The sequence below is a fragment of the Peromyscus californicus genome, unplaced genomic scaffold, assembly GCF_007827085.1.
Source record: "Peromyscus californicus insignis strain IS unplaced genomic scaffold, ASM782708v3 Scaffold_10__1_contigs__length_136768540, whole genome shotgun sequence".
Taxonomy (NCBI): Eukaryota; Metazoa; Chordata; class Mammalia; order Rodentia; family Cricetidae; genus Peromyscus; species Peromyscus californicus.
In genome coordinates this window covers 70761819-70833907 of record NW_026294391.1, presented here as the reverse complement: position 1 = coordinate 70833907, position 72089 = coordinate 70761819, and positions in this window count along the sequence as shown.

Here is a 72089-nt window from a genome sequence, read left to right as displayed (position 1 = left end):
GGCCTATAAAGGGTCACAGTTATCTTTTTCTGTTGTTGTTGTTGGGTTGGGCATTCTATCACCCTGGGGCATACTTTCATCTGCTCACACAGCATGAGACATATGGCTCAATCATTCAGGTGGGTGAGATTATGCCTCCTCATGGTGGGATCAATGAACATGGTCTTACCTTTGTTTTTTTGGTTTTTTTGAGACAGGGTTTCTCTGTGTAGCTTTGCGCCTTTCCTGGATCTCGCTCTGTAGACCATGCTGGCCTTGAACTCACAAAGATCCACCTGCCTCTGCCTCCCAAGTGCTGGGATTAAAGGCGTGCGCCACCACCGCCCGGCCCGGTCTTACCTTTGTAAAGTCAGTGTCTCTCTTTTTCTGCCTTTTAGTCTCTTTATGATGCCTCAGAAATCTCAAAATGTATATGAGTGTTTTCCCTGCATGTATGCTTGTCTTCTTGCCTTCTTGGTGCCCTCCAAAGCCAGTAAAGGGCACTGTATCCCATAAGAACTGAAGTTGCAGATGGTTATAGACATCATGTGGATGCAGGAAATTGAATTGGAAGAACAGCAAGTACTTTTAACTGCTGAGCCATCTCTCTAGCTCCCAAACATATTATTTTTCAAAATAATAAAAACTCTTGTTAAAATAAGCACATGTTTACATGGTTTAAAAAACATAGCAATGATATTTATTACGTACCTGAACCCCAAATCTCAGATTATGTGAGTGTCTCTGTAAACACCAGGGCCAACAGAGTAATGATCCACATGAAGCAAGAAATAAATCTGGTTCAGTATGACTCAGCAGCCCATGTTGGTTCAAATTTCTAGCATATGACCCTGGGCCATTTATTTTAGGCACATTTAAATACAGTGGTACATTTTTGAAATATAGTTTCCGGGTGACAACTCAATTGTGTGTACACAGTAAAGCATTAGGCATCACTGCATCAAAACATTTTGCAAAGTACATGTAAACTCTTCCATAAAGATGGGTTTAATAGACTGACTATATGTGTTATATTAAGGACCTACGGGAGGATCTGGTATGGTCTCAGTCATACAGATAGTCTGGAAGTCACCAAGCAAACAACCACCTTTGCTTCATTTGTAAAGTACATGTGACATGTTCCATAAGGAAGGGTTCTATTGACTGAGAAACAATGTCCAAGATAAAAGTCTAGAGAGAATGACTGAGATAAACATAAGAATCTGGGGCAGTCGGGTGTTGCCTGACCCTACAGACAATTAATTACATCCATTTCAGTCCTTCTGGGTGGAAAACAGGTTGTACATATCTCCTTTGAAGAGACAGTCTTGCATGTTTACCTCTCCTAGTTTCCCTAGACTTCTTGCTCTCTATAAGATTATACATACTTTTCAAGTATACAGATTTTATCATTTATCCATACTAAAGATGATACAGGAAATTTTGACAAACTTTAAAATACTGAAATAATATACTTCCTCAGTTCAGTATAATAGAAGTTACAGTAAACAACAGAAATTAAGGAAAATCTTTCATAATATTTGGCAGAATGTATAATAACCTGAGGATTAAAATAGTCACAATACTTGCAATATATTTAAAATTAAATAATAAAAATTGTGAGGGCTAGTAATTAATGTCAACTTGATCAGATCTGAAATCACCTAAACACAGCCTCCAGGCTCACCATGAGGGACTATTTAGATTAGATTAACCTCTAGTTAAGCTTCAAAGATTATTTGAGGTTAGGTTAATTGAGATAAGAGTGCCACTCCAAAACAAGGCAGCAGCATTCCATGAGCTGGGGTCCTGGAGTGTAACAAAAGCAGGAAGATAGTGGAGCACAGGTGTATTCTTCCTTTGCTTCCTGTCTGTAACTGATGTGACCAGTTGCCTCAAGCTCTTGCCACCATGACTTCCACATCTTCTCAGGGTATTTTATCACAGCAATAGGACATATAACAAAGACAAAGGTACCTAATATCAAAACTTGGCACTAAATATTAAAACTGTGGTACATGTCACATAATAAGACATGTTTGCTGAAAATAAAATATTTAAGTTTCAACCTCATATACTATGAAAATGATAACACAATGGCAAATGAATGAATAGCAAACAATGATAAAAATATATGTCAAATTAATAAATAGAATTAACTGAGCTCATAACAGACAATGTAGCCATAAAACATACATACAGTGCCGGGCAGTGGGGGCACACTCCTTTAATCCCAGCACTCGGGAGGCAGAGGCAGACAGATCTCTGTGAGTTCGAGGCCAGCCTGGTCTCCAAAGCGAGTTCCCGGAAAGGCGCAAGCTACACAGAGCAACCCTGTCTCAAAAACAAAAACAAAAAAACATACACACAGCAAAGTACTTATAAAACTCTAATGATATTAGAAAATGTTTGTAGCAAATATAAGAATGTAACTTGACAGACTCCAGACCAGATTCCAGATCAAACTACATTGCTTGTAGCAGGCCTTAACCATCACAGAAACTGACAAGCACTTCAATGATAGCTTTTCTATGAATCTCTACCTAACAGACTTTCAGGTGTTTGGACTGTTCACTTGAAGTTCCTAGCTGCCAGGCTAAGAATGCTCTAAGAAGTCTCCTTCCCCACTTCCTGACTACCCTCTTTAAACTCCCTCCCCCACCATGTTCTGGTGCTGGGACCTGAACTCTCTTCAGAGTCCTCTCCATACTATCTATCTGTCTCTTCACACTTTAGAGGGATTTTGTTTAATTAAATCATTTGAAGTGGGAGGACCCACCATAAATCCAGATCTTTTGAAGTGGAAAGATCCTTGTTAAATCTGGGTCACATCTTCTGGAGACAGCCTTTATAAAGGACATGGAAGTCAGAAGCACTTGCTCTTTGCCACCCTGATATTGCTGGTTAGTTCATTTCTTCACTGGTATTAAGACCTACTTCTCCGGGATTCTGGAGTATACTAGAGATCATGTGACATATCTAGCCTCATGAACCAAAGTACTATTGGAGTCTTATACTTTCCTTAGGTAGACAGCCATTGTTGAAGTAGCTGGATCAAGCCTGTAAGCCATTCTAATAAATCCACTTTACATATAGATAGTCATTCTATCAGTTTGTTCTTCTAGAGAACCCTGACTAATACACTGTCCCAAAGCAACATAGGATTCCCATATGTACAGGTACTTTATAATGTTAATAACTTGTTTGTCATAGTCAAAAATAAAACAGAAACACAGCTGCATTAGTAAATCAGACATAGTATGCAGTGGTAAAACTTTTGTAAGGATGACAATTTTACTTGAAAAGATATATATATGCAAATATGAATATAAATTATCACTAGCCAAGCAAATACAATTAAAAGTCAGTATCATTTTTGAATATACATGTAAATTCACAACAATTTGGAGCTGTCTTCAGAAAAAGATTTGGCAGATTGATTGAAACTGTCATGCCTGACTTTGTACCACACAGTGTATGCAATTATTTCTCATTCTGACATTATTCATTTCCTCCAATTCTGACTTGCTACATAGCTTCCAAAGGCTAGATTATCTACTGTTGGCACATTTTATCTACATAACTGATACTTGTCCTGGATTTAAGACTGCCAGTTCCAAAGGAAACTTCATTTCCCCAAATTCTGGTTCATGGTTTTTAGTGGCACTCTTACCCTGGGAGGAAAAGTCATGAAACACAACAGAATCCACTAAAAAAAGGTTTTTTCAGACAAAGAGAAAGGATTAGATGTGATTAGGCCTGCTGAAAGGACACATGTGGAAAAAGGGGGGGGAGGAACATGAGGCCTGCCTTTTCAAGGGCCAACCCACACATGTCCACACAGGCCCACATGGCTACTCCACACATGCACATAGATCACATTATCATGCTGTGCAATTACATGACCATGCAGCGCATGGATTATATAGGACGCGTGACCTGAAAATGACTAGGCATGTGACCATGAGGGTGTGGTTGGAATTCCTATCATTCTAGACTCTTTGTTTTTATAAAAGATGGCAGATGAGTGGGTATAGGGTGTCATTTCTCCCAAAAACTGCTTCCATCTGACTTCATCGCATCAGTTGGCTCTTGGGGGGGGCATAGGGAAGGGAGCTTCTGAAGTAGACAGGTGTCTGGGGATGGTGGGCTGTCATCTGCTGCCCTGGAGTTGTCCATCTTTTCTGGCTCAGAAATCTCTAGCTGACAGGATACTGGTGAGACAGAAAAAAGCTTAGGAAATAAGAATCATTATTATTTTTATTTTCTTTGGAGTGTTTCTAGACCAGAGGAGTTTGGGTTTGGCACTTATCTGAAGTAGTTCTCACCTGTCCAGATGGGTTTAAGCTGGTTTCTAGAGGTTGGGAAAAATTTTAAACATGTTAAGAAGCAGCCATGAGAAAATTAGTGACCATTGTAGTGTTTAGTACTCTGCTTAATTTTTACCTGAGATAAGCTTTGTTAGAGGTAGATTAATTAAGGTACTTGTTTCCTTTATTAGTTTAGCATTCAACAGACATAGGTGATAGATTGCTGAGAGCATTCAACAGTGATAGACTGTTACATTAAAGTCTGTTTTTGCAGAGCCCAGACACTTTTGGGTCTAGGGGTACAAATAACTTTTGATTATTACTGTTTTTTTTCCTTACCACCTGGATATGTTTGATGGTCCTTTTGCCTCTGGCTCTGTGGTGGCCCTATGACAATTAGCTGAGTGGTTAAATAAGAAAGGAAGAGTTTATGGGGTGATACCTCATTCCTCTGGAATTGGTGACAAGGCAGTGGATCCTGATGTCCTCTGGAGCTTGAGAGAACAGGACCCTGTCTGTGTTGCTGTGTATGAAGAGAGATTTTTCTGGGATGGAGGTGAGATAAAAGGTTTCAGATGAGACAGGTGGACCCAGTAAGGAAAGCCATCTAATTTAGCAGCTGTGGGGGTTACAAGAATTACCTTGAAGGGTCCCTGCCATTTAGGGGAAAAGGGTGAAGGGTGCTGGCCTGGAGCAGAAAGAACCTGATCCCCAATGTGGATTGGGGGTGGGCAAGGACTGTCAAATAGCTGAGGTAAGGAATGATCTATGAAGTTCCACAGGATAGACTTTAGATGACATAGCAGGGGAGTTAACAGGCTATCTGGAATGGGTGAAGGGTTGGATAGAAGACTTGGTGTTAGAACTGGCCTTCCATATGTTAGTTCAAATGGAGAAATTGAAAGAGGCATTTTAGGAAGAGTCCTGAGCCCAGTCGATGTGAAGTTCTTGTGACATCTTAGTAAGAGTAGATTTTAAAGACTGGTTGGTGTATTCCACCTTTCCTGAGGACTGAGGATGATATGAGATATGAAAATGCCAAGGAATGTTAAGAGCCTTAGCTAGTATCTGGGAAACTTGGGAGGTGGACTCTGGACCGTTGCCAGACTAAAGGGAGGCAGGAATCCCAAACTGAGGAATAATTTCTCAGAGAAGGAGATCTGCAAATGTTTGAGCCCACTTATAAGAAACAGGGTATGCCTCTACCCAATTTGAAAATGAGTCCACCATCATGAGGAGATATTTAATTTTCCTGACAGTGGGCATATGGGTAAAATCGAGCTGCTAGTCAGTCCCTGGAAGGGAACCTTTAGCCTGGTATGTGGGAAAAGGCTGACTTCTGTACTTGGTATTGGGTCTGTTTTTTTGCCAAGTCTCACAAGAGGTAGTAATAGGTCTTAACAACTGTAAGTCCTTAGAGGTGGGCTACAGGTAGGTTTTTATGAATTGAGACAAAACAAGACTATTAAGGTGAAAAAGCTGGTGTAGATAGGATAGAATTTTCCTAGTGTCAGGAATTCCCTGTGAGGGTGTGGACTGCACTGTATGAATTCCCTGCAGTGGGTGGGGTGAGACTTGGTCCTGAAGGGCTGCTGTCCTGGCTGCCTGGTTAGCCCGGTTATTTTCCCTTAGAGATGATGGAGCTATTGGTCTAATGAGACCATCAGTGGATAATTCCTATTGCCTTGGGGAGGTGGGAAGCCTTTAGCATGGTCATTATTTGGCCTGAGTTAGATATAGATCCCTGTTTTGCTGTGAGGAGGCCACGCTCCCCCCAAGTAGCAGCATCAGACAGGAGGATATGAAAAAAGCATATTTGGACTCCGTGTAAACATTTAGAGATTGCCACTGTGTCAATTGGAAGGCACAGGTGAGAGCCTTCAGCTCAGTCTGTTGATTAGTAGTGTGTGGGGGTAAAGCCTATGCTTATATTACCTCAGTATCTGACACTATGGCATAGCCTGCTTTACGGGTCCCCTCATATAAAAAGGAGCTGCCATCTGCATATCAGGTAAAAGTAGCCTTAGACAATGTGCCCTCCCGTATGTGTGAAGGGTGAGGTAACAGTTCCTCCAAGGTTTCAGTGTAGGAATGAGAAGAATAGTTAGCTTTAGGTTGAGGGAGGAGGCTTGAAATATTAAGGGGTAGACAGGTCTGGAAAGTAAGTGTAGCATCATCTAGTAATGCCACCTGGAGAGAAAGATCCCGAGAGGGAGGTAAAGTTTGCAAGCCTTTATAAGTTAAGAGATGGGACAGGTTATGGTGAGAGAAAACAGTAATAGGTGACCCAAAGTTTAGCTTCCTTGATTCCCAAATAAGGAGCTCAGAGCCTGCTAAAGCATGGATGCAGGGTGCCCATCCCTGACTGGTAAGGTCTAGTTTCTTTCACAGATATGCTACAGGTACAAAGGAGAGTCCTAGCTGATGCCCTAGAGTTCCCAGTCAAATCCTTCCTCTGCTACATAGAGGGAGAAGGTATGGGTTAGGTCTGGGAGGTGAAGTGTTGGGGCCTGGAGAAGAGCCTGTTGGAGCTTTTGGAAAGGTTTAGTAATGGGGTGAAGAAGGGGCTTCTGTGGGGAGCCCTGAGCTGCCTTGTATAAGTGGCGAGCAAGGAGAGAAAAAGATGGAACCCAAGACTGTAGGAAGCTAGCTATTCCTAGGAAAGCCAGAATTTCCTGTTTAGTAGAAGAGACTGGATTAGATTCTTTCTATCTACAGTAATAGCCTTGTCGGTTGGAATAATGGTGAGACCCAAATAGGTGACCTGGGGAGTGGACAGCTGAACTTCAGAAGGGGATACCCTATAACCTCGACTGGATAAGAAATTTAGGAAAGCAGGGGCATTAGTTTGGCTAACTTGTAAGAACAATCTACAGAGTAAAATGTCATCTGCATACTGAATTAGTTTAGAGCCAGGAAAAGACAGAGAAAGCAGGTCAGAGGCCACAGCCTGACCAAATGGTCAGTCCTTGTGGACAGTCCTTGAATCCTTGTGGCAGAACAGTCCAGATCAGCTGTGTGGATAGATGAGTGTCAAGGTCAGTCCAGGTGAAAGAAAAGGTATTTTGAGACTGAGGACTGAGAGGAATAGAAAAGAAGGCATCCCTGAGGTCTAGAACTGAGAAGTGAGAGGTTCCCAAAGGGATAGTGGACAGGAGATTATAAGGATTAGGTACTACAGGATGGAGAGGGACCACTGCAGAATTAATGAGCTGGAGGTCTTCAGGTGGTAGGCTCCATTAGACTTTTTAACTGTAAGTATGGGGGTGTTAAAAGGCAAAGAGGTTGGGTGGAGCAGCTTTTTACTGAAAAGGTCAGAAATGATAGGCTTAAGTTCTCTTAGGGTCTGGAGTGAGAGAAAGTACTGAGCTTGGGTAATATATCTGGTAGGGTCCTATAAATGGATAGTAATAGGCAGATGGTACCTAGCGATAGAAGGGTTCTGGGTATCCCAGACTTTTGGGACTACCTGAGAGACTGGCAAGGGAAAGGAACTGTTAGAGTTAGTAGGATGGGTGGCTAGGAGAAGAAGAAGAGGAGCTGCTGGCAAGTCTAGGGTGAGGCAAATGTGCGGAGGAAATGAAATGGATGCTCCTACTTAGCTATAAAATCCCTTCCCATTAGAGGCACAGGGCAGGTTGGCACCACTAAGAATGTGTGTGTAAGAGGGATGCCTCTGAAAATACAATTAAGTGGTGGGGTCTAGTGAGGTAGAAAAGGCTGTCCCCCAAACCCGACAATAGGGAGACCAGGAGAAGTAGGCCCCCAATACTCTCTAAGGACAGAATAGGTAGCTCCAGTTTCCAGAAGGAAGGAGATGGGGCACTCAGATATTATTATTGCTACCCTGGGTTCCTTGTATGAGATGGCAGTGGCCGGGGCGGGACCCGGGCAGCATCAGTTGTCACTGACAGCCAAGCCTAGGAAGTCAGCCAGAGGGTGGTCCTGATCTGACATTCCTATGCTTCTAGGTGCATTAGGACAGTCAGCTGACCAGTGGCCCTTTTGGCAGCATTTTGGGCAAGGCCTTATTCGTGCCTCCCCCTGCACCCTCTGGGCGGTGGTGCAAGCCCCAGCCCAATGACCATCTTCCGTGCACTTGAAACAGGGACCTGTTGGCTTCCAGGGAGCCATCTGAACAGCATGTGGCAGCATCTGGCAGTTCCTTTTTGGGTTTTTTTCATCTCTCCAATGGTACACCTTAAAGCCATCACTGACACCTCTGCCTGTGGGGTCAGGGGGCCTTTCTCCAAGGGTTTAAGTTTCACCCTTATGTTAGGAAAGCTCTGTGAGACAAAGTGGGGCATAAGGAGCTACCTGCCCTCTGAGCTTTCAGAATCTAGGCTAGTATATTGAAGGAGAGCCTTAGTGAGCCGTTCTAAGAAATGAGATGGATTTTTGTCCTTATCTTGATTTATCATTTTTAGTTTTTCATAGTTTGTTGGTTTTAGCGCAGTCTTATGGAGGCCTGCTAGGAGGCAGGTAATCAACCTATCCCTGGCTAGAGACTTGCCCTGGGTGTTATAATACCAATGTGGGTCCTGATCAGGGACTGCCTCAGCCCCTGGAGCGTATTCAGGGATAGTTTGGTGATCGTCATCTGCATGTGTCCTAGCCTGCTCCCAAACCTGCCTGAGCTCCTCAGGAAGTAGTTTATTATCAAGTATTATATATACAGCATGAAAGGTGAGACTTTAAGATTGGGTAATATATTGAAATTGTTTAATAAAAGAAGCAGAATTAGAGGTATAAGAACCCAGTTTCTTTTCTATCTGAGAGTTCTGCGAGACAGAATGGGACAGGGACCTTAGCCAGTCCATCCACTCAGGCCACCTCTCATAACAGGAATGATTAGCAAGTTTGAATGGCTGGGTTCAGGCCCTTTAGCAGTCCCAGAGTGGGTAGCAGGAGGTGTAAAAGTTGGAGCCAGAGTCGAACCTTTAGAAATGTCTGCTGTCGGCACCAGGCTGAGCTCCGGGAATCCAATTGATGAGAGAGAGGAGAGATACTGCAGGTGAGGGACGTTGAGATCATGATAGGAGGAAATGCAGAGATGATGGACCACATTAGTGGAAACCCATGAACTGTGGACTGGTGGCTGTGGAGCCCCCAAGGGACTGGACTAGGCCCTCTGGATATGGAAGACGGTGTTTGGCTTGAACCGTTTGGGGGACACCCAGGCAGGGGGATCAGGATCTGTCCCTGGTCTATGGGCAGGCTTCAGGGAATCCGGTGCCTGTGGTGTGACACCTTGCACAGCCTTGGTGCAGTGGGAAGGGGCTTGGACCTGCCTAGGCTCAGTGTGCTGGGCTCTGCTGACTCCCATGGGAGACCTCGATTTGGGGGATGTGGGGATGTGGGGTGGCTTGGAAAAGAGGGTAGGGGATGGGAGGAGGGAGGAGGGGGGGTCTGTGGATAGCATGTGGAATGAGTAGAAAATTTCTTAATAAAGAAAAATGAAAAAAAAAAGATGGTCTTTCAAGAAAAAAAAGAAATGCCTGCTGTTGAAGAGGAGGAAGAAGCCAGAGGAGGAGCAGAAGGAACAGGATCCCTGGGAGCAGGAGTGGGAGCTGAAAGTTGGATAGGTGGAGGTTCATTTGCAGGATCTAGAGCTAGAGATTCTGGAGTCAGAGATTCATCCTGTTCAGGCATAGCTAAGAGCATATGGGCAGGAGAGAAGGAATCCAGAAGAGAAGGTTTAGAACTTAAATTGAAAAAAGCTATAATATAAGGCAACTCCTTCCATTTGCCTGTTCACTGGTAGAAGTTACATAATTTTCGTAAAATATTGGGGTCTAAGGAACCACTCGGTGGCCATTTTTTGTTATTTTCTAAGGCATATTTGGGCCATCTCTTAGTACAGAGACAGACAAGCTTAGGAATCTTTAAGCAAGGCATTAAGCTGAAAGGCTTTAAAGCTTCCAGAAGGCATCTTAGGGGAGAGGTGGGACTGATGGGATTGGAAGCCTTATTGCCCATGTCTACAGCAGAGAGACAAAAAACAAAAACTGAAAAAACAAATATGATTCCAAGCCAAGGCCCTAGGATTCCCTAAGGCCAAAGATGGACCTGTACCAGGCACAGGCCACCAGACGCCTTGTCAGACATAAGGTGGGGGCCTAAAGCATGTGAAGGAAATGACTCCCCTCCCTGGGAGTCTGACAGCACTTACCGCTTCATCAAGCCAGAAAAATGTGTCAGCCTTACACAACCTGAAGATGCACCTGAAGATGGGGGTCTGACCGTGAGAATTATATCTCAAACTGCAGACATGGAAGATGGCTAGAAATTTTAGCCTGTGATAGGGACCAACCATAGCCAGTGAAGACCATGGTTGGTGGTAAACCCAGTCTCAGGGACACCAGTGGGGCACCTGACACTAGATGGTCATCCCCATGGATCTAGGAGACTGTTTACTCTGGCTGAAAAATGAGGGACTCATCAATTGAAGTAGCCGGTGGTATGTGCAGGATCTGGCAGACATGCAATTGGACAGTGGACTATCATAGATGGAGCAGACTCCCCCGGTACAGGTTCCCAGGCACAAAGTGCTGAGACTGGCTTTATGTGCACGGCACTAATGATGGTTTTTAGCGGCACTCTTACCCTGTGAGGAAAAGTCCATGAAACATGACAGTATCCACTAACAAGTGTTTTATTCAGACAAGGAGAAAGGGATAAATTTGATCAGGCCTGCTGAAAGGACATGTGTGGGAGAAGGGGGTGGGAGAACATGGGACCTGCCTTTTTAAGGGCCAACCCACACATGCACAAAGGCCCACATGGCTACTCCATGCATGTGCATAGATCACGTGGTCATGCTGTGCGATTACATGACCATGCAGCGCATGGGTTACATAGGACGTATGACCTGGAAATGACTAGGTGGAAATGACTCAGTGTCCCGCTGGGGCATGTATGACCATGGGGGTGTGGTTGGAATTCCTATCAGTGGACAAAAAGCCAGCGTTCTTCAGGACTTTGTGACGCCAGTTCCCCAAAGAAGCCATTTCCCTTATCACTGGTAGAAGAGACAAATAGCTATCTGTGGTACCTACTAGCACATCAAAGTGCACACAGGCCGTCTTGGCTCTCTCAGTATCAAAAGTACACGTTACGTTACATATTTCAGAGTCTATGCTAGGATCCAAGCTCTTCTTCTCAACCTGGCCACCGTAAATGGGCTCACAGGCCTCCCTCCTCACAGCTATTCATTTTTCTTATAACTCTGCTATTTTGGCTATGCTCCCTCTTTCACCCATAGTGTCTTTGTCTTCATCTCTCACTTATGTTCCTCTGTGTCTCCACCTCTTTCTACCCCTTTTCTCTATGTTCTGTTCATGCTTTTTTCCTGGCCCAGTCCAGTCTGCTGGCCATATTCAGTCTACTGCTTTCTCTGCTCTGAACTCTTTCAGATACCTCTGGCTTTTCTTTCTCTCATATCTACAAAAAAATTTCCCCCTTAAACATACTAGGAATTAGTCATGTTGTCAATTTATACAAAGGCTAAGTTCAAATTCTATGAAATATTTTCGACTTTGGTTTTCCTGACCTTACACTATCTCATGTATATATCACTAATTTGACCCTTATCATACAGCTATTGACATTTTTATATGTGCATTACTTATTTAATCAAGTAAATTTTAATTCTTAGTGTGATGGAATGGTACATAAATGATGGGTGATGTTGCAGTGTATGTTATGAATGTGTTGCTCTGATTGATTGATAAATTAAATGCTGATTGGCCAGTAGCCAGGCAGGAAATATAGGTGGGATAAGCAGAGAAGGAGAATTCTGGGAGAGGAAGGCTGAGTCAAGGGATGCCAGCCAGGCGCCCAAGGAGCACCATGTAATGACACACAGGTAAAGCCACAGAACATGTGGCAACATATAGATTAACAGAAATGGGCAGAGTTTAAATGTGAGAGCTAGTCAGTGGCTAGCTGAGGAGTTTTAATTAATATAAGCTTCTGAGTGATTATATTGTAAGCGACTGTGGGCACTGTGGTGCTGGGCAGGACTGGAGAAAACTTCAGTTACCCATAAATTTGTACACTTTACACTTTCTTTCTTTCACTCTCTTTTTTCTTTCTTTCATGCATGTGTGTGTGTGTGTGTGTGTGTGTGTGAGAGAGAGAGAGAGAGAGAGAGAGAGAGAGAGAGAGAGAGAGAGAGAGGACTTGTTTGGAGGTGAGAGTCACCTTGTGGGAGTTTCTTTTTGTGAGGGCTAAAGTTAAGTTTTCAGTTATAATTACTATGCTTAAGAGATCTACAAAATAAAAATGTCTCTAACATGTAAGCTCCACTTGCCCAAGAACAGATAACTTCCTGGGATGATGGGGGCTGTCCTTCATGTAAGGTAACAAGCCATGTGTCTTCACTTCTGTAAACAAATTTGGTTCCCTCCAATGGCACAGGATGTGCTTGATCACATGGAGGTAGGCGGTACATAGGCAAGAAGGACATCAGGATGTATGCTTGTCCCCAATTGGACAAAGGAAGGAAGTATATAGCCTTGTAGGTTTTGCCTTAATAAGCACTGGACTAACATAATTTGTTGTCATTCTCTGGGAGTCCTGTGTATGGACCTGGCCGGTGACCATCATCTTGGCCACTATTTAATGAAGCTTGTTTCAAATTTGGTTCAAAAATTCTGGTAGTGGTTTATTCTCACCTGTTGGGATTAACATTTTCTCCATTCACCATCAGGGATTGAATTCAGGTCACTGGCTTGGCAACTGGTACTTTTACTCAGTGAGCCCAGAATACAGAATTGTTGCCTTCATCTACTTTAACCTGTCTAGAAAATATTTCTTGATATATTAGATCCTTTTTATAATATCAAGAAACATGCTAATAATGGATTAATAAAATTCTAATAGTTAATGTATAAACAACCATTCCATACAAATATGCTGATAACTTTTAGCCATATAATAAATGCTTTAGAAAGTCCATTACCAAAAGAGAGAGGTACTAATATTATTAAAAGGGATAGTATTAAAAGGAAAAAGTCAGTTATCTTTTATTCTGTTCTTACTTTTTCTGTTTGTTTGTCATCCGGTCTCACTATGTAGCCTAAGCTGACCTGGTCATCACAAACCTTCTATGACTGCTTTTCAGTGGGGAGAGGAATATATAATTGTACAATATAAAGTAAATAAATAAATGAATAAATACATAATAAGACAGTATTCAGAAACAGAAGCGCTATAGCTTCAGGAAACTTCCCATTTCACAGTGTAACGTGGGTAGTGAGTGTTTAAAAAAGCAATGCAGAAATAGCTTTATTGTTTACAGCAAGCAATTTCCTTATTGAGCATGGTCTGATCAATTGGAAGCCTCTGATAGGTAAACGCTTTCCATTTTGCAATTGACTGAGACTGAAATTCAACTCTAAATTACAAAAGTTATTCCTTCTTTCTTTTATAGTAGGTTCTCTTTAAGTAATTAAAGGTGGCCGCAAACTTTTGATTATCCTGTCTGCTCCTTGCTACTATGATTGTGGGCTTGAGAAACATTAAGCTAAAGCATACATTGTTACATTTACTGGTTTTTGCTTTGTTTTGTTTTTAATAAACAACTTAGATGAGTTTTCAGGATATTTTTAAAGAATGCATAGTACTTAGCTTCTAGTGAGTAGTACCCAATTTATTTAATTAATAATGTCATTCACATTTCTATCTAAAAACATTTTCTCTGTTGTAATTCCACAGAAAAACAAATTAGCCACTGAGACTTACTACATTCAATTATATGCATACATACATATATACCACATGCATATACATACTTACAATTATTTGTGAGAAATCAGGTAAACACACTATATGTATCTTAGTATTTTCTCTTTTCTCCACAGATCTTTAGTTTAATTTATTTGCCAATACAATATTGTTTTTATTACCATAACTGCAACTGGAGCCTCTATATTAGGTTGAATGAATATAACACTTTATTTTTCAAATAGTATTAGCTATTCTCTGTTATTTGTCTTTTCATATAAATTGATGAAAAAAATGTTTATATTTACATAAAACCCAGTTTGATGAGTTTTGATAGGAACTGTGTTGAATCTACAGAAAAACAATGGGAAGAAATGATGGAATATTGGAATCCTTGATGTGTTATCTTTGTTGAAGTGATTTGAATGTTTTGTTCCTTTGCTTTCATTTGTATTTCTAAAATTGTAGCTGTAGTGAGTTTGCACATAGTTATATTTATGCCTGCATGTTTCATTCTTGGAGAATTATAAATGTTATGTTTTAATTTAGATTTCTGAATGTTCTCTAATGCTAAAAGAAATGTGATTAATTTTATTCACCATATGCCTGTTGCCTTGTCCAACTCCTTTATTAGCTCAAGAAGTATTTCTACAGATTGTTGATTATTTCATTTGTGGAATACCATGCCATTAGAAAAAGAGACTTTTATTTCTTCCTTTACACCGTGCATGCTGTTTTTCTTCTTCTTTTTTGTCATATTATTCTAGGTATAATATCTTACACTATAAGGATGACCACACTTTCTTTGTTCCCTTCCTTTGGGGAAAAGTACTCATTCTTTCAACTTTAACAATCATGCTAAATGTACATTTTTTTCCTTTGACAGATACTCATGTGGAGTTGAAAAATAATTTTCACTGTTGTTTTTGTAAAGACTTATTTAATTGATTAAAGTTTTCTTTGACAATTTTGTACATGCATATAGTGCATTCTATTTGCTCTTTAACTATATGTACTCTTTTTTCCTTCCTCTCTCTCTTGTTATAATCCTTTCTCCCTACAAATTCCTTTCCTATATTCAGGCCTCTCTATTTTATGCCAGGTGTTCTTTATGCTTTGTTTTTCAGGAAGATACCAGAAGGCTGTTTGCCAAAGCACAAGCAATTGTCATTCTTCTTGGTTGCCCATCAGAACTGAGTAATAAGATCCTATTTCTGAAGATATTACACACTTAGTTGTAAGATACAGAGAAATCAAGCTGGAGCTTGTGATGGCTAACATTATGTTAATGGCTTTCTTTTTAAAAGTTTAAACTTTCTGTGCTTAAAAGAAGCATAATGCAAAATTAGACCTCCAACTGTTAAGGGTTAAATTTTTTACTGCTTTTCCTGCATCTGCAAACAAAGGCTGACTTTGTGGGATGGGACTCCCCTGCTTGCACAAGAACAAGATATAACTTTGTGTTCTTTGCCTTTATAAACACCTGATAGAAGAAGGATGCTTGTTCTGCATTAGGGAACCCAAGTCACCTGGTCTAGACCTAGCTTCAGTATCTGAATAAAAGCCTCTTCTTTGCTAAAATATATGGTCAATAAAAGCCTCTCCTTTGTTAAAATATATTAATGTTCAGACTGGTGAATTTCTGAATGATCCCAGACCCCTAATAAGCTGAGCTGGAAAACATTTTCCCTCATGGTAACTTCTACTGTATGGAAGGTGCTATGCCCACTGCAGGGGATTTAAGGCATCAATGGTCTTACCATACCTGTGAACCTGAACCTTATAAACTATAATGTGGCAAGTGTTTGTTATTAATGATTGTTGGATTATACCAGCAGTATAACAGGTCTCCCATAGGTATTAGCAAAACTGCAGTAAGACTAAGCACCTTTCCTTGTGTTAGGGATGGAATATATATATGCTGATTCAGACTCTATGAGTTCCTATGAGCCAGGTTAGTTGTTTATGGTTGTTTTCTTGTTATTTCCTTCAACAGGATTCCTCTAGCTCAGCCTAATGCTTGGATGTGGGTCTCTGCATCTGTTTCCATCAGTTTCTGGATGAAGTCTTTCTGATGACAACTGGGGTAGTCACCAATCTAATCACAGTGGATGGCCAGTTCAGGATACTTATCTGCTATTGCTAAGAGTCTTAGCTGTGGTCATCCTTGTAGATTTCTGTGAGTTTTCCTTGCATCCAGTATCTACCTGACCCTTAAACACCCACATTTCCAGTCATATCTTTCAGTACTCTCCCCCTCCACTCACCTGCCAACCTGATCCCTTAATTCCCCACGCCCAGCTGCCCCCAATCCACCCAGAAGATCTCTTCTATTTCCCCTACCCAGGGTGAGCCATGTTCTTTGATGACTATGAAATGTCCTAATCCATCTCTTTTGATTAATTTTGAAGTCTATTTTGTTAGATATTAGGATACCTACATCAACTTGCTTATTAGGTCCATTTGATTGGAAAATCTTTTTCCATCCCTTTACTCTGAAGTAATGTCTGCCTTGGATATTGAGGTGTGTTTCTTGTATGCAGCAGAAGGATGGATCCTGTTTTCATATCCATTCTTTTAGCCTCCTGCAATTTTGTTGTTATTGTTGTTGATAGTAGTGGTGGTTGTGTGTGTTTATATATGTGTGTGTGTTGAATTATTTTATGTTTCATTTGTTTAACTCTGTGAAACTGTGTTACTTTACCTGTCTAAAACACATGATTGATCTAATAAAGAGCTGAATGGCCAATGACAAGGCAGGAGAAAGGATTGGCAGGGCTGGCGTGCAGAGAGAATACATAGAAAAAAATCTGGGAAGCAGGAGAGATCAAGGAAGGAGAAAAGGAGGGGAGGAAGATGTAGCTAGAGTTTTCTCCAGTCTTGTCTGGCCAATGGTCAGGACAAATCTCTCTCACCCTCCAGTCCCACAGCTGCTCAAGTCCAACTAAGTAAACACACAGAGATTTATATTTTTTATAAACTGTATGGCTGTGGCAGGCTTCTTGTTATGTAGTTTTTTTTACCTTAAATCAACTCATTTTTATTAATCTATAAGTTGCCACGTGGCTCATGGCTTACCAGTATCTTAACATCTTCTCATGGCAGCGGCTGGCAGAATCTCTCTGACTCAGCCTTCCACTTCCCAGAATTCTTCTCTCTCCTTGTCCCCACCTATACTTCCTGTCTGGCTACTGGCCAATCAGTGTTTTATTTATTAACCAATCAGAGCAACACATTTAACATACAGAACATCCCACAGCAGGAAGACACTAGGGGCCAGCCACCCAAGTACCCAGCCTGTCATGGAATAAGAGTATAACTAAGATATACAGAAGTAAGTAAAGGGAAAAGCCCAGAGGCAAAAGGTAGATGGGATGATTTAAGTTAAGAAAAGCTGGCTAGAAACAAGCCAAGCTAAGGCCAGGCATTCATAAAAAATAATAAACCTCTGAGTGTGTGTTTTATTTGGTAGCTGAGTGGTGGGTCTCCCAAAAGAGCTAAAGAGAAAGAGAGTACAAAGAGTAAAACAACCAACTACTTTGGAGTTTTCCTTCTAGAACCTTCTGTAGAGCTATGCTTGTAGATAGATATTGATTAAATTTGACTTTGTCATGAAATATCTTGTTTTCTCCCTCTAAGGTAATTGAAAATTTTGCTAGGTATAATTGTCTGGGTTGACATCCATGATCTCTTAGAGTCTGGAAGAGTTCTGTTCAGGCTATTCTGGCTTTTAGATTTTCTAGTGAGAAATCTAGTGTGATTCTGGGTAGGTCTGCCTTTATATGTTACTTGGCCTTTTTCCTTTCCAGTTTTTAATATTCTTTCTTTATTCTGTATGTTTAGTGTTTTGATTATTATGTTAAGAGGGACTTTTTTTCCTTCTTGTACAGTCTAGTAGGTGCTCCGTAAACTTCTTGTACATTTATAAATGTGTCCTTTAGGTTGGGAAAATTTTCTTCTATAATGTTGTTGAATATATTTTCTGGGCTTTTGAGCATGGATTCTTGTACTTCTTCTATTCTTATTATTCTTAGGTTTGTTCTTTTCATAGTGTCCCAGATTTCCTGGGTGTTTTGTGTTAGGAATTTTTTAGATTTAACATTTTCTTTGAACAATTAATGTATTTCCTCTATCATATCTTCAATGCCTGAAATTCTCTCCTATTTCTTTTTATTCTGTCAGTGATGCTTACATCTGTACTTCTAATCCATTTACCTATATTTTCCATTTCCTAAATACCCTCCCTTTGTCTTTTTCCATTTTTAGGTTTCAAACAGTTTTATTTGTTTCTGTCAACTGTTCATTTTTTTCTTGGTTTTCTTGACATTCTTTAAGAGATTTATTGATTCCTCCAATTCTTTGGTTGTATTCCTCCATTTCTTTTAGGGATTTTTTTTTTGTCATTTTCTTTTTAAGGACCTCTATCATCTTCATGAAGTTATTTTACGGTCATTTTCTTGTGCTTCAGCTACATTGGAATGTTCAGGTCTTGCTGTCATAGGATAGCCAAGTTTTGGTAGGGACATATTGTCCCTTTATGTTATTGCCTATGTTCTTATACTGCCATTTAGGCATCTGGATTTAGAGTAATTATAGTTCTAGGTGTTTGTCTTTGTTGGATGGTGTTTGTTCCTTGGTTTTTGTTTCCTCTCTAGTTTTCTTGCCTAAGTGGCTAAGGGTTCTCATGACTGATGCATTTTCAGCTCCAGCAGGGTGTCTGTGCTGGAGTTTTGGGGACTTGATTCTTTTGGTCTGGTCTGGCTTCTGATATAGCCGAAGTCATTGAGTCTCTAGATCTAGGCTGGCCTCCAGTAAAACCTGAGTCTTCTGGGATAACTTGCATCAGTCTGGCTTCTAGTGGAGCTGCCAGGCTGTTCTTTAGACTGGTGTGGACTGTACACGGGCCTCTGGTGTCTGTTCTTCCAACTGTTGTGTGCTGTATCTGGGCCTATGGAGTCTGCTGAAGTTCTGAGGAAGGGCTGCTTGTTCCATGGTTGGGGGCGGTTGTGGCTGGTGTGGTCTGAGCCTCAGTGGTGGAAGTCTACTGGAGTTGGAGAAAGGGCCAAACAGCAGCAGGGCCAGGAACAAGTTAAGATGGCTTTGGCCTGGTGAAGGGTCATGGGGGCACAGAATCTAAGAAGTGGTACAGTTCTGCTGGTAGTCAGGTCACTCACCAGTTTCTGCTTGTGTGGCCTAGGCCTTCTTGGTGGAAGTCTTCTGGGGTTGGAGGGAAGGGCCCAGCCATGAGGCTGAGGTTAGCTGGGACAGTATGGGCTTGGGGAAGGGTAACTAGGGGCAGAGACAAGGTAGGAGTGAAGTTCCACTAGTAGGTAGGTCACTCACCCCCCAACCCCCAACCCCCGCTCCATTCTGGATTATGTGGTCTGTGCCTCAGTGGTAGAAGTGCACTGGTATTGGGGGTGGGGGTCCAGCAGCAGCAGGGCCAGGGAAGAGCTGGCACCCATAATTCTTTTTTGAAGGATGGAACTCCAAGAAAATTCTTCACTTTCATGTTAATGTGTCTTTTTCTATTGTCATAATTCAGGTCTTGTTCATGAAGCCATTTCTAGAAGAAACTACTTCAAAGTAGAATTCCTCGTATTCTGGCTCTTATATCCCCCCCCCCCCCCACACACACAGAGAGAGAGAGAGAGAGAGAGAGAGAGAGAGAGAGAGAGAGAGACTTCCATGATGTCCTATAATCATAGATGCAAAAACTCTAATGTAGATGTATCTCTTGTGGCCAGGATCCCCATGATCCATTGATCTCTGCTTTGCATCAGCTTCCCATTTATTGCACATAAGGCTTCTTTGCTAAGCAGCTATACTTACCTTTGGGTAAGTTTAAGATTTAGAATGTAGTTAGGAACTATGCTGTTCTAGTAAAGTGGTGGTAGTAGATTCTTTTCTAAGATTCGTGACCTCACAAGCCTCAGAAAGTGTGCTAGGTTTTCATTACTAGGCATGATTTCCCTTTTGTTGAGTGGACTTTAAGTCCAATTAGACAACTATTGATTACCACCAACATGTGAGTATCACTTACTTCACCTTTATGGAAGTTTTGCCATGCTTGTCATTGTTATGGTTCTTAGGTGTTACAGTTATATAGGACCACAAATTGCTTTTCTCCTTTGCATCCATTTTCTGAAACAATGTAAGCTAGGCCACAGGAAAGAGGCCTTCAGGTCAGATACAGTTCAAATTTTTCAAGATTTATATCCTAAGTGTGCATTGTCTTCAACCCCAGAGAGGCAACCAAGGGCGACATTGATAGCAAATATTGTTTTGGGAGTTGTTTGGCCTTTACTGACCAATAATATAAAAGGCGGTTTCTCAAGTATGACATGGTTTTTGTTGTTTGTTTGTATCCCCACTGAGTCTATTTATTGCTACTTGTGTATGAATGGGTAGTTGACCATATACTGATACACTGGTGTGTGTTTCACTACTCAGGTCCTGCATCTCTGATTAAAAATGACTCTCTTCCCAGCAGCCATCAATTTTCAATAGCTATTAGTTAAGAGTTGTGCTTCATCAGTATCTCCCCTATCTATACTGGTATTTGACTGGCTTTCTCTTGTGTAGGTCCTGCATATATCATAAGCACTTTGAGTACATGTAAGCAAAGGCACTGTTTTGTCCAGAACATACTGCTTCACTGCAGACATTCACTACTTCTGGCTCTTATGATCTTTCCTCTACTTTTCTGAAATATTCTCTAACTCTTCATTGGTGGGGTCATATATTTTATGATTTCCTATTTTGTGAAAGATAAGAGGTACAAATAGAAAGTGAATTTGAAGAGCTTAAAGTGTATCCATAAGCTCTACTTCAACTATATTCATTTAATACCTTCACTGCTTCCAGAAAGAGAACTTTTTCTATTTCATCACTTTTGGTCCATGGATTTCATATCAGAGGACTTATTCTGCCATGAGAATATTTTAACTGCATTTTCACTAAGCATGTGCATACTTCTATTACTTTTATTTCCTAAATAATGCAGAATAACAAATATTTATATAGCGTTCCTATTGTAAAAGATATAGAGACTTCAACAATTACATAAAATACATTCAAAAGCATGCATTGGTTATGTTTATGTACTATGCCATTTAATAAAGTACCTGAGCATCTGTTGCTTTTAGTACCCACAGGGAGTCTTTTATCTAATCACTCATTGATAACCAATGATATCTGCTCTGTAACTGCACTGTATTTAAAATGAATACACTCAAATTATTAAAGTTTTGAATCATTATAAACAGGCTAATGAATTACTTTCATGAATTAGTAAGGAGCAGCATGGCATAGAGTAGGCATTTCTAAAACCTAACAATATAACATACTTTTTATAGTTCTGACACAGTTACTTGTGGGGTCTTGCCCCACCGGGAACTTAGGTCACCTCTGAAGAGGTGGCCTGGAGCCAAGGAAAGGTAAGTGCGTCCCTGCAGCAGGGAGACAAGTCAAGCAAGAACTCCTTTACTGTTAGGCAGTAAGCCTCTTTCATAGCCGAAAACCTCAGAACCCTAGGAGGGCTAACTTCCTCTCAGCACCATCTTTGTAGCTCATGTCATCCCGTATGCCCCCCAGTTCCTGAGTTGTATTTCCATCATCAATATTTACTTGTATCTGAGCTTTTATTCATATAAAAAACAAGATATTAAAATCTATGTCTTATAAGAATGTCAGAAATATACAGATATATAAGTATTGTGTTTAGATGGAGATTTGAGACAGTGACAAAGGCAACACACATATATAGTATATTTTATCATTTTTAATTGAATGTATAATATATCCTATTGAATAATAATGTTAATGCAAAAGCACAACTCTCATCTCTCTTCTCAAAGGAGGAAGAGGGAGGAGACAGTATATTCTGGAGCCAAAGATGAGTGATCATGGTCCAGAAATATAGATTTAGGTCTCCCCAAATACCATGTCCAAATGAGGTAAAAATGTTATGAACTTTTTATAGTAACAGTTGAAGGAAAGCCATAAGCCAAGACACTTTTCAAATATGTTTCTGGGTATTTAAGATAGATGGGTTACAGCAAAATGGGGAGAATTGTGCTATAGGCCTTAGATGCTTTCTGACAGAATTCTTAGCTCTTTGATTGGTGGAATCTAGGGATTTATTACGTTAATACATTCCAAGGGGTTTAATGTTTGTAACAAGATGTTAAGTATCACATCCTGTTGGTAAGTTGTGATGAGAGTTGGGTAAGTAATGTCTATTTAGGGTGCTAAAGATAGCCCAAGATAAAGTGTAATTAGGTTCTGAATCTGCATCATTTCAAACTGTTCACTATCACTGAAGTTCTAATCAGTTAATCAACCTTTCAGAAGGTTTCAGTTTGAAGATGCAGCTCTTTCTGCGAAAATTCATGCAAAATAGATTTACAAACTGGATTGTCTTCATAATTAAGTTTGAGACTAGAGACAAGATTTCATTAAATTTTCTTAATTATGCCCTATCATTTAAAAATAGTATTATAACTGGAAGAGAATACTGTGATTATGTTTGAAAAAGAAGAAATAAGGTAGTGTTAAGTAAATTATGAAGAACAGTATTGAAGTTGAGAGAGAGAGAGAGAGAGAGAGAGAGAGAGAGAGAGAGATGCCCTGAAATGAACTGTGCTACAATAGAAAGCATTTATTTATTTATTTATTTATTTATTTATTTATTTATTTATTTATTTATTTATTTTCAGAACCAAGGACCAAACACAGGCCCTTACCCTTGCTAGGTAAGTGCTCCATCACTGAACTTCATCCACAACCCTATGGTTGAGCTTAGTTAAAGGAGTTATTAACATGGCATATTGCATGGTTGGGGGCTGAAAAGAGAAAGTTTTCTTTTCCCCCAAAGAAACACCAAATTACCCCTTATAAAGATGTTTGAGGAGCAGGTTGATTTCCATACCACCATTCCACCTAGTTAGTAAATGACCTATTAAGTGGGGGTAGGTGGCTTGAGCTGTATGCTAAGCATCTCAGAGGTGCTGGGTGGGGCTAGAGTTGATTTGAGTTGATTAGAGTTGATTGTGGCTACAATTAAAGCTGCCTGGAACCACTGACCACAGAGGGCTGGGTTTGCTTTCCAGATCTTACTTTTATGCCCTACAGCAGGAATTGTGAAGGTTGAAACTTATTTGCTGCACTCTCTGCTAAGAACCCAAAGGGCCTGAGTTTTCTAACAGACAGAAGATTAAGGGATAATAACGGTCAAGATATTTCAAAAAGGGCCAAATTTATAGGAAAAAAGTCATCCCCCTCTATCTCATTTATGGTGACTGCATTTTCCTCTTGTTTTGAGCAAGTAATGAGCTCTGTTTAGTAGACATTCTGAGAAATGTGATCCTCTGGCACTAACAACCAAATCTGTTTCTGTAGATGCCAAATTGATTTCCTTAATATTGGCATGTCCTTGTTAGAACACAAACCCTCTAGCTGCCTTTCTGTCTCTATCAAAAATCAGGTCATACACTCACTATAGTCTGTCTACTAGAATACAGCAATAGACCGTTGAAAAGATTAAAGCACACAGATCTCAGTGAGGTGGGGATGGCTGAAGGGTTATGAAATTGGGAAGATAAGTTCAGTCCCTCTCTGCCCACCTAGAAGGTACAAGAGAACTTTATGGTCCTATCCAGTTATCTGGCTCCTTGGCAATGTAAAATAAAATCACATGTGTGGAACTTCCCATCATACCCATAAAACTAAGAAAAGATACATATCACTTTTTTTTGGGCTCGTTCTCTTAACATATATTCTCTAAATATATTCCATCCTCCCTTCTTAAGGTCCTCACATATGTCCTGCTCTTTCATCTTAAAAGAATTCTCCCCCACAATCCAAAGTTCATATAATGCTCCCTATGGCCATTACTCTTTCTCAGATATATCCCATTTCCTGTTAATTTTTTATATAGTCACATAATTTTAAGGTAACTTTATAAAAATAGTTACAATACTTTTACATTTGATATAAAGTTTCATCATATGGATCTTTTTTAAAAAAATTTTAAGTTTATTTATATTTTTCCAGTAAATCCTGACTACATTTTCCCTCACTCTACTCTTTCCAATCCCCACCCTCCTCCTCCTCTTCTCTCACTCAGATCCACTCCTCCTCCATTTCCCTTCAGAAAAGAATCATGCCCCCCACATATATGAACTAAACACAGCATAACAAGATACAATAACAAAAGGCACAAACCCACATATCAAGGGTGGGAGAAGAAACCAGTAAAACGAAAATGATCTCAAGAGCAAGTGCAAGAGTCAGAGACTCCCCTACTCCCACTTATAGGGGTCCCACAAAAAACCCTGAACTAAATATCTAGAAAATATATGCAGAGGACCTATGACAGAACCATGCAGGTTCTGTGATTGCTTCTTCAGTGTCTGTGAGTCTCTATGAGCCCTGCTTAGTTGACCCTGTGGTCCATATTTTCCTGGTATCCTCCACCTTTCTGGTTCCTACAATCCTTCCTTTCTCTCATCTGTGGGATTCCCTGAATTACAAGGGGAGGGACAGGGTGAGGATCTCCAATTTGGTCTCTATTTACATCTCATATTTGGTTGTGGATTTTCTTGTTAAATTTTAAAAATCACATTTATTTATTTATTTATTTATTTATTTATTTATTTGTTTGTTTATTTATTTATTTGTGTGTGTGTGTGTGTGTGTGTGTGTGTGTGTGTGTGTGTGTGTGTTTTCCAAAGAATGGAATCTGAGCTCCACCCCTTAGCCCTGAGTGGAAATTTGATGTTCTATGCTCCTTCTTTATGAACTAATTGAAAATGCATGATTTTGATTTCAAGGCATACTGGGCAAGAGAATAATAGTGTATCCATGTGCTTTTTTGCAACTTATAACTCAGCCATGAACCAGTCCAAGTATAGCTCTTAGTATCATTTTTATACACAAAAGAGGGCATATTCCTAGTATAAAAGGGAAGCACACTTTTTAATGATTGCACATTAAGTATGGTCAACAGACATCACACACATTAATAGATCTCTAATTTTTGTGTACTTTGAGGTAAGTGGAAATGAGCCTTATGATGATGTGTTTGAATTCCTAGTAAAAGCAAACAAAACTGACCAAAACCCAGGAGAAAGAAAGACCAACTTTTCCCAAAACTTCTGAACTTTAAACTTTGACTTCTTACACCCCCATTTTTGCCTTAGGGAGAAAACACTTTCTCCTGCCGCTTGGACTTAGCATTTCAGCTGTGCCCAGGACAAAAGCTTCCATAGGAAACTTATTCTTCCCCATAAGCTCAAAGAAGAGCTTTTTTCACTACCCAAAAAGCCCAAAGAAAGTTTTTCCCAGTTTGCGTTTATAGCCCCCAAAGTTAGAAAATTGGAGAGTTTTTCTGTCTAGTTGCCTTATTTTTTTTCTACACGATCTTACACTTCTAAGTTTTTCCTACACTATATTACTACGCTATACCTTATACTTATTTTTCACAGATAGAAATTGAGAGAGGGATAGAAGATAGAAAATTTTGACAGAAGAGAATTGTGCTGCAGCATCGGACATCCTTCCAGTCCACTTTCCTTTTCTCTCGAGGATAAAACCTCTGCCTCTCAATAATTTTATATATATATATATATATATATATATATATATATATATATATATATAAAAATATTTTTTTCCATAACACTGGCATGCCTTTACACTGGCAGGGCTGACCCACACTTTCGCCACAAACTCTGTAATAAAACTATTATTTTCCTTTATCTTTAGTCCCTATTACTTTGTCTTTAGTCCCCCCCTTTTTTCTTTAGTCCCTTTTTTTTCTTTTTTCTTTAGTCCCTGTTTATGGCACCATTCTGTGGGGCATATACCCACCACCCCCACAGTTCCCCAGAGTTTTCTTGAGTGCGAGCAGCAGGAAATATTAGATAGAAGGATTTATTGTGGAGAATCTTGCAGAGATAAACAGATAGAAAATAAAGGATAGCCTCGAGAGGGCCTGGAACCTATTCCAATGGGCCCGACTGTCTCTGTCCCAGGGTTTTTATAGAGACACCAAGGGGTGGAGCAAAAGACCTCCTCCCCCAGCACAGCCAAGTGCAGACCATCTCAGACACCTGCACTCAGGCCCGTGGTTCTAATCATCCTCTATGCGGACCTGCTGGGTAAAGCCACGAGGAACCTGAGAATGGGCTCCCACAATTATTATTATTATTATTATTACTATTATTTTCAAATTAGGATTTCTCTGTCTACACTTAGCTGACCTGGAACTTGCTCTGTAGACCTGGCTGGCCTCAAACTTGGAAATCTGCCTACTTCAGCCTCTCAAATGCAAAGATCAAGGGCATGCACCACCAAATCTGAAACAAAATGCATTATTTTCTAAGTAACAGATGCCACGTAACTTTTCTAATATGTATGCTCTTAAAGGTTTTAAAGTGGTTTTTGTACATTTCTAGAATTATTATGAAATTATAATAAATGCTTGTCAAATCTATCAGGTACACTGAGTGCAACTTTTTTTTTCATTTTAAATAATACATAAGTTAAAACATTAAAATGTCTAAAAGTGGTTGATGACCTAAATAAGTCTTGAAATAAACATAAAATGCAGATGTTTTAATAACATTTTACATTTAAAATAACAGGGTTTATTCCAAGCACTGCAAAATTAATATTTCAAGGTATATAGCCCTGTTCGGAGTGAAAAATTATATTACCTATTTTTTTTAAGTATAACCAGGAAGTTTTTGAAAAACTATGAATAGAACCTATGATCAAAGAGAATATTAAAAATTTCTAAATGTTCATTTCATTTAAAAAAAAGTTTTCATATTTTTTGTATTATTGTGTTCTTTTTTGTTTATTTTGATTTTTTTCTTTTTGAGGAGGGGAGAGAAAAAGAGATTTGCTTAGTAGGAAGGTGAGGTGGATCTAGGAGTTGGGGGAAGGGAAAACATAATAAAAATGTATTTTATGAAAAAGCTTTTAAACTAAGAAATATATTGCCAGGAGGTGGTGGCACACACCTTTAATCCCAGCACTTGGGAGTCAGAGACAGGAAGATCTCTGAGTTCAAGGTCAGAGCCTGGTCTACAGGGTAAATTCCAGAGCAGCCAGGGCTACACAAAGAAACCCTGTGTCAAAAGACAATTTAATAATAATAATAATAATAATAATAATAATAATAATAATAATCTGTTTCTCCTGGACCCAGGGGACTCCAGTTTTGCTTTATATCTGGAATGTGTCAACCATGGGGACAGTTTAAAAACACAAATGTAAATGTTGACCCAATGAAAAAAATAATCAAAATAATTGTAACTATTTATACCTCAAAATAAAATGTTGTTTCTCTTTGTGTTAATTTATATACCTGTCATCAAAATAACTTTTGTCCTTTCTTTAATTTCTAGTTATTAGACAATACAATACAGCTTCAAGTTTCCTCATCTTCTCTAAACCACAAAAAGACCAAAATGTGTGTACACAAATGAACATGACTCATAATGACATTGTACATTAATATTACATAAACTTAACTATTAACTTAGAACTAGAAGGTAATATTTTACCTCTTTAATCTTTGGTGGAATAAATCTTTGGTTACATTTCATTTTTGCTTACATTCTTTTATTTCTTGTAATGAAAAAAGGATGCCAGGGAGAAATTATGCAAGATTTTTTTTTTTTGCTTTTGTTTTAGAAATTATTTTTTCATTCTAATTGTCGTATTCTGAAGAATGTCAAATCATCTGAGGTTCCACAACAGTTTAGTGCAAATTATTTTTCTATAAATTTCTAATTATTTCATTTGTCTTTACCCCTGCCTTATTTATTTGAATGCTTTTGAGTGGAAATATATATCAGTCAATCAAATAACTTCATAAAGAAGAACAAATTTTCTGTGTGACCAGATTTGGCACAGCAGCGACCTAGTAACCATAACAGTTGATGACATAATTTACAATATATTTCTTATGTTAAAAATGTCCACAGAATAAATTATTTGGAATATTTTCTTCCATAAAACTAAAATTGTGTATGTATCCTCACAGAAATCTTGCTTCTTCTATCGTTTTGACAGCATAAAAGCCTATGAGTTCTAAAGCTTGAGGAACTTATTATGGGAGCAAATACAGAATTATCAAGAGGAAATAGAGGCATGATTAAACATGTATATATTAGAAGAGAAGGACTGATACATTCTGAAAATGAAATGTAAGAGCAACCTGTGCAACTGTTGGCTGCCTAGGTTTTGGTTTAGTGATCATGAAGACACCACCAGAAAAATTTATACCGGCAAAAATTGTATTCCTGATTTGCCCTATATACTTTTAACTGTTTTCTAGGACTCTGAAATCTTTTATTGATAATTCTGAAGATAAGTCCCACAGCTACATTAGGGTAACTGTCAAATGATGCAGCTGCATAAACTTACCCACTTTTTACTTTCTAATTCTCATGTGAGAACCTCTAACTGTTGCATGCCAAAATAACCATGAAACCTGAGTGAGCAAGTTTAAAAAACAAATATATTTAGCATGGTCAGAAAAAGAAGACCTTCCCAGATTGTGGAAAGAAGACTGAAAATTATTTGATTCACACAGAGTCACCTCAGGAAAGGTTACAGAATCACTTTTAATTTTACATACTCACTGCCCATTTGTCTTTTCATCTGTGACCACAATAAATTTTTACCAGTGCCTTCAACTTTGAACTACTTTATAAAAGATGTTAACTTCCCTAATTCTTTTAAAAGATTTATTGTTTTTTATTTTATGCATATGAGTGTCTTGTCTGCATTTATGTCTAAGCAGTATATGCATACCTGGTGTCCACCAGGGTCCGAAGATGTTGTTAGATAGCCCTAAACTAGAGTTACAGATAAACTTGGGGGTGCTACAGAATGAACCTTGGTTCTCTGAAAGAGCAGGAAGTATTCTTTACCACTGGGCCACCTTTCCAGCCTCACTTCCTTAATGTTTTAAAGTTACCCAAAGAATTTCTATTTCTCAGAAAAATTAATAAACAAATTTTGTATATATTTCATTATTGTTCCCTTACATGAAAAAGTGTTTCTTGATATTTTTATTAAGATGAGCTAATATATAAAAGGAAAATATCAAATAACTCAAAACTGTTTCAAAAGTATACATAGTGTTTATTTATCATTTGTGAATTTTAAACCTGACAAGGTATGTTTCAATTAGAGTAGACCTGCTAATAGAATTTAATATGACCCTAACTGTTTTTATGTCTTTTTAAATTTTTTTTTTTTTTTTTTTTTAGTTTTTAGAGACAGGGTTTCTCTTTGTAGTTTTGGTGCCTGTCCTGTGCTGTGGGATGTTCTGTATGGCAAATGTGTTGCTCTGATTGGTCAATAAAACACTGATTGGCCATTGGCTAGGCAGAAAGTATAGGCGGGACAAGGAGGAGAATAAAGCTGGGAAGTGGAAGGCTGAGTCAGAGAGACACTGCCAGCCGCCACGATGACAAACAGCATGTGAAGATGCCGGTAAGCCATGAGCCACGTGGCAAGGTATAGATTTATAGAAATGGATTAACTTAAGATAGAAGAACAGTTAGCAAGAAGCCTGCCACAGCCATACAGTTTATAAGCAATATAAGTCTCTGTGTTTGTTTGGTTGGGTCTGAGTGGCTGTGTGACTGGCAGGTGAGAGAGATTTGTCCTGACTGTGGGCTAGGCAGGAAAACACTAGCTACAAATGGTGTCCAACATGGTGGCAAGAGTTTTCACCTAAAAACTGAGAAAAAGATTCTAAAACGGAGCTAAAAACAGTTCCTAATTATCTCTCTCAAATGAGCGGTAGCTGCCGGTTTGAGCTAATTGTGGGTTCCCAGCATATGCCCTGTGGCGGGAATGAGGCCTCTGCAAGTGGCACATTAAACTGCATGGTGGATTTAGACTTTGCTAGTACAAAAAAAAAAAAAGAGGTTTCTGGGTTACACGCTGCTTGGATAAAAGCATAGACCCATGATAGCTCCTAGAGCTGGTGGTGAACTTACCATGGCCATGTTGGGAAGCTGAGGTGGGTGGAGCCAGCAATCACAGTTGCTGCAGTTTAAAGAAATAGATTCACAATAAGACAGATTCCGATGTAATAGTTTACAATGTGTGTAAAATATACGTAGGCTTAAAAGAGATAAAAAGGTGATATATACAGTTATATAAACAAATACATAGTTTTAAAAAATAAAAGTCTTTAAAGAGACAGTAAAATTAATATAAAAAATAAGCCACATGAAGATGAATATCACACAGAGAATCTGGATTGTGTTGTTTTTGGGATTCTTAAGTGCAGAGAGATATTTGAGTGTAAAGGAAGCTGAGTTAAACCAATATGTATATTTTAAAGATACCTTGACTTCAAAATTTGGATGTAAGGATGTGTTGCTTTGGAAAGGAGACTCTGCTTTTGTTTCCTCAGAAAGTCAGAGACTATGGATTTGTTCCAGATTAAGATACATCAGGTTTGACCAGCCAAGACCCCCTGAAAGGTCTCCAATGACACCATGGCCCAGATGACCCAACATCCAGAATGGTTTGAAGGCAACTGGCTCAGACAATACAGCCTCATGGACTACTCCATAATCCTAAAATTTTCTTTGTTTCCCCATAAGATACAGCGCCCCCCTCCAGCAGGAAGTAGTAAGAGAAGCTATGCCCAAATTCCCAAATTATATGTAATTTTACTTTGTTAAGGTTAAAACCTTCCTTTTTTTAAAAAAAATGGGGGGGGGGAAGTGCTGTGGGATGTTCTGTATGGCAAATGTGTTGTTGCTCTGATTGGTCAATAAAACACTGATTGGCCATTGACTAGGCAGGAAGTATAGGCGGGACAAGGAGGAGAATAAAGCTGGGAAGTAGAAGGCTGAGTCAGGGAGACACTGCCAGCCGCTTCCATGACAAGCCGCATGTGAAGATGCCGGTAAGCCACAAGCCATGTGGCAAGGTATAAATTTATAGAAATGGATTAATTTAAGATAGAAGAACAGTTAGCAAGAAGCCTGCCACAGCCATACAGTTTATAAGCAATATAAGTCTCTGTGTTTACTTGGTTGGGTCTGAGCGGCTGTGTGACTGGCGGGTGAGAGAGATTTGTCCTGACTGTGGGCTAGGCAGGAAAACTCTAGCTACAGTCCTGGATCTTTCTCTGTAGACCAGGTTGGATTCAAACTCACAAAGATCCACCTGGCTCTGCCTCCTGAGTGCTGGGATTAAAGTCTTGTACCACCACTGCCTTTTTTAAATTGAAAATAGATTTTTTCATACAATACATTCTGATTACTTCCCCTTTCCCCAACTTCTCACAAATCCTCCCCTCTTCCTCACTCACCCAAATCCACATTCTCTCTATCTCTCTCTCATTAGAATATAAAAAGACATCTAAAAATGACAAATTTAAATGAAATAAAAGCAAAAAAAAGTGGACAAAGCAATCAAACAGAAGAAAAAGACAAACAAAAAGCTCAAAAAACATATAGATGCAGAGAAACACATACTTACACAGAAATCCTACAAAAACACAGTTTGAAAACAAATATGCAAAAAAAAAGAAGTCCCGACAAAGCACCATGAAAAAAAAGAACCTCCAAAATGACATTGAGTTTATTTTACCTTGACTATCTAGTACTGGGCATGGGCATGGCCTTAATCATGATTTGTATACCCAGTGAGATTCCATTGGAGAAAACTAGTTTTTCCTTGGGAAACAATTATCAATTGGAAATAGCTTTTCTGTTAGGGTTAGGGTACATGTACCCACTTCCCATTTCATCACTAGAACCCCATTAGGCCCAGACCTGTGCAGGCCCTGTACATGCTGCCAAGGTCTCTGTGAGTCAAAACTATTCATTGGTCATGCTATATTTACAAGACCTTATTTCTGTGGTGCCCTTCACGCTCTCTGGCTCTTAGATTTTTTCTACCTCCTCTTCCACAGTGTTGCCTGAGCCATAAGTGTGGGATGTGCTATAAACATGCCATTTAGGGTTTGGGGTTCCAAAGTCTCTCATTCTCTGCATAATGTCTAGCTGTATTTTTTTTTTGTATTTGTTCCTGTCTGCTGCAGGAGGAAGTTTCTCTGATGATGGCTGAACAAGACAATGATCTATGAGTATTGCAGAATGTTAATAGGAATCATTTTAATATTATTCTTTTTTAAAGAAAAGTAGTATTTGGTTTTACCCTAAGTCCCTGGGCTATCTATCCTTAGGTTGGTAATCAAGAAGATTAAAGGATGGGTTCCATCTCATGGATTGCCATTATGGATTGACCTTAAATCTAATCAGACTTTGGTTGTTTACAAGTTATGTGACTCTATTGCAGTAGTGCATCTTGAAGCAGGGTACTGTTGTAGATCGACAGTTTTGTGACTGTGTTTGTGTTTCCTCTGATAGCATGCAAAGTACCATCCAGTATCATGGTCAATAGTCAGTATGGGTGAAAGGTCTAGGTAGGCACCAGCTTGATGTCTCTATATTCAATCAGTTGTGTTGATGATATCCTCACCAATAGGGCCTTACAAGCATGGTTGGGGAGAGCAATCAATAACACTGTTAATCTCCTACTTTGTTTTGGGGTTCACATGGGGCATCTTTGGCCAATAAATTAATTAGATATAATCCACTCCCAGAATTGAAGTGTTCATTTGGTGATGAGATATGTCGAATTAGAGCTCAATTTCCCTGTTGTTTGGTCATTCCATTTATACCATCTTTATATATCTATAAATTTTAGAAAGCTACAATTGTGCTAGGGTTCCATACAAGCTCTCACATGATCCTTAGTTCTAGCTGTCCTTCATGGAGTTTACATCCTTACTTCCCTTTTTCCTCCCCTTCCCCACTTTATTATCCTGTTCCAGTTCTCTCCAACCTATTTATTTTAGTTTTTCTTAATAGGGAGATCCATCCCTGTCCTTGTCCTTTACTTTATATCTGTAATTAGGTGGATTATAGTTTGCTTATCAAAAATTAACAGCTAACTTCCACATATGTCTTTTTGGCATGTGAATTAACTAACTCAGGATGATTGTTTTTATGCTCCATCCATTTCCCTGAGAATTTCATTATTCTTTTAATGACCAAGTAATACTCCATTGTGTAAAAGTATCACATTTTCTTTATCCATTGGTGGATATCAGTCTCTTTCTAATTTCTGGCTATAGCAATAAAGCAGCAATGAGCATGGTTGAGCAAATATCTCTGTAGTAGGATGAAGATCCTGTGTTAGTAAGTCCAAGAGTATTATGACTGGATCTTGAAGTAGATTGATTCCTATCTTTCTGATGAACTACACACTTATTTCCATAGTGGCTGTACAAGTTTGTACTCCCACCACCAACAGAAGAATAATTCCCTTGCTCCACATTCTCCCCAGCATGAGCTGTCACTTGTGTTATTGATCTTAGGCATTCTGACAGGTATAAGATGGAATCTCAATGTAGTTTTGATTTGAATTTTCTTTATGACTAAGGTGTTGAACATTTTTTTAAGGACTTCTCAGTCATTTGGATTTCTTATGATTCTCTGCTTAGATCTGTACCCCATTTTTAAATTGGGTTACTTGTTTTCTTAATGTCCAGTTTTTAACTTCTGAAGAAAAATGAGACATAATAGAAGATTGTTTTATTTTCTCATGAGACTTGTATGCTGCCCTTAAATTGTCAAATAAAATTAATTATAATCACACATAAAAAATTTGCAATTTGTCTTTTTGTAAATATAACATTACTACAACTTGTTATCACCGATCTGTGTTTTTAAAATACATACTTGGTAGTGATTGAGTTTACCATGCAAACATTTAAGAAAATTTCATATAGTGAGTAAACTTTTACAAATGGAATTATATTAAAAACAATGATTGTGGGTTGGAGACATGACTCAGCCATTAAGAGTGTTAACCACTCTTGCAGAGGATCTGGCTTCAATTCACAGTACCTATATGTGGTGGCTCATTAACAGTTGATGACTCTACTCTATTTCTGGGTGATCGAACACACTCTGGTCTCTGTGGCTACCTATATGTTGGTGGTGTACATAAATTCATGCACACACACACATAAACATAAAAAGTAATTATAAGTACATCTTAACAAACAACAAGTAGAGATAGTGTGTAACTAGCAAGAATAAAATTAGTAATAATTAATCATGGCAGCTCACTCAGACACAGGCACCTCTTGCACCTATTAGAGGAAGAGATTGGCAGACATCAATGTAAAAATACATACAACAACATAAAGAGCAATATGGCATCACCAGAACCTAGCCCTCAACCAACCATAAGACTTGAACATCACAATGTAGTAGAAGCAGAAGAAAGTGACCTTAAAAATAGCTTCACTAAGATGCTACAGGCCTTTTAAAAAAATGAAAAATTCCCTTAAAGAAATTGAGGGAAAGACAAAAGAATTGGAAGAAATCAATAAATCCCTTAAAGAAAGCCAAGAAAATCATGAAAAAGCAATTAAACATGTGAAGGAAACAGTTCAAGATTGGAAAATTGAAATAGAAACAATGAAGACGACACAAACAGCTGGAAATAGAAAAGCTGAGTAAATGAACAGGAAACACAGGTGCAAGCATAACCAACAGAATACAAGAGATGGAAGACAGAATCTCCAGTGTAGAGGATACAATAAAGGAAATAGATTTGTCAGTCAAAGAAAACACCAAAGCCAAAAAAGTCATAATACAAAATGTCCAGGAAATCTGGGACACCATGAAAAGGCCAAACCTAAGAATAATAGGGATAGAAAAAGGAGAAGAATACCAACTGAAAGGCACAGAAAATATATTCAACAAAATCATGAAAGAAAAATTTCCCAACTAAAAGAAGAAAAAACCTATGAAGATACAAGAAGCTTATAGAACACAAAATAGAATAGACCCCCCCCCAAAAGTCCCCTCACCACATGATAATTAAACTACTAGATATACAGAATAAAGAAAGAATATTAAGAGCAGCTAGGGAAAAAGGCCAAGTGACCTATAAAGGCAGATCCTACAGAATAACACCCTATTTCTCAATGGAGATTTTGAAAGCCAGAAGGTCCTGGACAGATGTAATGTAGACACTAAGAGACCATGGATGCCAGACTAGATTAATATACACCGAAAAACTTTCAATCATCATAGACAGAGTGCACAAGACATTCTAAGACAAAACCATATTTAAACAATACCTATCCACAAATCCAGCCCTACAGAAAGCACTAGAAAGATAATTCCAACCTAAGGAAGTCAGATATACCCACAAAAACACAGGCAATAGATAATCCCATAGCAGTAAATCCCAAAGAAGAGAAACACACACACACTACCACCAAAAGATAACAGGAACTAATAATCACTGGTCATTAATATCCCTTAATATCAATGCACTTAATTCACCTATAAAAAGACACAGGCTAAAAGAATGGATATAAAAGCAGGTCCATCTTTCTGTGCATACAAGAAACATATCTCAACTTCAAAGACAGACACTACCTCAGAGTAAATGGCTGGGAAAATTCTTTCCAATCAAATGGATTTAAGAAGCAAGCTAGTGTAGCTATTCTAATACCTAACAAAACAGACTTCAAACTAAAATCAATCAAGAGAGATTGAGAAGGTCATTACATGCTCATCACAGGAAAGATCCTCCAAGATGAAGTTTCAATTCTGATCATTTATGCCCCAAATATAAGGGCACCCACATATGTAAAAGAAACATTACTAAAACTTAAATCACACATCAAACCACACACATTAATAGTGGGAGACTTCAACATCCCACTCTCACCACTGGGACAGATCTGTCAGACCAAAACTTAACAGAGAAATAGGGACTTAAGTGATGTTATTATTCAAATGGATTTAATTGATATCTTCAGAGCATTATACCTTAACAAAAAAGAATATGCCTTCTTCTCAGCACTCCATGAAACTTTCTTTAAAATTGACCACATACTTGGTCACAAAGCAAATCTCAACAGATAAAAAAAATTAGAATAACCTCCTGTATTCTATAAGACCACCATGCCTTAAAGTTAGATTTCATCAACAAGAATAATTACAGAGAGCCTACAATCTCATGGAAACTGAATAATGCTCAACTGAATCACCAATGGGTCAAGGAAGAAATAAAGAAAGAAATTAAACCCTTCCTAGAGTTCAATGAAAATTAATGTATTGCATACCCAAACTAATGGGACACTATGAAAGCAGTGTTAAGTGGAAAATTCATAGCACTAAATGCTCACATAAAAATGTTGGAGAAATCTCACACTACTGACTTAACAGCACACCTGAAAGCTCTAGAACAGGAAGAAGCAAACTCACCCAGGAGGAATAGATGCCAGGAAATAATCAAATTGAGAGATGAAATCAATAAAATAGAAACAAAGAGAACAACACAAAAAAATCAATGAAACAAAGAGTTGGCTCTTTGAGAAAAATCAACAAGATAGACAACCCCTTATTCAGACTAACTAAAAGGCAGAGTGAGAGCATCCAAATTAACAAAATCAGAAATGAAGAGGGAGATACAACTGACAATGAGAAAATCTAGAGAAACATCAGGTCATACTTCAAAAATCTGTACTCCACAAAATTGGAAAATCTAAAAGAAATGGACAAATATCTGGATAAGTGTCACATACCAAATTTAAATCAAGACCAGATAAACAATTTAAATAGACCAATAACCCCTGGGAAATAGAATCAGTCATTAAAAGTCTCCCAACCAAAAAAAGCCAAGGAACAGATGGTTTCAACGCAGAATTCTACCAGATTTTCAAAGAACAGCAATACTCTTCAAATTGTTCTACACAATAGAAACAGAAGGAATGTTATCAAACTCCTTTTGTGAGACTATAGTTACTCTGTTTCCCAAGCCACACAAAGATGCAACAAAGAAAGAGAATTACAGACCTATCTCCCTCATGAACATCAAAAACATTATCCACCATGGTCAAGTAGGCTTTATCCCAGAGATGCAAGGATGGTAAGGATGGTTCAACATACAAAAGTCTGTCAGTGTAATACACCATATAAACAAACTGAAAGAAAAAAATTATCATTTCATTAGATGATGAAGAGGCCTTAGACACAATCCAACACCCAGTGATGATAAAGGTCTTGGAGTGATCAGGAATACAGGGAACATACCTAAACACAATAAAGGCAATTTACAGAAAGTCAACAGCTAACACCAAATTAAATGGAGAGAAACTCAAAGCAATTCCACTAAAATCAGGAACAAGATAGGGCTGTTTGCTCTCACCATATTTATTCAATATAGTGCTTGAAGTTCTAGCTAGAGTAAAAAGACAGCGAAAGGAGATCAAGGGGATACAAATGGGAAAAGAAGAAGCCAAACTTTCACAATTTGCAGGTGATATGATAGTATACATAAGTGACCCCCAAAATTCTACCATGGAATTCCCTCAGCTGAAAAATATCTTCAGTAATGTGGGAAGATCCAAGATTAACTAATAACAATCAGTAGCCCTCCTATATACAAATTATAAATGGGATGAGAAAGAAATAAGAGAAACATCACCCTTTACAATAGCCACAAATAATAGAAAATAACTTGGCATAACTCTAAGCAAGTGAAAGACCTGTATGACGAGAACTTTAAGTTTCTGAAGAAAGAAATGGAAGATCTCAGAAAATGGAAAGATCTCCCATGCTCGTGGATACGAAGGATTAACATAGTAAAAATGGCAATCTTTCCAAAAGCAATGTACAGATTCGATGCAATCCCCATCAAAATCCCAACACAATTCTTCACAGACCTGGAAAGAACAATACTCAACTTCATTTGGAAAAACAAAGAAACTAAGGACAGCTAAAAGAATCCTGTACAGCAAAACCACCTCTGGAGGTATCACTATTGCTGACATCAAGCACTACTCTAGAGCTATAGTAAGAAAAACAGCTTGGTATATGCATGAAAACCAACATGTGGACAAATGGAATCGAAATGAAGACCCTGATATTAACCCACTCACCTATGAACACCTGATTTTTGACAAAGAAGCCAAAACTCTACAATGGAAAAAAGAAAGCATCTTCAAGAAATGGTGCTTCCCTAACTGCATGTCAACATGTAGAAGATTGAAAATAGATCCATATCTATCGCCATGCAAAAGACTCAAGTCCAAGTGGATCAAAGACCTCAATATAAAACCAGTTACACTGAATCTAATAGAAAAAAATAGGAAATATTCTTGAACACATTGGCACAGGAGACCACTTCCTACACCAGTAGCACAGACACTGAGAACAACAGTTAATAAATGGGACCTCCTGAAACTGAGAAGCTTCTGTAAGGCAAAGGACACAGTAAATAAGACAAAATGACAGCCTACAGAATGGGAAAAGATTTTTCACCAACCTCATATCTGACAGAGGGCTGATCTCCAAAACACACAAAAAAATTCAAGAACTAGACATAACATATCAAACAATCCAATTAAAAAATGGGCTATAGTGGTACACAGAGAATTTTCAAAGGAAGAATTTCAAATGGTCAAAAGACATTTAAGGAATTGCTCAGCATCCTTAATTATCAGGGAGATGTAAATCAAAATGACTCTGAGATACCATCTTATACCTGTCATAATGGCTAAGATCAAAGGAACTGCAGACAGCTTATGTTGGAGAGCATGTGGAGCAAGGGGAACACTCCTCCACTGTTGGTGGGAGTGCAAACTGGTACAGCCACTTTGGAAATCAGTATGGCATTTTTTTCAGAAAATGGGGAATTCATCTACCTCAAGACCCAGCTATACCCAAGGAATGCTCAATCATACCACAGGGACACATGCTCAACTATGTTCATAGCAGCATTATTCAAAGTAGCCAGAACATGGAAACAACCTAGATGTCCCTCAACTGAAGAATGGGTTAAGAATATGGGGTACATATACACAATAGAGTACTACTCAGCAGAAAAAACAATGACATCATGAAACTTGCAGTCAAGTGGATGGAAATAGAAAATATCATCTTGAGTGAGGTAACCCAGACTCAGAAGGACAAATATGGTATGTACCCACTCATAAGTGGATACTAGATATAAAGCAAAGAATAATCATACAACAACCCACAACTCCAGAGAAGCTAATGAACAGGGAAGACCCAAAGAGGGATGCATGGACTGCCATGGGAAGGGGAGATAGATGAGATCACCATGAGTAAACTGGGGATGAGTGGTGGACAATGGAGGGTAGGAGATAGGGGATGAGAGCATAAGGGAATGGGATGGTTGAACTGGAACAGGGAGGAAGGGGGCATGTAATGAAAGAGATACCATGATAGAGAAAGACATCATAGGGATAGAGAAAAACCTGGTACTAGGGAAGTTGCCAGGAATCTCCCAGGATGACCCCAGCCTGGGCTACTAGCAATAGTGGAGAGGGTGCCTGAACTGAACTGGCTTGCCCCAGAGATCAGACCGGTGAATACCCTGTCATCACAGAACTTTTCTGTAATTACTGATGGAAGCAGATACAGAAATCCACAGCCAATCTCTAGACAGAGCTCCAGGAGTCCAGTCAAAGAGAGAGAAGAGGGATTCTGTGAGCAAATGCATCAGAATCATGATGGAGAAAAATGCAGAGATGACCAAACCAAACTAGAGGGAACTTGTGAAAGTTGGATCAATGGCTGTGGAGCCTACATGGGACTAGAATAGGCCCATTGTATGGTGAGACAATTGTGTAGCTTGATCTTCTTGGGAGGCCCCCTGGTGGTAGGATCAGAATCCATCTCTGGTGCATGATTGGGCTTTGTGGAGCCCACTGCCTATGATGGACACCTTGTGCAGCCTTGAGGCAGTAGGAAGGGCTTAGAGTTGCCTCTACTGAACGTGCCTCCACATGGGAGACTTTGCCTTCTTATGGGAGGGAGTGGGAGATGGGTTGGGAGGGGAGGCTGGAGAGGGGTGGGAGGAGAGAAGAGAGGAATCTTTCATTGTTGTGTAAAATGAATGAAAAAAAATTTCTTAATAAAAAATTCAGTAGTTAGTTAAATAAGCTTTCTATAGTTATTTACTATTTACCACACAGTATCTTAAAACAGTGAGGCTGATTTCCTTTATGACATGACTGTGTTCAGTCCTCATGTTCTACCAGGCTTAAGTTGATGTTTCTCAGGGCAAACTCCCCAAGTTCCTCTTCCTAGGACAGTGGTTGTTGTCTCACTTCAGTTGCTTATGTCTTTTTCTTCCTATTGGCCTCTCAGTTCCCAGAGACCAATGTATGTATTCCCAATACTGTATCCACAGCTTGTTGCTCAAAACAGTGCTATTGTTTATCTTCAGAGACCAAAGAGCATAGTTTAGTCTTTGTTTCCTCTTTGTAATCTGTTGTGGGGTATATCATATACTTTATACTTAATCAGAAGAGTAATGGTGTTTTCTCATACTAATAGCCATAGAATGAAAAGACTACATCATAGTCACAGGTACAGCCCACATACAATACAGAGAGAATTACACCTCTTGTATACACCAGTGAGTTGAATCTTGTGGATCCTCTTAGAATGCTGCTTGTCACAGGTTCAAATTAGTGTGGTTTTAATGAATATTTGAATTACTTCTTTCTACATAAATGTATTTAAATAATATTACTATTGTGTAATATTTCTAAATTTTCCAGAATACAACATTTTATATAAATAAATCCCTTTTATACATAAAAATAAATTGTTTTAAACAGTCATTCCTCTAAGATTTGTGAATACAAAACATAACCTCTAACACTGTACTGAACTTTTAATTAATTTCAACTGATAAATTATATTCTGTGGTCTAATCTATGAGTACTTAAAGATGTGAAGACTATGTGCTGTAGAGTCATGAACAAGCAATGTACAGCTATGTTTTCGAACTTCTTAATAACCCTCTATACAAACTCTATTTCATTTTCACAAAGATTGTTTCCTTATCAACAAGAAGAAACAATATCTAAATTTTAAATGTGTTATAAAAAAGAATATGAAAATGAATGTGAAAGCTGTTGATAAAAACAATTGTTTACTATAATATAAACCTTCAGTTATGTAGCACTTGACATTTTAATTCCCCCTGATTGTGGGAGTGACTGTAGAATGCATTAAAGTTATATAAAAATAATTAATTCTCATTTATTCACCTTTACATAATGAGTACAGAGGTACTGACAAGATTTTAGTCTATGTTACTAAGAATGTAAATTCTCTACTTGCTTATTGGATTCTATGACAATGGCAACTATAAAACACCTAAAATAATTTAAAAGAAATTAGCTGGCATATGTATTAGAAGACATTACATCCATTCTTAAAATGATAAACGTAATTAATTTTATCTTGGAAATAGTGAGGTTATATTCTACATCCAAGTCAAATAATTCTTAGCTTTCCTACACATTTTTGCTATTTGCCAAGAGTATTTTATAAAGTAAAACTGTTTCACAGTAGATCACTAAGGAATGTGAACATACCTATAAAATGAATGGTTCTTTGTTCTGAATTATGGAATACTTTTAATAATGTAAAAGAATAAAGATATTATCAATTTAATTTAACTTTTTGTTATCTAGAAATTAAAATCTCATTCTATTTTATCATTATGTACTATTTAATATTCTGATAATCCTTTAGGTCAAATTATTATCACTTATTAAATATCATTTTTAATTTCATTCCTTTTATGCTACAAAAACTTCATTAGACTCAATTTGGGTACTCTTGTAATCTAATTTTAGCGTTTTATGTCAGAGTAAAAATCTTGTCTTTTCAGAAACTAATTAATTTTTCTCTTCTATATCCATGTTTACATATCATATTCAATAAAGTAAAATGATTAATTAGACTCAACTCATAATAGTTTCTCTAGTGATTAGATAAATATTAATCATTTCCCTTGGTTTTCTTTTGAAGGAAGAAGAGTGGAGATGATACAAATGTTCCATTTTATGTTAAAATGTGTCCTATAATTTTAAATATCTGTAGCATTTTATTTACATATGTTATATATGTATTTTACTTACTTCCTAAGAGATTTACTTGTGTCTTCTGTTCATTCTTCATTGAATGTGTCAATTTCACACTTGGAGTTGCAACATACAAGAGAAATTGTGAGATTAAAAAATGTAAAATAATTTTTAGCATCTTTTAAATTCCCTGTCAAAAATCTATATCATGGAATTTTGCTCTAGAAATGTTCAGTTCTTTGTTGGCTGAACATTATGTGGTACCTTTACTCATTGCTCACTTTCTTAAGAGAAAAAGATTATCACAGTGTATGTATTATTATTTTATATTTTAAAATTATTTTAATTGACCATCATAGATATTTTTCAAACCCCTTTCTTCCTTAAAAGTCTTTGTTGCTACCCCTCTATTGCTCTCCACTCATCCCTAGTTTACTCATGAAAATCTCTGTTTCTCCTTCCCAAAGTGATTTCATGTGTCCCTCTCAGAGTCCTCTATGTTTCCTATCTTCTGTGGAGTTGTGGGTTTATAGTCTGATTATCCTTTGCTTTACAACTAGTATCCACTTATGAGTGAGTACATACCATGTTTGTCTTTCTGAGTCTGGATTATCTGACTCAGGATGATATTTTCCAGTTCCATCCATTTGCCTGCAAATTTCATGATGTCATTGTTTTTTTATTGCTGAGTAGTACTCCATTGTGTATATGTGCCATATTTTCTTTATCTATTCTTCAGTTGAGGGGCATCTAGGTTGTTTCCAGGTTCTGGTTATTAAAATAGTGCTTCTATGAACACATTTGAGCAAGTGTCCTTGTGGTATGAGGTGAGAACATGAGGGAACAAGATGGTCGAGCTGGGGGAGGGATGGAGTGGGAGAGGAATGAAAGAGATATGATAGAGGGAGATATTGTGGGATAAGGGAGAAACCTGGTTCTAGGGAAATTCCCAGTTATCCACAAGGATGATCCCAGATTAGACTACTAGAAATAGTGGAGAGGGTCCCTGAACTGGCCTACCCTGGTAATCAGATTGGTAAATACCCTAACTGTCATCATAGCCTTCATCTAGTAACTGATGAAAGCAGATGCAGAGATCCAGAACCAAGCACCAGGCTGAGCTCTGGGAGTTCAGTCAAAGAGTGGGAAGAGGGATGATGTGAGCAAGGGGTGTCAAGATCTCGACGGGGAAATCTTCAGAGACAACTGAGCAACTAAAGTTCATAGGAACTCACTAACTTTAGACCAACAGCAGTTGAACCTGCATGGGGCTGGGCTAGAACCTTTGCATGTGGGATACAGTTGTGTAGCTAAGACTGTTTCATGGGCCCCTGGCAGTGGGATCAGGATCTATCCCTGGTACCTGCGGTGGCTTTCTGGATCCCATTACCTGTGGTCGGCCACCTTGCTCACCCTTGAGGCAGGGAGGAGGGACTTGTTCCTGTCTCAACTGAATGTACCAGGCTTTGTTGACTCCCCATGCAAGGCCTTACCCTTTTGGAGGAGTAGATGGGGAGGTGGGTTGCCATAGAAGATGGGAGCAGGGGAGCAGGAGGAAGAATGAGAGGGGGAGCTGTAGTTGTTATGTAAACTGAATTACAAAAATATTAAAAAAAGAAAAACTGGCTAGAAACTAAGTCAAATTAAGGCCTGAAATTCATAAGTTAAAAAAGTCTTTTTTATCTATATCTATATCTATATCTATATCTATATCTATCTATCTATCTATCTATCTATCTAGTCTTGAAACTTCAAGTGTTTAACCAGGGATATCTGTGAGAATGTGGGTTTATAGCTGCCATAGGAGCATAATGGAGTTATTAATGTTTTTAATCACTGATAGTGGTGATTCAACATATCCAACAATCTATCAATGGTCTAACTCAGTAGGCATTGAGAACGCATTTCTCCCTCACGCATTCATTGTTGGCTATTGAAAGGCCTTTTCTTCTATATGATGTGTAGGCAATTGCAGTTACCTTGAGTTCATGATTGGAACAGCTGTATCATGCCCAGAAAATAGCATTTCACAGACCATCCTATGTTCAGTCTCTTATGAGTCTGACCATTCCTTCTATTTTATTTAACATCTCTTTTTATTTACATGTTACTCTTTCTATTCTGTAAGACAACTGCCTCTTTTCTACAGCGTTCTCAGAATCCTTGAGTGAATGACATAAATGTTATCTTTTTAGCTGAACATTCTACCTTTAACTACTTTCAGCAACTTGAGCAGTTACATATCTCTGTATTCACAACTTTTTGCTACTAAGCTGAGTTTCTCTAATTGAGAATGTGAAAATCCTTTGTCTTTGTGTATAAATGTATATTTAGAAAACTATTTGATACTATGTTAATTTACCTTATAAGCAGTAGTGGATTCTCTCCCTTACAGAGGACCTTAGACATTCTCAGTCTTAGGTTTTGTACCAAATTTACATGCTCGGCATAAGTTTTATTTTGTGGAGAGGATCTAAATCACAATCAGGTAGTAGTTGGTTACCCTTTTGACAGTTGTGACACAATTTATCAAATAGGCACATCTTCTTTGAAGTTAGTATTGTTGCTCATAGAGTTCATGGCCAAGTAAGACTACTGGTGCTTTATTCACCCAGCAGCCTGCATAGCAACATGGACAACTATGAAATGTAAGAACTATGGAGGAAGCTTTCAGCTCAGTTATGTCTTGATTTCTTTATTTCTTGTATTTAAGGTTTGTAGTATCTTCAGTAATAAGATACTATGAACTAGTTTATTCTCAAAATCAAGAGGAATGGCAAGATCCTGTTTTGGTGTCTATAGGATCTCTATAATCAATAGCTCCTACGGAAATATACCAAGTCACATGGCGTGTTAATTTTGTTTAGTGGCACATTATTTATAGGACTGGCATTATGTATTCTTGTGGGGTATCTGACTTCAAAATCCCTTCTTTGTTATTTAGTTGTGTTATCAAGTGATATGTTTCCATTTTGCTTTTTCATACTCTTTTCACTTTGATTAATCCTCATTTTGTGTTGTCCTGTTCCTAACATCCTCCACCTTCCTATTTGAATGTGCCCACCAGAAACATTCCCCTTCTCCACTCACATTTTACCTACATGTTACTGTTCCTCATCACTTAAAGCAACCTCTTCCTCTTCTCCAACTGTCTACTTTCTAGTTTCCTGGCTTGCAGAGGCACCATATGTTAAATACACAAAATTACAGATTCAGGAGTATGATATGCATGTAAGACAGAACATTCAGTATTTGTCTTTCTAGGTGTGGGTTAACTCACATGGTATAATTTTTTCCCTAGTTTTATCCATTTTTCTATAAATTTTCTTGTGTACTTTGTTATCTTTTTTATATTCTAAAAATTTTAGACAATGTGTTTTGATCACATTCTTTCCCATACATTACTTAACTCCTTATAATACTTCCCACTATCTACCCATCCAACTTCATGTTCTTTACCTCTCTAAAATAAAACAACAGAAAAAAGCTACACAGTTCAATTTGTGTTGGGTAATTACTCCCAAGCATGAGGCCAGCTCTGGATCATGCTAGATCTATCCAGTGTTAATCCATTAAGGAAACTTAATTTTCTTCTCCCTAGAACCTATCAACTACAAATGGATTCTTGGTTCAATGTATCACTTTGTTCTCACTTCAGCTTCTCTTGCTGGGATTGTTTCTTTTTTTCTTGTGAAAATTTTGTGTATCCTGTAACAGATTTGTAAATTCATAGGTGTAGCACTGTTATGTCTAGAAAATACTATTGGCTTGGAACAACATCTTTTGCTCTTATAATCTTTATGTGTGGTGATATTGTATCTGGGTCTCCCAAAAAAGTTTATCTGAGGAAACGCTCACAAAGTGACAGGACGGGCTGCCTGGAGCCATTCAAGGGTCAGGCCTGCACTGTGATTAGTCCTGTCAAGGACAGGGACTGTGGTCCCTGAGGGCATGTTCCGGTGATGCAGTTTTCTGAAAAAAAAATTTGCGCTTTCTTTTTCTATACTTTCCATTTGGGACATCACCAGCACTTCTGGGTTTTGTTTTGGGTTTTTGAGATAGGATCTCTCTGCAGAGCCCTGGCTGTCCTGGAATTGAGTGACTACCAGGTCCTCAGCCCCTGTCCTTGCTATTTAATCCCAGCACTCAGAGTCCAGGGCCAGCCTGATAGACAGAGTGTGTTTCAGGACAGCCAGAGCTACACAGAGAAACTCTGTCTCGAGAAAAATAAATAAATTCTGATTGAAAACAAAAGTTTATTTGAGGATCAGAGGAAAAAGCCAGCCACTATATTAAACACAGAAGTAAGACAATGGTAGCACACACCTTTAATCCTATCACTAGGGAGGCAGGGATCCCTCTGGATCTCTGTGAGTTCAAGGCCACACTGGGAACAGAGTCAGTTGTGGTGTCACATGCCTTAAATTCCAACACTACTTAACCATAAAGGTCTGGAGTTCTCTACAGACAGACAGGAAGTGACAGATCTGGGCAGGAAGAAGAAGTAATGTAGCTGGGCAGAGAGGAAATGAGATGGCAGAACAGAAAGGCATGTGGGTATACAGGAAGTAGGTCTATTTGGCTGAGGATCTCCAAGGGGGTGAGAATGTGGCTGGCTTCTTTCTGCTTTTCTTGTCTCTCAACTTTTCACCCCAATATCTGGCTTCAGTTTTTTTTTTTAATAATAAGACCGTTTGAAAATTTATCCTCCATTTATGTCTACTCATCTGCATAGATTCCTGGGTCTAAGGGGCATAGCTGTGTTACAGATATGCTATTTAGGGATGAATGCTCCAATGTTTCTTACTGTTTTAATGCTTCAATGTTTCTGCATGTTGTCTAATTGTGGGCCTCTAGAGGTGTTAAATATCATCTATTGCAAGACACTTCTCTGATTACTATTCAGTGATGTACTGAACTACAAGTATAGCAATATATTGTTAGAAGTCATTTTAGTGCTGTTTAGATTTAAGAGAATAATTTTAATAGACTTTCCCTGGGGCCCAGGATCTATCTGTTCTTAGGTTCTTAGCCTCATTAACAGTGTTATGGGCTTGATTTCATGGAGCAGCCTTTAAATCCAATCAAATGGTAGGTGGTTAGTCCCATAAAATTTGTTCTACTACTATACCAGTTGGTATATCTAGTAGGCAGGTTAGTATTGTTGCATTCAGAGCTCATAGTTGGGCAAAAATAACAACTTTTCTCCTCTATTATGCACAGAAGCTTCCAGCACTATGAACACTAGTCATTATAAGTGAATCTTCTAGTTGAGCAACAGCTTGATTTTTCCATATTTGATAACATAAATATGTGGTTGTAGCTAGAGTTTTCCTGCCTGGCCCACAGTCAGGACAAATATTTGTCACCCGCCAGTCCCACAGCCGCTCAGACCTGACCAAGTAAACACAGAGACTTATATTGGTTACAAACTGTATGGCCGTGGCAGGCTTCTTGCTAACTGTTCTTACAGCTTAAATTAATCCATTTCTATTAATCTATACCTTGCCACGTGGCTTGTGGCTTACCAGCATCTTCACATGCTGTTTCTCATCATGGCGGCTGGCAGTGTCTCTCTCACCCAGCATCCTGTTCTCTCAATTCTCCTCTCTGTTAGTCCCGCCTATACTTCCTGCCTGGCCACTGACCAATTAGTGATTTATTCATTGACCAATCAGCAACACATTTGACATACAGACCATCCCACAGCACTTCCCCTTTTCTTTTCTTAAAAAGGAAGGTTTTAACCTTTACACATCTCCAAAGTCAGCCTGGTATTTTTGGGAATTTGGGCGTAGCTTCTCTTACTACTTCCTGCTGGAGGGGGGCGCTGTATCTTCTGGGGACACAAAGAATATTTTAGGATTATGGAGCAGTCCATGAGGGTGTATCGTCTGAGCCAGTTGAAACGGTTCTGGATGTTGGATCATCTGGGCCATGGTGTCATTGGAGACCTTTCAGGGGGTCTTGGCTGGTCAAACCTGATGTGTCTTAATCTGGAACAAATCCATAGCCTCTGGCTTTCTGTGGAAACAAAAGCAGAGCCTCCTTTCCAAAGCAACATATCCTTACATCCAAATTTTGAAGTCAAGGTACCTTTAAAATATACATTTTGGCATAACTCAACAGCTTTTGTAATCAAATGTTTTTCTTCAGTTACAAATATCAAAGAGAACATAATCCAGATTCTCTGTGTCGTAGCCATCTTTACGTGGCTTATTTTTTTATATTAGCTTGAGCCTATTGCTTTAAACTGCAGCCTTCTAAGCCTGAAACTGCGCTGGCACTGTGCCTGCTGGTTCCGCCCACTTCAGCTTCCCAACATGGCGGTGGTATGTTTTCTGCCAGCTCTGGGAGCCATCAACTCTCATAAATAGTGGGTCTATGCTTCTATCAAAGCAGCATGTAGCCCAGAAACCTCTTTTTTTGTTGTTTTTTTTTGTTTTGTACTAGCAAAGGCTAAATCCACCACACAGCTTAATATGCCACTTGCAGAGGCCTCATTCCCACCATACTGCAGGTCGAGCATGCACACACGCTGGGAACCCGCCAGTAGCTCAAACCTGCAGCTGCCACTCATTTGAGAGAGACAATTAGGAACTGCTTTAGCTCTGTTTTAGAATCCTTTTTCTCAGTTTTTAGGTGGAAACTCTTGCCAACACGTTGGACGCCATTTGTAGCTTGAGTTTTCCTGACTGGCCCACAGTCAGGACAAATCTCTGACACCCGCCAGTCCTGCAGCCTCTCAGACCCAACCAAGTAAACACAGAGACTTATATTGCTTACAAACTGTATGGCCGTGGCAGGCTTCTTGCTAACTGTTCTTACAGCTTAAATTAATCCATTTCCATTAATCTATACCTTGCCACATGGCTCGTGGCTTACCGGCATCTTCACATGCTGTTTCTCATCATGGCGGCTGGCAGTGTCTCTCTGACTCAGCCTTCTACTTCCCAGCTTTATTCTCCTCCTTGTCCCGCCTATACTTCCTGCCTGGCCACTGGCCAATCAGTGATTTATTTATTGATCAATCAGCAACACATTTGACATACAGAATATCCCACAGCATGTGGTGTCTTAAGAAATAGGGTCTTACCATCAGGTGTTAGAGGGTAACTAATAGCATTGACAATAACTTGTAAAGTTTGAGAGGTATGTCACTGTGACCCTTTTTGCAAATGACTCAAAACAATATAACTCATTCCTGGTGTTTGGGATTTTTTTGCAGCACATATGTTTATTTGGGATAGTATATCCCCAAATTATTTGGTAACTTTGTTTAAATTCAGTTTATGTATGTATTTTAGGAAGTTTCTATAGTAGTAAGTTTCCATATTGTTTTCAAAAGCACATTAGTGTTATCACTCCCCTGTTCTCTCCACTACCCTACTATCCCATCTACCTCCCATTGACTACTTCTAATTCCCTGTTTATGCCTCTATACCACTATGTTCTAGTTCCAATTCCTTAGAAGATTCCTTTCCTTACTTGTCTCTTTTTGATTCCTTACAAGCTATCTAATCTCTATGGATATATTAAATGAAACACATATGTCTAAAGCTTAAAAGTAAACATCCACATATAAGAGAAAACATGCAATGTTCGTTTATCTGGGTCTATGTTGCTTCACTAGGGATGACTGGTTTTAGTTACATATACTTGGAAATCGTAATTTCTGTTTTCTTAACAATGGAGTACTATTCCATTGTATAAATTTATGATATTTTAATATTTAATTCATCAGCTGATGGACATCTATGCTGTTTTCAAATTTGGCAATTATAAATATAGCTGCAGTCAACATGGATAAGCAAGGATCTTTGTCATAAGATATAGAATCTTAGGTGTATACTCAAGAAATATATAGCTAAATATTGAAGTCAATATATTTTCAGTTTTTAAATTTTATTTTTGATATTATTATTAAAACATTTCTTCATTTCCTTCTTTCAAACTTTTTCATATAACGCTCCCCACTCTCACTCAAATTCATGGCCACTTTTTTAGACTATTGTTATTAAATGCATATATATATATGTTCCTAAATATAGCTTGTTCAGTCTGTATAAGGTTATTTTTATATAAGTTTTCAGAGCTAACTGTTCATCATTGGGCAACCAAATAGGGTAGTATTCTCTGATTCCAGGATTCCTCAATTGCCTATAGTTTTTTGTAGTTCTCTATAGATCTGTTTATGAGGCCTCATATGCTTTTTCCAGTCTACTATGGCATGTCCATTGGTGTTGTTCTTGTTCAGTTCACATTTGGGCAGTAATGTTGGCTAGATTTATAGGTATAGCTTCTGACATTACTAGAAAGCACAATATCACAGAAAATTTCCTGTTTATCTGGCTCTTACAGTCTTTCTACTCCCTTTCCTCAATGATCTTTAAGCCACAGATATAAGAGTTGCATTGTAAATGGATCTGGTACTGGTACTTTTGTTGGATAGTCAGTGTCTTTTGGATAGAGCACTATCACCTCTAGTAGAATAATTTCATAATTTGTACATATAGATAGTTATAAATGACTCCCTCTTTATAAAAGCATATTTAGTGTCATTCATCCATCCTCCTTCTATCTCTCTCTATATTGCCTCCCTCACCCCTCCCCAGTTAAAGACCCCTTTCCATTTCTGCTTTTCTTTCTTCATAGTTAATGCCCTACTATTTCTGTATTTCTTCCTGTAGAGTTCCTTCTACTACCTCTTTGGTCTTTTGGCTTTTTATTTTTAACTTTCCTGACACTTCATTTTGGTCCAGTCTATCACTTAGTCTTTAAAGAGAGCTTTTAAATTGATTTACTGTTTTTCATCTCTAGCATTTCAGATTATTTTTTCTTCAGTGTTTCCCTCTCGATCTTGAATTCTTCTTTAATGTTGTATATTGCTTTCCTTATTTTGTTTAGTTATTTGTTTTTGTTTTCAACCAGAGAGCTTCTTCTCTTTTGTTTTTTGAACATATTATCATCATTTTTTTGAGTTCTCTGTCTGAAATTTCTTCCAATTCACTCTTACTCAATGCTATTATTCTAGGATTAATATTTTTTGGAGGAAATACAGTGTCTTGGTTTTTCATGTTTCTTATGTAATCATATTAGGATTCATGCATTTGATTTTATTTTGTTGTATTTTTATAATGGTTATGTTCTTTCAGTTGAAGTATTTGTGATGTTCATGTGTCACTTGGACATGTTATACCTTGTGTACTTCATAAAAATTACTCAGCCTAGGAGACAGGATGCCTCATGTTAACTTTGTATTATGAGTAGGAAATTAACTAAGAGAATAATCATGGCTGATTGATATCACTACATAATTGTTGTACTAGTCAGATATTAACAGTAGCTCTTTTGAGTTCAATAGTTATTGGAGGATAAACAGTCAAAGATAATATGGAATATGGTCATATTTTCATTAATGAGATTATGAGTGGGAAGGAAATTGGGTAGATAAGGATAAGAATTAAGTATTAGTCCAATTTTAAATAAAAATAATAGTTGATATGGGTAAAGCAGCTAACAGGGATGTTGAAATATTATTAGTGTCCACAGATTTTAGATATTCTTAAACTCTGGAAGATTATAATTAAGAAGTGAAACTAAGAGGAGAGACGATGAAAGAATAAATGTAGAAATAAGAAGGAAGTATATAAGACACGTCTAACAAGTACATTAAAGAGTGCGTTATGGAGAAATAGAAACAGGAGTCTTAAAACCTACCTGAACAATGTATAAAGAAAATCAAAGCCAACATAAAACTTATATGCATGTGTGGAAACTAAACAATCTAAAATAAGAAATCAAAGAATAATTATGGAGTAAATTGCTGGACATTGTGAGTTGAAGGATAAAGTTCACATATTCTTGTAGCTCTAAAAGACTACTTTTTATTGTGTGTGGGAGAAACAAACCAGAGCCTTTGGTTTCTCTAGTCTGAATGTTTTGGGTATTCTGATGTATAGGGAATGGGATGTTTTAAATCCTATCCTGGCAGCCCTGTATTGTACGATGGTTTCTTCTAGGCCTGCAGGATGACAGTGTATGAGGATCAGCAATTTTTATCATGCTTCCCTTTCCTTGACAGATTTCACATTTACTTTTTTATAAAACCAATTCATAATACATCTCCATAATTTATTATATATTATTGTCTACTAACTTTAGCAACCACATTGAAATTCTGGACATGAATAGCTATTTTCTCATCCTTGCTCAATAAAAAATGCTTGTATTGCTGCACATCATAGATGGCTCTACTTCAGTGGCTATAATGTGATTTCACTGTAAAGTTTAAGGCTTTTGATATTTTCTGCAGAGAAACAGAGTGTAATATAAATGCAAATAGGAACATTCATTAATACATCTGAAGAATGAAGTTAACGATGATCTTAATATTACTTGAAAGTTTTAGCAAGCAATATGTTTGTGGTTGTTTTGAAATTTAAAATATTTAAAACAAACATTCTTTTTCAGATCCACAGATGTATCATTTATTACATTTTCTTTAAATATATACTGTGACTTTTATTCTAAAAAATGTATAATTGGAATATTATCTTCCAAGTTGTCAAAGTATGATCTTTAAGTGACTTGACTACCATTTTCACACACACGCACACACACATACATGCACATACACACACATATATACACACATGCCCCACACTGTACACATGCACATATGCATACTTCTAATTAAATAGCTCTGTGACCAATCCAAAATACAAAAAACAGTGTTTAGCTGGGGGCTTGCTTGAAGTTTTAGGGTGTAAGTCTGCTGTGGGATGTTCTGTATGTCAAATGTGTTGCTCTGATTGGTTAATAAATAAAACACTGATTGGCCAGTAGCCAGGCAGGAAGTATAGATGGGACAAGGAGAGAGAATTCTGGGAAGTGGAAGGCTGAGGTGGAGAGAAGCTGCTGTGATGAGAAGCAAATGTTAAGATACCGGTAAGCCATGAGCCACATGGCAACTTATAGATTAATATAAATGGGTTAATTTAAGATATAAGAACAGTTAACAAGGAGCCTGAGCCATTAGGCCAAACAGTTTAAATAATATAAGCATCTATGTGCTGTGGGATGGTCTGTATGTCAAATGTGTTGCTGATTGGTCAATAAATAAATCACTGGTTGGCCCGTGGCCAGGCAGGAAGTATAGGCGGGACAAGGAGGAGAATAGAGCTGGGAAGTGAAAGGCTGAGTCAGGGAGACACTGCCAGCCGCCATGATGAGAAACAGCATGTAAAGATGCCGGTAAGCCATGAGCCATGTGGCAAGGTATAGATTAATGGAAATGGATTAATTTAAGCTGTAAGAACAGTTAGCAAGAAGCCTGCCACGGCCATACAGTTTGTAAGCAATATAAGTCTCTGTGTTTACTTGGTTGGGTCTGAGTGGCTGTGGGACTGGCGGGTGTCAGAGATTTGTCCTAACTGTGGGCCAGTCAGGAAAACTCAAGCTACATCTATGTGTTTATTTTATAAGTGGGCTGTCAGATTGCTGGGGCTTGGTGGGACCTGGAGACAAAACTCTCTAGCTACATAAGTCTATGACTGTCACTGCAGTGGGTGAGGCAGCAGGCAGGTAGGCAATTACTGGAGCTGTAGCTGAGAGATTGCATCCTTATCCACAAGCAGGAGGCAGATACAGAGCTAACTGGAAGTAGTGTTGACACTTGAACCTTCCAAGCCCACCCTCAATGATATGCCTCTTCCAGCAAGGCCATACCTCTGAATCCTTCCCAAAACATTCCACCAACCCAGCAGCAAGCATTCACATATGTGAACCTATGGGGATTATTCTCATTCAAACCACCACACACACATAAATGATCACAACATTGATAAGGTATAAACTTTGGGAGATTTTACTCTTTCAACAAAATAAAATGTACTCGTATATACATTTACAATACAGAATTGATGATAAGATGTTATCTTATAGATTTTATTGGCTGTTAATGTTACAGAAGATAGTATTTACTTTGATTTCTATAATTTCATTGAGACATGATGTAAACTCTTTTAAGTAAGAGTTTGTGTTGATGCACTAGAAAACTCAGTACTCTTAACTACCTATCCAGTTCTCATCTTGAACCATGGAGATTGTAGAATACCAATGGAATTTATAAAATGCTATTTTGTATATATGATGAAATTAATTTTTATAGAAATGCATAATGGAAGCAATTCAAAACATGACAAAATCAGAGCACCAACACCCTTAAATTTAAGGTTTTGCATTAAAAAGAAATGAGGGTCAAAAGAAACTTTCAAAGAAAATGAATTTGAACTGGTATATCTATAGTGATGGCTTCAAGGATGTGAACTTACCTCTGAACTGAATGCATCGATTAAACATCTGCAGTCATCAGTGCATGATTTGCAACATAATCAAATGATTTATTAAAATAACTAAATATTTAATTTGTCAAATTTAATCATCAACCAAAGACTTAAACATCAACTATACTTTTAGCCCTGGAAATATTTTCTTCATGGAAGAAACCATGAATCTGTATACCTATTATCACTTGTAGGCAGTAAATTGTGGTAAGGACAAGATGTTTCATAACCAGAGACCTATGATTATCTAAGGAAAAACACTAACAATGATGTGCTATTATTGTCAAAGTCAACAAGTAAAATGCACAGCTTCTGAAATTTTGTTGGTTGGTGTTCATTCTGAAACTGTAGACTAAAAACAGATTTTGTCATGCCTTAGCATCAGATTATCAGTTCATACTTTGGGTTTCCAAATTGTGCATAATTTATGTTGTTGTTTAAAAAAATGTCTCTCAGTTTCTCCTTTTGTTTTCCAAATTGTTTATAAATGATATTGCTGGTTGAGACATCTCACAATGTACTCCAGGCTGGCCATGAACACAGTCCTTTCACCTAAGCTTCCTAAGTGCAGGGATCACAGGCATATACCACCATGCTCAGTTAAATTGCATATAATAGTGGCCATTTGATTATGAGAACTTTTTGTCCCATTTGTCCATTTTATTTTTGAGCTTTGTTTGATCGATAGTTATCTGACAAGTAGAACTGAAAACAATTTAGAAAAAGGTCATCTTTCATAGATTGCAGGTTGGAATGTTCAGATGCCAGGGATACTGTGATCACACACATAAAGAACAAACCACAAAAAAGATGCTGATTAGCAGGACTCAGACATGCTATTTGATAAGTTATACATAGCTAAAGTCCATGAAATGCATAAGCTTATTGAGACAGTATGATTTAATGTATGAGTTCAGAATATTTTTGTTTAATGATGAACATACAGTTAATAAGTATTATGCAAGAAAGATTGATATTGAACAGAACTGAAATACTGGATGTTTCTAGGGAGAAACTTGTAACTACATAATCTGTTATTAATATGAAAAAGAATTTCTATATAGTAGGTGGATAGAAAGAAAGAGAGAATTGTGTTTCTTTCTAGCTCATATACTCTGATCCTTGTCAATTTTTTGCCTGTATCTGTTTTGTACTTCTTATGGGATACTTAAGGAACTTTGTAGTGTTATGCTACATTTTTTTGTTTCCTAGTTTTTCGTTGTTTTATTTTATTTTGTATTTTTTGTATTTATTTATTTGTGTGTGTGTGAAACAATTGTGATCAATTTAAATGTTTTGAGTTGGGTAGGGTGCAATGAATTCAAAGTACATTCCTTATACACTAGAATGGAAGTTTTCTTATGTAACCCTGTATAATAGTAAATAAATAAATACATAAATAAAATAAATTCATGCATGATTACTTGTGTGCAACAAATATTTCTGACTCTACCTCAGTCAGCCCTTCTGGTCAGATATTTACTCTAGATTTGAAAATAATCAGAACAGAACATAATATAGGTTTATATTATATTTCTTGAAGTTTTATCTAAATTCATTCCATGTAATCAGTAGGTAAGCTTTCAGACAATATAGCAATTAGAGTTTTTCTGTAATTTTTGTATTTACAATGATATAAATGCATGTCTCTCTCTATATATTCATATGTATATATTTGTACATATATAGTGTGTCAATATCCATAGGTATAATTATACATATCTTAGATTTTTTATTCAGAATTCAGCTATATAAAAATGAAAAACCTTCATACTATATATAACATCAAAGGGATTATTTTTTGAGAGAGTATTTTTATTCATTCTTCTCATATATTAGAGAAATGAAATGCTTTTTTGTTTAATGTCATGTCTACCAGTTGCAATCTGTGTGTGAATATATATGACATTTATTTTCAGTAGAAAAGTAACTTTAGTTTGGAATTTAATGGGTGATTTCAGATTGATACATACTGAAGACAATTTATTTTTATATTGACACTTGACTAGAAATATCACTGGTTCAACTAGAGAATCTTTTCAATGTAATATTTGACCTTTCTTTTGATGTTGCACTTATTCTGTTATTTTCAACTTCAATTTGAACGAAAGTATTTGGTTCATATCATTTCCTAGGTGAACCAGAGATTTCAGTACACCTAATTTACAATCTTTACTTGAGGCAAAGATTTCTGAAGACATGATTTTGCTTGATTTAATTCCTTTCAGTGTAACATTTCAGTTTGAAGGACAAAACTAAACAAGTGAAACATCTGAAAGTCATTATTTTTTAAACATCATTGTATAAGCTGTGCAGGACTTACACATTTACAAGTGTGATGGCATGCTGCAGTAATCATCTGGGGGAATGAATCAGGACTACTACAAGAGCTCCAGTTTCAAAGTTCTGCTTTTTGTTTATTTTTGATTACTGTCTTAGTTGCTTTTCTGTTGTTTTAAGATGCCCATATTTGGAATGAGTCTTCTCAACTCAGTGAACCTAATAAACATAATTCTTCATGGGTATGTGCAGAGGCTAATTTATTTTAAATAATCCTTGATAAAATCTCATAGGTGAGTACAAACACTGCTGAATTAACAATCACAACTAACCATCATACCTACTATTCTTGAAACTGGACAAATTAAAACATTAATGGCGACTGAAGCAATTAGAGCTGAGACTTCCTAACTGAGTACAATTTAAAAGAATCCAAGGGCAGCCAGCTGGTAAAAGATTATTTTCTTCTTTAGAACTTCGACTGCTGATTTCCTTAGATGAACATGAGAGCATTTTTCATGTTTTATTCTGGTTGTTGTTTTGAGATAGATAGAAGAGAGCTCAAATTTGCTACATGCAGATGCGTAATATATTATGAAACAAATATCTTCTCACATTAAGAAATAAAGAAGAGGCCGGGCAGTGGTGGCGCACGCCTTTAATCCCAGCACTCGGGAGGCAGAGCCAGGCGGATCTCTGTGAGTTCGAGGCCAGCCTGGGCTACCAAGTGAGTTCCAGGAAAGGCGCAAAGCTACACAGAGAAACCCTGTCTCGAAAAACCAAAAAAAAAAAAAAAAAAAAAAAGAAGAGTAATTTGGACTTCATTAGTAAATAAAAATGTAATTTGAAAATTATAATATGAAGACATATTTATTCTTTTACACTATTGATACTGTACAATAGTTTTTTATATCATTTTTATGAATAACGAGAATGGACACCTCTGACAATTTATAATTTAACTTGATTTTAGTCTTGAGCCCTGTAGCATATCCTTACATTTTATTCCATGATATTTCAAAGAGGTACTTATTATATAAATGTTACATTAGTTGGAAATTATTTGAAAACTTCTCAATAAAACTACAACAAAACATATTATTACATGTCTTAGCAACAGCTTCCTCTTAGATTGTTAAGTATATAAGGTTAAAAAAAAAACTTCTGCATGTGTAATGAAATAAGGATGGCAATGTTTAAGTATTTTACATATTTAACTCAGTCAATAAACCCAATGTGCCAATTTGTGTCATAATTATTCTATATTTAGTACAGAGTTTTAGATTAATTTTCAGTACAAAATAACTAATGTTTATGGTAAATAGGTACTTGAGTTACAATTATTAAGTGCTTATCAATTTTGCAATAACTGGAAATTAAAATGTGTTTGTGTGCATGTGTGTGTGTGTGTGTGTGTGCGTGTGCGTGTGCGTGTGCGTGTGCATGTGCGTGTGTGTGTGATGCATTTTGTATATGGATTCCATGTGTTAGCCTGATGAGGACAGAGGTGAATGTTAGCTGTCTTCACCACCTTTCTCTACTCTTTCTCTCTCTTTCTCCTTTATGTTTTGAGACAAGTTTTTCACTGAACCTGTAGATTGCCATTTTATTTAGATTGGCTGGCTGGCAAGCTCTAGGATATATCTGTCTCTATCCCCCAAACTAGGGTCACCGAGGTGCACTATAATGCCTGCCTTTCATGTGGATACTGGGAATACAAATTCAGGTTCTGTTCCAATTTGATTTCTGTTAATTTGATAAAATACTCTGCCCAAAAGCAACTTGGGGAAGAAAGGTTTTACTTGAATTACACTTTCAGGTCACAGTCCATCATAAAGAAGTCAGGGAAGGAACTCAATTAGAATACATGGAAGACACTGCTTTCTGGCTTGCCTTCAAATTTACATTATCCAGCTTTCTTATACAACCCATATGTGTCTTCTAAAGAACAGGACCACCTCCAATGCTCTGGGCCATGTCACATCAATATGCAAAAAGATTCCTCACAGACATGATGACAGGTTGTAATGACATCTTATAACTCTAAGCTACGTCACATATATCTGTTTTTAACTAGGCTTGGTCCTCATGCTTTCAAGGCAAGCATTTTACTCATTGAGATATTTCCTCAGCCCCAAAGAAATATTTATATATTATTAAATAGGCACATAATATGTTTATTAGTTAAATGAAATTTAATGATTCAAGCAGCTTTGAATATTGTTTACTATTGATTGTTGTGACTTTCAAAAGCTAATTCATGGAATCTTGTTTTTGAACTATAATTTCAAGCTAACTTAGAATTTATTTAAGCTTTCTATTTAAAATATTTTAGTTACTCATGATTTTTACATTATGTTCATAGAGTTTCTATGTTGTTCTTATAATAATTTCTCACATTTTCTCTAAAATTATATTGAATATTTGTTTACACTTATGATTTTAAGAATCAACCAAATAAATCCTTGTTTTACATTTGTTCACTATAATCTTAAAAAATCAAATGAAAGTAAGGGAAAAAAACAAACAAACGAAACAAAAATGAGTGGCTTCTGGCTCCAGAAAGAAATGTACTGGAGGGCTGCCAGGGTAAGAAAATACTGCTTACTCCAAAACAGTGAATAAAGAGTTCTTTGGAAATAGTGGTGTGGGTATTTGCAGATTTACAACCTAATTTTTTGTTAACTTTATTAATATCTGCATATAATATGTTTTTTCATATAGTCTCTCTAGTACCAATCCCTTGCCCTCATCTTGCTCAGTTACTTTCTCTTTCAAAATTGTTCCTCTTCTACTTTCATGTCTTAATAAAACCTTTTTATTGTACATCTGAGATGGGAAAATGTGCTCTTTGCCTTTTGAGTATAGTAAATTCTGATTAATTTGATGAACTCTTCTGTACTTTAATGAGTTAAATATTTTCAAATTCTATCTTTCTATTTTGCATACATTTGAAGAGAACTGTATCCTGGTGATCAACATGTTCAACTGCCTGGGTGGGCAGGCATCATGTATAAACAAAAGAGTATGATGTTACAAATCACTTAAAGTTTTGCCAAGAAGAGTCTACCATCATGGTTTAAATGAATATAATTTACCTAATGAATTGCATAGAAATATCCCTGCACAGCTAGAAGAGATTAAGTTCACTTTGTCTCTAAATTAACATTATCATCTCAGTAATTCTTGAAGACATAATTTTTCCCCACTCCTATTTTCTTTAAATTATTTATTTTTATTAAATGAATCTTCACATCTGGATTAGGATTGACAAAATGTGATAAAAATATTTCAGAGTATTTTTATGTCTTAAAATGATTCTGAAACATGCTTGCAGGAAACCTCATACTTTCACTACTAAAATAGCTTTATAAATTTAAGCTGTTAGATTCTTCTCACAGCTGTTTTTTTTGACCATGAAAGATGGAAGTTGTGTATGGCTCTGAATCCAAAACTAAACAAGAATATTGCATTTTTCTTTTCACCACTAAACATTCAAATGACTTGCCTGTTAATATTATCATGCACATATTCTACTTATCTCACTGAAGAATATGATGTCTATTTTATCTCTACTAATATAAAGTTTTCAAGCCAAACTTCTTCTCATTTTTGTGCCTTCAGAATACTTGACAGTTTTGAAAATATCACTGTTATTAAAATACTCTGCTTCTTTAGCTTCTTTCACATTGAGATATGTAGATTTGTTTTCATGCTGTTTTATGGACCACTTTGGAGGGCTAGCCTATATATACATAGGCATATGCACATATACACTCACAAGCATACATGCTAAGACAGAGCCATCCATGCAAAGCAAATGCAAATTTCTGTTGTCCTGGCTTACTGTTCTTTTCAGATACTACTGCCCTTGGTGGTAGAATATGATTATCATGTTCATTTACATTCAGCTCAGAATTTATGTATTTTTGTTTTTGAAGGTTACATGTATTTATTCCTTATATATTTTTATTACATGTAATTTCCTAGGCATCCCAATATACTTACATTTATTCTCTAGTATTACCACAATTCAAAAAAACACTTTAAAGTTTACAACTTATGATTGTGAACAAATTAAATCAGGCTAACTTACCTTTACTATCATATTCCTAAATTTTGAAGGGACCCAATGCTAAGCAACTCAGCAATGGGAACAAAACAGGAAAGTTCCTTCCTTGAAACCAAAATAAACCTAAGTGCCTTGTTTCTTTTACAATTTGTCCTTTTTTTTGTTCAAGGGTTTTCATGTGTTTGAAACAGGTACTATAGAGAACTTGTACTACTTGATTGGAATTTTTGTGAAATTGCTCTTGGTTTATATCTGGAAAATAAATTGAGTCTTGGAACTTTATAGACAAAAGTATAAAAGGTCAATAACTTCAGCATTTGATTCATCCAATGTAGCTTTCCTAAGGCAACAAGTACCACTATTTCAGATTTCTGAAAGGTCAGGTATCATGTAATTCAGAAGGAATGTACAAAAATATGCAGCGTATATATAACATTACTTATAGGAAGTGGCTAATGTTTTATTTGTTCAGTAATATATTTATTAATGAGAAAATATTTTAAGAAAACAATAATTTATGAAATCATTCCTATTATCTGCTTCAAAGTCATATAACTGCCATTGTATTTAAATCATTTGACTAATCTATGAATTAGTCAAAATTTACAAACCTACAAATATTAATTTTGGTCAACTTGATTGAATTAAGCAATGCCAAGCATTGTTGTTGCAACTTTTTCATAATGGAACATGACATTGTTATTTACAATTGTTTCAGGTCACATTCACAAAGATCTTAGGATGCTTGCTGCCCCTGTACCACAGGCTGGAGATGAGGCATAGTTAAAAGAAGTGGGTCATAAGGGCTAGGTCCTGCAAGGCTATATCTTGTCCAGGCATCTTCCTGCATTTTCTTTTTCTCCATTTCTTGTCTTCTGAGAAATGAAGAACAGTCTCTGCCATATGCTGCCACTGTCACAATATACTACTTAAATACATGGGTCTGAGTGACCATAGACTGAACCATCTGTGAACCAAAATTTTTCCTCTTTTAACTAATTCTGTAAGATATTGTGGTTGCAGCAATTAATACTGCTGTAGAACAATCTTGTGCAGTGTAAATATGTGTTGTTCTCATTGTTAATAAAAAGCTGATTGGATGATAGTTAGGCAGAATATTTGGGACAGAGAGAATCCTGGGAAGAAAAAGGGTGGAGTCTAGGGAATCCTGAGCAAATGGAGAGAGAAGCAAGATGAATGTGCAATATTGAAGGAAGGTACCACCACGTGGTAGAGTTTGATAAGAAATATGGCTTATTTTAACATGTAAGAGTTAATGAGTAACAAGTCTGAGCTATCAACTGAGCACTTATAATTAGTAATAAGTCTCTGAGTTGTTATTTGGGAAGTGTCTGGTAGAACAGAGCTGATCAAGGTTCCAATGAAAAACTCAGTCTACATAATACAGTATCACATTAATATATAAATTCTATTTTACATCAGTTAAATTAACTTAAATAAAAGAGCATCCAAGATTTAACAGTTATCTAGCTTAAGTTCATATATGAATAAATGACCTTGGTAGAATTCTTATATATAATGAGTACAGAAGCAAATTAGAGTTTTCCAAACTGCAAAGCTAAAATATCTGATTCAGGTATCAAAGAGCTCTCTTTAGACTTTTTATATTTTATCATGCTAATTTCTGTTAATTATATTATACAGCTGAAATAAATATTTTTTTCTTGAATTATAAAAATGAAAAAATTGTGACATATGAGACTTGATTATTGAAATAATGGCAGAAAAAAAATGTCAGTATACCTTTATTCCTAAGGAAGTGAAGAAGTTCAGTCTACAGGAAAAACAGACATTATGCAATAGGACAAATATTTAGCTAAAACTATGACAAATACTTAGTGATATAGAACAATTATTTCATTACAAGAATCTTTTTGAGACAGGATGTGTCTATATAGCTCTGACTGACCTGAAACACTAAATTTAGATCATGCTGACCATGAACTCATAGATACAGAACTGTCTCTGCCTCTAAATTATTGTGATTAAAGGTGTGTACCATCATGTCTGGCTTCATTTTAAGAATAATTTTTAAAACACAAAAGCAAAATGGATAGCAGTTATCACATCATTTTTATATATTTAAGGGATTCTCAATATATCCTCTGGTGTTACTCCTAAACTTCAAATGTTCCTTTACTTTATTTAGCATTATGAATACCATAAGCTCCTATCAGTTTTTTTCTTCAAATTAATTCTGGTCTAAGTCATACTTTAACCAGCTTCCTTAAATTCCTCCAATTTTTATATTTCACAATGAATTATATCTTCACACATGCATATTTTCTTTTTTCTTTGTGAGCACTTCTATGACCCTTGAAAATTTGTCTTAGTGTATACCATTCACATATTCTGTTGTTCAATTATGAAACAAAAGATGTAGAGTACTTGACCAAGATTGTGACCTTCTAGTCATTCATTATATTTTTAATCTTTAATATTATATTCTACCTTTTCTCTTAAGTGTTAATCTCAACACTCTAATGGACATCTATACTCCACATCCACAACTCCAAAAGCAGGTACTTTTCATGTTATTTATTTATTTTTTAAATATCTGAGAATCTACTTAATTGCTTTGGAGATGGTACTATACAGGACCTGATTGAGAAGAGTACATTATAGAAAGCAATGTAAAAAGGAGACACTAGAACATAAAGGCTTTATGAACTCTTATTATTTCTTGTTTCATTGTGTGCATACTTGAAATAAAGTATGAGTATCTACATGCCTGTATCAGTATTAATTAAAATAACATTTATAAAAGACTCTTTCTGCTCAGTAACCACTAATGAATATTTGCTGCTTGATATCAATTTTAATTAATATCTACCCTATTCTTTACTTTTCCTAAAATGTAAGAATCTTGAAATTAAATCTATCTTTGTAACTTTTGGTGTAAAAATACAAAGATTCCTTGAAAATTAAATTATTTAAAGCTAGATAGATGACTCAGAACTTAAGAACACTCCTTACTCTGCCAGAGGACTAAAGTTTTGTTCCCAGTACTCACATCTTACAACTGCCTGTAATTCAAGGGGATCTAATGCTCTGTTCTCATTACTATACACATGAGCACACACATGACACAGACACAGAAATATACATGTACATCATGCACACAAATAAAAACAAAATTTATTAAAAAGATTATTATTATCATCTGATAAATAAGGAGAATTTTCCCTGATGAATTGAGCTTTGAACTCAAATATGAAGAATAAATAGTTTTATATCTGAGGATAGATATGTGCTAACTTATAGTTAGAAAAGAATTATGTTTCATAATACTTTATATACTACCATTTAGGTCATTTAACATAATTTCTCTATTATGATTTTTAATAATATGCTGTACCATTGTGTTAGGTAGAAAAGTAAGCAATTTGCCTTCATTCTTGAGGAAGAAACAATTAATTAATGTTAGCTATGGCCTCTCTATTAGAGATCAAATACAGGGCCTTATGCATGCCACATAAATGTTCTAATATTTAAATACATTTCTAATGCATAGTTTGATTTCTGTTGCTGTGATAAACCATGACCAAAGCAACATAAAGAGGAAAGGGTTTAGTTCATATTATAGGTTACCAACACAAGTCTAGGGAAGAAGCTAAGGCAATAACTTTAGGCAAGTGCTTTGTAGGCTGAAGTTTCTGTCCCACAGGCTGCTTCTCAAATAATCAACACAGACTTAATATTAATTATAAATCCTTTGCTGATAGCTCATGCTTATTACTAGCTCACTCTTACATTTAAGTTAACCCATATTTTTTTCTACCCTCTGCCATGTGGCTGATGGCCTGCTACCTCATTTTCTATATGTCCTGCTTCCTGGGCATCTGTCTGGCAATCCCTGACTCCACCCTTCCTCATCCCAGCATTATATCTGTCTCAGGCTGTCTCACCCAATCTCTTCCTGCGCAGCTATCAACCAATCAGATTTTTATTAACAATGAGAGCAATACGTATTTACAGTTTACAAAAGGATTATTCCACAGCAGTGCTTGTATCTGAAACCATGGAGGAAAGCTGCTTACTGCCTTGCATCCTGTGGCTTGGTTAGATACCTTTCTTATTTAGTGGGCAAAGATGTGTTTGTTACATTTGTTTATGCTGAAGAATATTACTTTAACTGTGTAAAGGTGTGTTACTTTTGTTTATGCTGCATTTGTTTAAGGATGTAAGGATGTATGTTTAATTATTTAAAGATTGCTGCATCTGTTTCACTTGCCTGCCAAAGGCACCTGATTGGTCTAATAAAATACTGGACAGCCAATAACTAGGCAGGAGAAAAGACAGGGGAAGCTGACAGGCAGAGAGAATAAATAGGAAGAGAAATCTAGGCTTAAGAGACAAAAAAGAATGAGTGGAGAAGAGAATGGTGGACACATCTGTGACAAGAAACCAGGTAAACACCAGACAGACAGACATAGAGAAGCAGTGTAAATAAGATATACAGAAATAATAAAGGAAAAAAGCTCTGAGGCAAAAGATAGATAAAGAGAAACACTTTAATTAAAGTTAAATTAGCTATGCAAAAGCATGCCTAAACTGAGGCCAGGCATTTGGAACAAAGAATAATAAGTCTCTGTGTCAGGATCTGCAAGCTAGTTGGTGGCCCAAAAGAAAAGAACTTGGTACATTCTTATATATCAAGGGTAACCTGCCCAAAGACAGCACCACCCATAGTTGACTGGGCACTCCCACAAAACCAAGAAAAGACCCCACAAACATATACACAAGCCAATCTAATGAGATAGTTCCTTAAACTAGATTTCTTCTCCTCAGGTTTGCTAAGTTGCCAATGAAAGCTAACAATGACACCCAGCGGTTCTTTTATCAAGTCAAGTTTTGACTGTGTACCCTAAGCTGGATTTCAATTCCTTAGGCTGTCCAGTCTAGCCTAGACTTTATAATCCTCATGTTATATTATCCCTCAGGGTACAGGGATTACAGGCATATGCCACCATACCTAGATATATTCACATTTTAGATTTGAATCCTTATAAGAATTACTGGTCTGTTGCTGTAAAACATACTGTATTTTGGATAACTTTATCCATATAGATTCATATATTAGCAAAAAGTTCTTAATTATAAAAGAAAAATTGCATTTTACTATAGCCTATTGAAAATGTATAACCATTGTAATTTTTGATAATGTATTTATCATCAATTAGTCAATAGATTTCTATTTATGTAATATAATTCAAGGAAATTTTCATATAACATATTAAGTAAAGAATTAAAAGCAAAGAAATTGAATTCATTAAGGATACATAATTGATTATTAGTCATTCTGGAACTTATAATAAATAAACATTTTCTACCCAAACTAGGTGGTAAATAATGTATGGAGTAATGTTATATGAACATAGAATAATTATATATCATTTTTCTACCATTATTCTCTGTTCAAAAGCAGCTTCTTCACTTGATGAGAGCTACTGCAACTCACCAAGAGATTAGAGATGTCTTTTAAACCCTCTTATTAAAGAAGAAAGAGTATTATCTGGGATTTATCAGGTTGGCAGGAAAAATCTTCATATTAAAAAATAGCCAATGGCAAAGAATTAAATGTCAGTCCTTTTAATCCTCAAAAAATTCAATATTGATAGTTACTTGTACAATAAGCAGAACTTTAAGTCATTCTGATTCAAGAAATACTTTATTAATATTTCTATAATATTAGAACACTTGGACAACTTTTCAAAATGTAATAGTAAGGCTGAGTGAAATATAGTAAAGCTAGTATATATAAATTTCATTGTTATTTCTATAGAGAATATAATAACAAAAATCAGCAGATGAGAGGATACATATATGGAGAGTTATATTTGCAGTTTGTGCAGGCATGAGCATTTGTCTCTGTGTTTGTGAGAGAGAAAACAGACTATGTTATTACGTGTATTTATTAATATTTTGATATTTCTACTATGTTTGCATGTTTGACTAGTATAAAAACAATGGTAGGGAAGCCTTCTAGTATCTCTTTGTATAGTATTACTAGATCCTTACAAGGTGAACTCTTCTTAAGAGAGAGTTGAAAACATGACAAAACTTAAAGATTGAAGGAAACAGTAATTTTCAAGAAACCAGTGGGAAGGTTCCTTCAATTTACTATGTAATTGGATGACAATATGCCTAGCTCATATGAATAGCAACTGTATTGAAAACTAAAATTAATTTAAATGGGATATTTGAAAACTAAGGTATAAGCTTCATATGCATGGGCAGAAGTAGTAGTCTGTTCTTCATTTGACTCCAGAACCCCAAGTTTTATCCCTATTAGAGCCACTAAGCTAAATCGAAAGCCAAGAAGTAAGAAGTAAAGGAAGGTGTATAGAAAGGTAAAGCCCAGAGGCAAAAAATATACAGGATAATTTAAGGGAAGCTGGCTAGAAATAAGGCCAGCTAAGGCTGGGCATTCATAAATAAGAATAAATTTCCATGTATTTATTTTGGAGCTGAGTGGTGGGACCCCCCAAAAGAGCAAAGAGTTAAAATAAGCCAAATACATGTTGTGTCTTGCAGAGGAAATTTTTCCTGAAATTTGTTTCATAATAGTAAATTGAAATCATCCATTAATGAACAGTGCTCCCTAGGCATGTTTTTAGAGAAATGTTTATAAATTAATATATTTTTGTGTAGTAGCTGTGGTGAAATCCAATGAATACTATCAAGTAGCATTGAAGATATTTTATATTAGCTGGGAGTTAATACTAGTTGCTTATATTTTATTTTTAAGTGGGAGTTAATATTCCACTACATATGCAAAGGTCTTCAAGACCGCATCTATCTTTTCTTTATGTGCAATTACTCTTTCCTTCTTTATTTTCATTCTCTTATTTTTGTGAAATTCTACCTTCTCTTTCAAAGCTTGCTGACTGTTTCCAGGCATCAAGAAAGATGATACTGTGTCATGAGAAGAAAATGAAATAATATCTGGGATATTTTTGTTATTCTAGAAAACATAAAACCATATCCATATTTTTGCTACTAAACATGGTGAGCTGTAAGTAGCCACACAGACACTACTGCATTGAATTTTAAAACTCCCATGATACACATGAAGAAAAAACAGCTTTCTTAGTGAATTGTGCAGGAAAATATTCTTTAATTATCCTTTGGTGGTTTTTTTTTAGCATTTAAAGTGGAATTTGGAGTATAACCTGTTACCTACTGTTTGACAAAGAAATACTTGAAACCATAGCTCCAATCCAAAGGAAAGGCAAAGTATTTTATTGAGGTTTGGTTTTTCTCTTTAATTGTAAGATTTTTAGTCTGTTTGTTTGTTTTACTTCTGTATATTTTTGAAATATTATTGAAATATTTTATTATGTCAAATAATAATTATAAGATATGTATGAAAGTATTTAGATTAAAATAGAAATCATGTGAATTGGTAGAGAGCTTGGTAGTTAAGAGTTCTTGCTGGTTTTCTAGAAGACCTCATTTTTATTTCCAACACACACATTGGAGGGCTCACAACCTCCTGTAACTCCAGCTCTAGGATATCAGATGCCCTCTTCTAGCCTTTGAGCACAACCACACACATGTTGCACATACAAACACACACACATACAAAAATGAAAGTTAAAAATATATCTTTAAAATATTAATCAAACAGAAGTTGAAAATCTACACTATTATTTTAAATATATATATGTATATCATAGACCGTAACTTGGAACATCTTTCTCTCTCTCTCTCTCTCTCTCTCTCTCTCTCTCTCTCTCTCTCTCTCTCTCTCTCTCTGTGTTTCTCTGTCTCTCTGTCTGTGTGTGTGTGTGTGTGTGTGTGTGTGTGTGTGAGTGTGTGTAACAATACTAATTGAGACACATTTCAAAGTATTATCAGTTGATTGAAAAAAATGAAAACTTCAAATTTCCTTTGTGTAAATATTATTAGCATTCAATATGAAGAAATAAGAATTGTATATAAATGTTCTTCCTAGTGAACATTGTTTAACATCACCACAGAGAAATAAACAGCCAGTCATGCCACAAATAAGCCTCTAAAATATAAAATTATGACAGAATATATAATGTTATACATGTTCGCTGGAGCAAATTAAGACAAATACAGTTGAATAGCATAAACTTTATACTGAAGTTCTGTTGACAGCTTGTTGTTAATATTTTGTTATGGTAAAGAATTACAACAGTTGTCCAAATTAACCCTTTGTATAAAGGCTAATTCTTCATGAAACTGTCAATGGTTTCTTCTACTTATTTCTAGCACATAATTATACATATTTTCTAGAACAATTTCAAAAAAGTTTTATGAATTAATCATACTAATTTTATCTAAGGTTTCACATGTTTTAATTGCTTTGTATATAAAGAGACAAAAAGAGAAAAATAAGCATAATTATGACAAAACCTTAAATTTATTTGGCTTAATATATAATTTAAGCTATCTTATATTCTGACTCTAGAATTTCTTTAAATGTTTCAGGTTCGTCTACTTTTCAAACACATTGCTTTGGTTAAACATGGTTTCAAAATCACCACAGCTAAATTTTGACATTTATATTAGATATCTTACTGGATTTTCAAGCAAACACAGTTAAGCCAGCAAAAGAAGAAAAGGGTATTGACATTTTAAAATGACAAAAAATTATTATCCATATTTGTAATTGAGATGATCTCAAAAATAAGAAAACCTAAAAAGTCACATATCCACGTATGTAACTTGTCCATATATGCAATTTGTTATACCTAATACATTGATTCAACAGTGTTGTGAGATATAAAATCAAATGGTAGATATATGTTTATACCCTAAGAATGATCAATTAGCAAAATAAAATAAAATAATTACCTATAAGTTTAACACAAAAGAATTAAACTCATTCAAGGAAATGAAGGACTTATGCACTGGAAGTCCTAAAACATTGCTAAAATAAATCAAACAAGACAAAGGCAAATGTCAAGACACCTTATGTGTCAATTGTAGAGTATGAAATGTCCTCATAATTTCATGTATAAAAGGCTTGCTTTCCAAATGATAGAGCCATTCTTGCTGTTTGTGGGAAACAGAAGGAAGGACTAGTGAGAGGAATCAGATTAGTGGTTAAGAGCACTTGCTGCCCTTATAGAGTAAACAAGTTCAGTTCCCAGCATCCCGATCAGACAGTTCACAACCATCTGTAACTGCAAGTCCATGGAATCTTATGCCCTTTTCTGGTCTCTAAGCATACTACTCTTATTTGAACATACCCACACACAGTCACATATCCATACACATAATTTTAAAACAATAATTAATCTTAAAAAATTGCTAAATATTTGAATATACATCTCCAAAGATATTCAGAAGGCTCACACATGGAAAAACCCTCATAATGGCTATCCATTTAAGAAATGAAAGTTAAGGCAGTAATTAATAACATAGCACATTCTATTATGTTCAGAAGAAATTATTTGTCTCCTTTCCTCCATGACTTCTGACTTTTATGATCATCCCTCACCCTTCACGATGTTCTCTGAGTTGTAGAGGAGAAGTTATGATATAGATGTACCATTTGTGGCTGAGCACTCCACAGTCACTTGTTCTCTGCAACCACTGTCCACAGCAGAAACAAACATCTCTTATGAGATCTGAGATCTGCATTAATTTGTTAATATGTATAGACAAACAAATTTTGAGGGAGTAGTTTCATATTTTTTCAATTGCACAAAATAACTCATAGCAGCTGTTGTTGCCAACAGAAGACTTGCAAAATATTAAGACAAGTAAACATTCTAGAATGAATAGTATTGGTTCACAGGTTCCAATCCCTAGTTGAGGAATTTACAGTTGGTGGCATTAGGAGGAGGTGAGGTTAGTTTTCTTTAATGTTGTTGCCCTTGATAGGTCAGCTATACTCTAGTAGATATCACTAAACTCATGAACATATAGGCAGCACAAACTGGACTAGTTGGGTCATACTCCCCCAACACACACACATACACACACACACACACACACACACACACACACACACACACACACACACACATACTACAAAGATGGGGGTTGGATATCAGTGGAGTAGAAAGACAAATGGAGGGTGAAAATGATCAAGGTATATTTTATTGTATGGATGGAATTCTCAAAGAATTAATTATAGTATGTTTGATAATAAAATCATTCCCCCACACACACATTTGAGAATCACTTTTATCCAAAAAATAGCATGTATAAGTGAGCATTGATATTAACTGAAATTCTTGTGCATTTTAGGGGCAAAGTACAATATGGTAGTGGGGTCGATTGTACATGTAATGACAACCCTTGAATCACAATCATGAGCACAGAGTATAGTGATCAATCTAAGCAAAAGTGTTGTTCTCATCTGTGCAAGCTCAGTCACCACATAATAATTGTCAGTCTCAAAATAAGATTTTGTACTGAACATTCACCTGAAATTCTCCAGATACTTTTGCGAGAAATGTTCAGATTTTTCTCATATGTTCAAACCTCAGAGATATGGCATTCATATAAATATGTGTAGTTTCAGCATGGTAGGAAAAACAGCAAGATCCTTTATAAAAGTATGAGTCAGTAAAAGTATAAGAAAACTATTTAGGATGAATATTGGCTTCTTGATATAGAGCTCTGCTCATTGAATGGAGCAACTTCTCATTTGTATTTAATGATAGCTAGTGTTGTAGCTACAGCATTCTAGAGAATACTACAACATTGAAGTTGGTCATGCTAAGTCAACAGAAAAAAAAGAGTCCCAAGAGAAGGCACAAGCATCAGAGATCCACTCATTTACATTTAGTAGTCCCATAAAAGTATATACAAAAGTGCCTAGTACAGACCTATGTAGGTAGGCCCTGTGCATATTGCTTCAGTCTCTGTGAATTCATATGAGCTTTGCTCAAGTGTTTTAGAGAGCCTTCATCTGTTTTCCTCTGTCCCCTCTGCCTCCCATTCTCCTGCCTCCTCTTCTATGGGGTTTGATGGGGACATATTGTCTAGGGCTGTGTGTTCCAAGGTCTCTCTTTCTGTGTAATGTCTGACTGTGAGTCTCTATATTTGTTCTGATCTGCTGCAGGAGGAAGCCTCTCTGATTTTGGCTGAATAAGGTGCCAATTTATGAATATAACACAATGTCACTAGAAATCATTTTAATGTTGTTACCCTTTTTTAGATCCTTGGTCTCTAAGTTGTCTAGACTGTGGTTCTTGGTCACCCAGTGTCAGGTATCAGACACTGGTTGGATACTCCCACGAAGTTTGTGCTGTCATTGCCCTAGCATTTTTTTTCCAGGGAGGGCAGATGGTAGATCCAAGGTTTTGTGTTTGGGTTGGTTTTTATCTTTTGCTAGCCTGCTGAGTACCTTTCCATATCTT